This window comes from Corvus hawaiiensis, chromosome 3 (genome assembly GCF_020740725.1).
Source record: "Corvus hawaiiensis isolate bCorHaw1 chromosome 3, bCorHaw1.pri.cur, whole genome shotgun sequence".
NCBI classification, from domain to species: domain Eukaryota; kingdom Metazoa; phylum Chordata; class Aves; order Passeriformes; family Corvidae; genus Corvus; species Corvus hawaiiensis.
The window spans coordinates 13256075-13325088 of record NC_063215.1 but is presented as its reverse complement, the minus strand read 5'-3'; the positions used below and the strand labels follow the sequence as shown (position 1 = coordinate 13325088).

Genomic DNA, 69014 nt, shown 5'->3' with positions numbered 1-69014 from the left:
GCTCAGGCAGCCTCTGCAAGCTGTGCAAGCTGCGGTACCGGCGCTGCGGAGGAGAGGCTGAACCACGGCTGCGACTCTCTCACTTGGTGACAGTGCAGCTGGCATCTGTGCCAGAGTGCTGGATCAAGGCCTTCCAGAGCATCTGCAAGGTCTCTTTTAATTACTCTGAGGTTTGCTTCACTGCCCCCTGATAAGCCACCAGACAGAAAACTGACTGAAGGATGTCCTGAACATTTTCTCTCTGTTGTTTAGCCCCCTATTCCGAGCCAGTTCCTGTCTTTTTTTCCCCAGTATAGTCTTCCAGAGTGGTGGTTAGCAACTGGGAAAGTCCTCTGACTCACCACTTTCCTGTGCAGCAAAAGTTGACCTCAAGGATTGTGTTTATAAGAATGAATAAAAGCACAAGGAGGACAGAGATAGGAACTGGATTCTCATGATCCATACTGATTTTCAGCACTCTCACTACTACAGCTTTTGTCCCTGCCACCTACCACCCTCCTAGGCAACCCTGGACACATTTAGGAGGGACAGTAGCACAGGTGGAGGACTTTTCAACTGTCCAGTTCTATAACTCAGACTGAGAGGTTTAGTACTTTCTACCCCACAAAAACAAATGCACTTTTGGACTCATTCATAGCAAAGAATATAAGATGCACTCTTTGGAGTGTTTTTAAGGACGAAGTGGTTTTCACAGCAAACACAAGAAAAATTGGGTTTTTTCTGCTTAATTTTGTTTCTCTTCTTGCACTGAAGCTTTTCTCCCTTTTCCCATTATAGATGACATGCTAAAAATACTAACTCTTGAATTGTATTCAAGCCACCTTTATTTGGTACTCTTTTTCCAAGTCCCAATCCTATACCAAGATTTGCTATTTAGGAATTTTATTCGTGATTGCAATAGGAGCAGAAGAGGGCCCTAGGCAGAAAAAGAATGGATAGATCCATTTAACTCAAAATGAAACCTCATAGTTTTACATATTTTAAATAATTAGAACAGAAACTTGCATTAAATAGAGTCACTTATGAGAGTGGAAGACGAGAAAATACAAAATACCACCACTACAGTCTGGAAAATTAGGTATTCTCTAGTTAGGTTTTACTTGTCTGAGTGTGTTTTGATGCTTTGCTTATTTTGTGTTATTGCTTAGGTTTGAATTTCCCTGCATCCCTCACCTTTACTTTCTATTTACTTTCAGTTCCCTTCTGAGCATGCATATTGTCTCCCTTGCCAAAATCTCTCAATTTGTTTGAACTGCTGTTACATGAAACACTTTAATTGATTGGTTCATTTCTCAAAAAAATTTTGTCATGTGGCATGGATGAAAAATAACATTGAGACAAAAGAAACCCCAAAAAACTCACTCGAAAAGCAGCCAACCCATAGCCAATCATTACTTTAGAGTAGTTACAATACTCCACGCAATAATTCAATAACTTCAAGACATTAGCAAGGACACAATTTTTGATCCCAGCTTTGAGCAGTTATTAAGCTCAAAAGGAATCATCAATCAGGGTTAGGAAAACAGGATCTTTGAAACACTCTTTTCTTCCTCAGGCATACAGTGCTGTGCACTAATTAGGTTTATACTGTATTATTTGCCAGGTTATCAGTTATTTATGACAATATCAGCATTGATAATCTTCTGAAGTATAGGTTAGTTAATTATGTATGATCAAATTCTGAAGCATAGTATTAGTTAATTATGTATGATCAAATCTAGGATTAATTTCTACACTGTATAGCAAAGACTTCATAGTGGATGCACAGATGTCTGACCTTAAAGTAAATACAGATATTTGGGGATCAACAGGGTATGGTATGGTGATTTTGGAAGATATCCACTTGGGACTGGGAGCACATCTAATTCACAGCAAAGACTTCCTTTGTAGTTCTATGTTTTAATGAAGTTACTCAATTTCTGATTTAGTCTATTTAATTTCTTTTACCATCTTCCCTATTGTAGCATAACTGGTCTTATTGCTAATTTTCTTAATGTTACTCTTATCCATAAATTCCAGCAAGGCTTAGCTAGTAAATTCTTCTTCTGGAGCTATTTCAGGCTAAAATGTGTCCTAAATTGGTTGCAGTTCCACTGGGCTCCTAACACACGTGCACATAAATATACACACTCATGCATGCAACATACACACAGTCAGTCATCCAAAATGACCAACTATGAATTAAATATATATAGATTTGAATGACAGCTTTGCTTCTTTCAGGCCAAGAATTTATTCCACTTGGATTTTTCTTGATTCTTCAGTTCTCACAAATGCAGCAACTTAAATTTATTTTTATTTCTGGGTTGCCTGTCAAAAGAGTGTATATATACATGTATACCAAGTGTGCCTTTCTGTAAAAGCACCTAACACCTCACAGTCAGGTGAGTCAGCAGCACAGCTGTGCAGCTCTGGGTGATGTACTCAGACCTGATATGGCATAACACTGCTGGTCTACTGAGTATTGCACCTCCAAATGGGGTAGAAAAGATGAAGCTTCTTTCTTTCACAAACTGAAGCAAAAGACCAAAGAAGAAAATGATGATAAACAGAAAATCTTCAGGCTAAGTGCTGTAAAGAGTCAGGAAAGAAAATGAATACAGACAAAGAGGAAGTATTCTGAACATCAAATTGAGATTTATGTCGTTTTTGGCTCTGTTAACGCAAATCCCAGAGGTAGACACCAATTCCAGTACAGCCTGTAATTCCAGTTATACAATCTTGTATTACCACTGCTTCTGTGTAGAGTGCATAGAGCTTATGGTAGCATCTTGCTGTGTCTTTGTGTGCTGTGCTCCAACTGCTCTAGCAGCATCATTATGATTATTAGTTCTAACATTCACTAAACATTTTCACTGCCTCATCTGTTTTATGACTCTTGCTGTGAATGTATTCCATTATGATTAGTAAAACAGAGGTATTTGGAGAAGTATTTATGGAATTAAGTTCTATTAAAATGTTAAGAAGAGGATATTTCTAACAGAGCTTATTTATTGTATGAGAAATATCAGCCACAAGAGCAAAACCAAGAAGAGCAGAATGCATTCCAGCTGCTTAATAATATTTCTTATTAAAAATTTTATAATAACTCTGCTAAATCCCAGTCTAAATACACATAAACAAGTGTGAATGCATGTACTCACATGGAAAACAATAGCGCTACAGCCACTTACACATTTTCAGCATTTGTCTCACATTGTGTTAACACATCTCCTAGAGTTTTTCAGTCCCAACTTGGAACAGCAGGTGTTGTTCCATGAATCATGCATTACACCCAATTACATTTGTTTTCTGTTGTGAAATATTTTTCACAGAGGAGTACATTGAGAGTAAACCTAATTGAAGCCTTAATAGACAATAACCTCATCTCAGGTAGAACAGCTTGAATCAGAAGTATCTTTACTGAAACCAATAGCACTGATCTCCATTGCCTTGTAATGGATAAATAAAGCAGAACATGGATATTTTACACTCATTTAGACTGGTCCATGAAACAAGTTGATAACAAGGAAGGTCTGCCACAGCCTTTCTGTACTTCCTGTTTTGGGTTAACCCCGGTGGTTTGCTAGGCACCACACAGCTGATTGCCCACTTCCCCAGCTCTCAGTGGGATGGGGAATGAGGAAAAGAAAAAATAAAAACAATAAAAATTGGGGGCCAAGATAAATAAAGATAAGGTTAATAAATTAAGGATATGTGAAAGAAGAGAGGAAAAAAAACAACAAACCAACCAAAAAACCAGCTGTTGCAAAGGCAATCACTCACCATCTCCCACAGGTAGAACAATGCTCAGCCACTTCCCAAGCAAAAGATTGCTAACCTTCCTAAAACCCCCTCTTTTCCCTTTTATTCCTGAGCATGATGTTATACAGCAAGGAATATCTCTTTGGATAGTTGAGATTATCTCCCCTTCTATCCTATTGTGCATACCCCAGTCTAGTCTCTGGAGTGGGGCACATTAAGAACCGGAGAGAGCCTTGATGCTGTGCCAACACTGCTAGAAAATTAGTGGTTGTCAGTTCTGTTTTGGTAACAAATCTAAAACAAAGTGCCATATGAGCACCTAGGAAGAAAATTAACTCAGTCCTAGCCAGACCCAGTACAACTGCCTGATTATAAACTGGCATCATTCTCCTGACCTTTTTTTTTTAAATTCAAACTGGAGTTCTAATATCTGGAAACTGAAAAAAAAAATTAGTTTACACACTTCATTGATTATTGTTCTGTGTTATTGGAAACTAACTGTGCTGCTTAAACTATGTTATTTAAAAACAATTAACATTCATTCTCTCTTCTCAGTTTAAACCCTATTAGCCTGTTTCTAATCAAACTGTGGAAGAGCTACCACTTTCACAAGTCTTTCAAATCATGCTGGCACTTTTTCTGCAAATAAACCAGTCAAATATCTGTGGCAATATATTACATGTATCAGCAAATGAAACATATTGGACACTTTAATTTCTGTATACCTTAGCATTGATAAAGAAAATACAGCAATTTTTCTGGCTTTAGATGAATGTACATGTTTACTAAGGGTATAATTTAAGTTGGTTTTCATGATATTTTTGGAACATGGAACACACTTTAGAGTTCTGTGGTGTGCTCTGAAGCACCAGTGACTGGTCTTCTTTGGAGGACAGACCTTAAGGCAAGTACTACTCTGAGAAGAGCAGGACTACACTGATAAAATAGGCCTTTCTCATTTCTAGCTATGAACATCAATCATAGAGAGATCTGAACTGAAAGTTAGGAACCAGAAAAATGGACCGAGAACCGTAGAGGGGCTGTTGTTATTGGTGTAGCCAGAGTGCTTTGCGGATGTGTCAATTCTCTTTCCAGATCCAGACTTGGTTGTGTGGAAGGGGGATGTTCACTGGGGCTCCACCATACCTCCCAGTACTTTCGGCTTTAGGGCTGACTCCCAGAGGAGCAGTTTAACTGCCTTTGTATCTACATCTGGGAGCAGCATCACAGGAGCAGTATCACATCTCTGTCTGGGGAAGGCTGGTGGGAGAAGACCTGCAGCACTGTTCTAAATGAGAGATTTCAAACTGCTTATGGATTTCAGGAAACATTAATCCATTAAAATATCATTGTTTCTAATAGAAGAAAAGCAGTATAAGAAAAGCAGTGCTTCTAAGAAGAAAAGTAGTGCTAAAAAGGTCCTACATTACCTCACACAGAAACATATTGCCCTTTGCTAGCATATTCCCTTTTGGGTTGGACCCAAAATACTCCTCCAGAATTAATTTTCTGTTTAAGTGGATTACTGTTGTTGTTTCCTGGCTGGAATGGAAGTCTAAAGACCATCAGTTCATTTTACTAACATTGATCAACACAGTAGAAGGCCTAAGGGTTACTTTTTATTGTAGTTATGTAGATATACTGTGGCCAGACTTTTGCTATGCATGCTGCTCCTTTTTCTTTGACCAGTTTATGCAGCTGTGATACTGTTTACAGAATAAATAAAACGATCAAAAGAATATGATGCACATTTTAATACAAGGTGGAACAGTATTTGCAATCAGCTTTCCCTTTACCCAACAGCAAAAAAAAAAACCCAGCTCTGAAATTATCAGTCCTTCCATTAGCCATTCATAATCCCTTACTCTTCTCCCTCTGTTGCAGGTGTCATAACTGTACCAGTCATGTTTTAAAACACATTCTCTAATTGGTCCCATTAACCATCATCAGCGGGACATTTAATTGCTTCTTCTGCAGTTGGTCAACATATTGGAATTGTGTTTCATTTAATCTATGTCAAACCCCTACAGAAAGTCCAGTTACCATACTTCACTTTTCTGTTTATTTTCCAGTGCAGCATGTGTTATAATGTGCTGCATGCTGAGAATTCTCAGGTTATAAAGTACACAACCAAAATCATTGCTTAAAAGCTTTTGGTGATTGCTTATGCCTCTCAGTCCTAATGCATCAGTGAAATCTTTGGAAGAAAATTACAGTGCATGGAGATTTTAGAAAATCCACATTGTTTATTTTTTATTCACATATTAAATATAGAAAATAATCTCACACATTATTATTTCTGTTGGAGCCAGAAATCTCTCACACTGTGCAGAAGAAGGGAAGGCAGTGTTACAGGGATTAATAATGCATCTAATATGAATCTCTTGGTAAAATTAAAGATGAAAGAAACAACATAAAAATAGCATGAAAGCTGAGACATCAAAACACAAAAGCATGGGCATTCTGAATTCAGACTGCCATTTCACTTTTATTACAGATCTTTTGTTCCTAGGTGTGTAACAAAGAACTACACAGATCCAGAGCATCTTTGAGCCAAATTATTGCATCTATTTATGAAAAAAAAAAAATAGTTCAAGAGCTTTATTAAATACCCTATCACATACCAGTAACTTACTTGTGCAGGAAGGTAGTAACATAATGTACTATTGAGGCTCCCTGACACTTCAAATTACAAATCCCTGTTTTCATAGCTTATAATTTTACAAAATATTAATGAATTGGGATGAAATTTTCCATGACAGATGCCTGCCTGAGGCAGTTTCTTTGGTGGGCAATATTCAGTCAAACAACTCAACCATTTGGGAGAATTGAATTAGGGGAAAATTAACATTAAAAAGGGTTAGCTAGCTGATTTTGTAAAGACAAACTATGCTTTGAAGCCCAGACATCACAATTGCCCTCAGGGTGATTTTTTACCATCGTTTAAAAAATAATAAGAAATTTGTCCAGTTTTAAACATGAATAGAAAACTATAACCCCATTTCTGCATACTCTGGACAAAAGGTTGCTAGAATTTGTTTTGACTTAACACCGTCCTCAGTGCTGTGCATAGAACTGCACATGTTCTAGACCTCAGAGTGGTGAAGGACACTGCACATCACTTGACCATGTAGGAGTCATCCCAAATGAATAAAAGAGCACACTTCATCCCTTGTGGTTCCTGCACATCACAACTCTGCACAACATTTGCTGTGGTTTGCTCATGGTTAAGAGAGAAAGGCTGGACTAGGATGATGATAACCAAATGCCAAAGAAGGCAAAGAACCACAATCTCCTGTGTGGTTCATGAATATTCTACTGGCAAAAAGAAGCTCAAAGAAATCACTATAAAAGTTATCCACTAAATGTAGTCAACCAATATGAAATAGCAACTCCCTTCTTTATTTCTGAAGTACTGAGTATTAGAAAGCTTACTGACAATACTTGTCTCCCACAGAACACACAACAGCAGGGTCATTTGTTGGGGATAATGAGACCACTGCGGGTAAGGAGATGCTACATGATTACTAATGCAAGAAAGAGTGCATCATTCAATGTGCTTGATGAACCTAGGGTATCAATTTTTGTAAAAGTAATGGAGAAAAATTAATTCAGCAACCAAATGAGTGAATGCTGATGGACGGGGATGATAACCTGGCAATGAATGACAAGGAAAACTGAAATATTTTGGGTTTTTCTCAGCCTTACCAGACAAGCCGGCTTCCAGCCGAGGCAGAGGGATTATTTAGAAAAACTAAATTATTCAATCTGCAGAGCCTGAAAAGAGCCCTAAGGCTGTAGAAGGATTGGCCGTTGTAATTATAAAGCTGTTTCTTTGCTATTAAAAAAACATGGCAATAACAGATCATGCCTTTAAAAAAGGTAAGGACAATCCTGGGAACTGTCAGCTGGACACACCAAGTGCAATCTCTTGTGGAATGGAGGATGCATATCCTTCTATCGTCCATTTATGAGCATGCAAAAGACAAGAAGGCAACCAAGATCAGCACAGATCTACAAAGGCAAATCCTACCTGGCCAACATGGTTGTCTTCTATGATAAAATGATGGACTGGGAAGGTAAAAGGTAACAGTTCCCATAACTTTTACTCCACTAAGGCATGTGGCAATGCCTTCCACCGCATTCTTGTGGCTGAGAAACTGTGCCAGGATAAAGAGTATTTTAACTGGGCTGAAAACTGGCTGCAGGACTAGGTGCCAAGGCAATATTCAATGGCTTGAGGTCTAACAGTTGCTAATGACACAAATACTCTTGGGCTAGAAAGCAGTTCACTATTTCCTCCTGGATGATGAAGCAGAATGTTCCCTCAGAAAATTTGCTGAAAACCTGTTTGAGACATCATGTGATACAGATTCAGCTCTAGGGCCTTGAGAAAAGTGAAAACTGGGTCAACAGAAGGTTTGTGAAGCTCAGGAGGGAGAAGTCTTAAATTCTGCATGTGAGGTGGAATGACCTCATGAAGCAGAACTGGGCTGAGTGGCACCTGACAAAAAGGACCTGGGGATTACAGTAATTATCAAGCTGAATATGAGCAGAAGTGCACTACCAACATGAACAAGACAAAGTGCATATTGGGCTACACTAGTTAGAAGCAAGGCCAGCACTTAACATGTCACTCTACACAGCATTGACAAGGCTGCACCTGGAGTGGCATGTCCAGTTTTTGGCTCCCTGACTCAAAATGAGTGTCGGGAAACTGGAAAGAGTCCATCTGAAAGCAAACAAGCTGTTCAGGAGACACATATGGACCACAATAAATGGAAAAACGTATAAGTGTTAGTCTAGGAAAGAGGAGGCTAAGGCACAATCCAAAAGCAGTCTACCTCCTCAAAAAGTGCCATTAAAAACGTGACCTGGCCAAACACTTTGGAGTGATAGACAATTTAATAAGAAGCAGCTATAACAAGTGGCAGCTTGAGAAATTCAAATTGGACATTATGAAAACTTTTTTTTCTCTGTACAGATAGCACAGCACTGAAGCAGTCTATAAAGTGGTGAAATCTTCATCTTTTCTAAGGCAAGGTTAGAAAAAGCCACACCTGATGTCGATCCAGGATTGATATTAGCCTCACTTTGAGCAGGAGGTGCATTATAAGGACCACCATATATCCCTTCCAGCTACCACTGCTATGAGTCTAAGAGAGAAAAAAAACACCCCTTCTGCTAAATCTTAGTCCCTCCAAACAGTGTAATTCAGGAAATCTGAATTGTCTAGGAATAAAAACACAGGTGGAAAAACATTAGTAATAACTTCCATAGTCCACTCTTAAAAGGTTTTACAGTAATTATGTTCAAAACTCCTTTTTCACTCCATTTCCACAAATTGATCTTATCTGAAGATTCAGTGACTTCTAACTACTTGACATCAGCTATGGCAAGTAAATTTTTCCTCTGTAGTGGACCATCTTAAATCTTTTTCCACCTCCCTCTGTGGAGTTTAACTTCTCTTCAGGGTCTTCAATTTATTTAGAAGGACTGCTCTGTCAAGAAAAGACTTACTGATACAGAGTTCTGCTAAGATGAAAGAATTTCTGAATATAAGCACCAGGGGAATAAATTGTAGAAATTCACAAGATTCACAGATTTCAAAATTTTAAGGTCAGAAACAGGAATGTGGGAAATTATGTGATAATGCTACATTTTCACAGAAAAAGGTGTAGTTGGGTGACAATCTAAATGTGAATTAACAGTGCCACTCTGATGCAAAAAGGCATAGACCATAATAAAAGTTAGAAATAGTCAGACAGCCTGTAAACAATTCTTCTGTTCTGTTCTGCTCTGTTCAAGCCTCAGCTGGGTTTCTTTTTCCAATTTTGAGCACCACAGTTTGTGAAAGATTTAAAATTGAAGAGAGCTCAGTAGAATAGTATGAACAACTGGGATTCTAGAAAACATAACTGGAGAGAAGGAAAAACATGAATGAATTATGATTCTTTAACCTAAGAAAAAATAAAAACATTGAAAAGCAGAAATTTTTCAAATATATAAAATGTTGCAAGTAGGAGAGAAGGAATAATTTTCCATGACCTAAGAGATAGAACAAGAAATGATGGGTTTAGACTACAACAGTGTGTGAAATTAGGATTAGAATATTAGAAAACAGTAATAAAATGGTAAGAATAGTAAAGTGCTGAAATAGATTTTCTGGGAGATTATGGACTCTGGAACTGTAAAGATCTTCAAAAGACTGTTTGTGGTCTACCAGTACTCACAGAGATATTGCTCAGGAATGGTGGAGATTAGATAATAAATATGCTAAAGTGTTTCTTTTTATTTTTCCTTTGACTATATAGAAACCAATGAATTTATTTGCCTGTTCCATAAAATACGTTGAGCATTAGATTGTATCGCTCTTTTTTTCCAAAGGGTTAATAATTTTTGTTTAAAAAATGTAGTGTTTTATCTCTCCTTTGGATGTGATTTGGTTTATCTTTCTTCCAGCTATCTTGTACTGATGGGATTTCATCCTGCTGCTATGAAAATTCCCACTATTTCATTTACAAGGAGGACGTAGGAGTTTGAATTATGTGCCAGAAACATTTCCATACTATAAATACTTCTCAAGCCTTTGTTCATGAGCACAAATAATAATCCAGAAATTGAATATAAAAACAAGATGCAATTTCTGTTAATGAAAATTATTCAACAAAACAATTTTGCACACTTAATACATTTGATAAAATAGCTATTTTCTCATAAGCAATTTGTGAGCAGAAGACAAGAAAGAAATAATGTGTCAAATAAATTATTCACTAAGAACCATGAGCCCAGTTAAAGCTGAGATGAACATATGTGATTTACACCATTTTCAGTTTAACTTATTATAGTTGGTTCTTCTCAGACTCTTTCCTCTTTATTAGCTTCATTTATCTCTAATACTCAACTAGACACATAATAAGGCTTAATAATATTTGGTGTGGGTAGGTTATCAAAGCCCAGTTTCCCTGTACAGGTATCTCTGGGGTTGCAAGGAATTATCTGTTTCTGGTCTGGAAAAGCATTCCTGTGTCGAACAGCATGTATGACTCCAGTCATAAACCCAGCTCACATGCTTCAGTCAGGATGGTTTATTTAAAACAACTACTTTTTTTTTCCCTTTGGCAAATACTCTGTGTACCAAGAAATATATTATTATTCAGTCATCAAATCTATTTTTCAAGTCCAAGTTAAATTCAGCAAAACCTTTCAGTTCAAAAATATTCAGCATTTTTGCAGATTCTAAATATTTTGTTTTGACATTAGCATTTAGTCTTTATAGTTAAGTAGAAAAAAACCCCTCATCTTTCAAAAGAAAATTTCACTTTCCACTTACTTATGCTTCATATATAATTACCTCCTTTTTCCAATTAAAAAAAAAGTGCATATTTTAAAAAATCCCATTCTTCAGGTCAAAAACATTGACGTAATAGAAAATTTAATTTTCATAGGTTAAATTTTTTTGGAGGGGTGTTTTTTTTTAATGTCTGGTAAAGTTTCAAAAGCTTCAGAACTCATATGCTGTCTTGTCTTTTTTTTTTTTTTTTTAACTGAGCTATAAGACTCACTGGCCATATCAGGGCTGTGTAATTGTGAATTTCACCATATTCTGGACATGGGGTTACCATTTCGGCCTCAGGTGATTATCTCCCCATGAAATGGCCACAGAAAAACAATCTCTACAAGCTTATCCCAGGGATCAAAGTCTTCAAAGGCCTTTTATCATTAGCAATTCCCTCATACTCTGCAAACACAGCACAGAGGCTGCATGGGCCATGCTTTCACACACAGAATTCCCTCTGTATTGTGGATTATTACCCCCCCAAACTTGATGACATCCAAAATAATATAATTCTTATAGCATTGCATGTAAAATATCAGTGATGGTCTAAGGAACAGGAAAGTGAAATTAAATTAGTATGCAGTTATATTATTGAAGTTTACTTGTGTTTGACAATACCCCCATATGCCATGTTTGTTGTATTTCACTTATACCTCCCCTGGAGAGATGTCTCCCCTGGAGACAGCCCTTGTCCTATATAATTGCTATCAGGCAACACAGAAGGTAAAGTGAGGTGAAAGAAGTATGAATATTCCCATTGACATAGGGGAAGGTAAGCGGAACAGAGATCAAGGGACAGAGCCGATAACGGATTTAAACATCTAAAGAAGAATTTGGAGAAAATGGAGATGTTTAGGCAGAAACTGTAATCTAAAAAGCAAAGCAACAGCTGCTGCCTAAACTTGGAGGCACTTAAACCCAAGAGAGACTGTAGATTTGAGTTTACAAGAGGTTAGTGCTTCTTATTACAGGCATGCTGTTGCAGTGGGGATCCTGCAACACGCATATATCAAACCAGGAGTCCCGTGGAAAGGAAATATATATGGACAGACAGATTCTTGATAGGTGTTTCAGAGAGATGTTTATTTCTCCAGCCGCATGGCCGGAGCTCTGCCCAGGAACTGTCCCAGTCACGGGACCAAGGGTCCTTCTGCCCGCGCAGGAAACACAAACCAACCAATGGGAACGAGGCTGAGCAGGGACAGGGAACCCCGTGTCTGTGCCCTCAGGGCCCCTCTCCCAGGGCTACACGGCAGGGGAGGGACCCCAACACCTCACCCGTTTTATTTTAATAAAAGGAGAATGAAAACAACTGGATAAACATAACAAGAACAGTTTCAAAACAAAACAAGCCACCCTCCTGAGTCTTTAAATGTCCAAACAGATTCTGTGGAACATCTTAGGGCTGACAGAAGGGAGACAGAACTCTGAGCATGCTTTGTGGGGAAACTGAGGCAGGAGCATGGTTTTGTGAGGGAAACCATGGGTGAAAAAATGGATTGGGAATACACTGGGGGTAATAGGACATAGGGTAAAAGGGAAAGGTGGGATTAGGAAAGGGAAACTGTAGGGGAGGCTTACAATGGAGATACTGTCTAACATGACTACGATTTTTTGCATATATACTGCCTTTTACAGGAACACCATCAGGCCCAGTGACCTGCGATGCTTGTAACCCTTTTCTCCCTAGTACAATATTAAATTCCACCATCTCTCCATCTCCCAAGCTTGGGATGCATTTTTCAGGGTTATTCTTTTTAATAGCAGTTCTATGCACGAATATGTCTTGCTGGTTGTCACACCTTGTTATAAAACCATAATTTTGCTTAACATTATACCATTTTACTATCCCTAAGGTCTTAGTTGCTATGATCTTTTCCTTTTTCCGAGTGGCTGCTGTTTTCTGTCTCGCTGCGTCTTTGCTCTCTCCTTCGGTCGCTCCCGTGTTGGAATTGTCGGAGCTGCTGGTGCCTGCGCGCTCTTCCCGGGGTCGCGTTCGGGGCTGCGCGGGCCGGGCCGGGCCGTGCCGCTCAGTTCTCCGTGCGTCGCCTCCTCTGGTCGCAGCTTCGCTGCCGCTGCCGGGCGCTGCACCCACGTCTCGGCCGGGTCCCCGGGCGATGACTCCCCCGCGCCCTGCTCCAGCGCGCGTCTCGGCTGGGCGCGGCTCCGTGCCATCGCCGCCAGCCGCTGCCCGCGCGCCGCCCCTCTCGGTCGGGCGTTCACGGGGCTCGCTCCACCACGCACTGCGCGTGGCCGGGCGGGCACTGCCGGGTCCCGCCGCTCCCGCCGCGCCTCGCTCCGCCACCGACACTGCGGCTCGCGTGGCTCCGCCCGCGCGCGGGAACTGCCTCGCTGCTGCTCTCAGAGCGCTCGGTGCACGTGGCCTGGGCCGCACGGTCCCTGCGCCACGCTTCCCTTCACCAGGACACAGCTGACATTGCTCAACAGTCTCAGTAACTAAATAATATTCACGAAAATATTCTTCCATCGGCATATATTTTGACTCCAATATTAACTGTGTCCAAACGGTTTTCCAAAAGCCCTTGGTAAGAATTAAATCCCAAGAAACATAGAAAAAGTTCTTAAACAACCATGCCAGGAAGTGTTTCAGTTCTTTTTGAGCTTGAATCAAGCTAAAATTTACAAATCGTTGTTCAAGAATCATTTTAAGTTTAAGATAAATGTCCATATGCGGCTCTGAGAGCCAAGAGTCTTCCCACGGTTCCTCCATAGTTTAGATATGGAATAGCAAAGCAAAACCAAGAAGAGGAATCCAAAGTTTCCAGGGTTTACTCACACAAATCAGTCGCTTAGGGATCGGGGATCGTTCTGCTCTCAAATCTCCACCATTTGTTGCAGTGGGGATCCTGCAACACGCATATATCAAACCAGGAGTCCCGTGGAAAGGAAATATATAATGGACAGACAGATTCTTGATAGCTGTTTCAGAGATGTTTATTTCTCCAGCCGCATGGCCGGAGCTCTGCTGAGGAACTGTTCCAGTCACGGGACCAAGGGTCCTTCTGCCCGCGCAGGAAACACAAACCAACCAATGGGAACGAGGCTGAGCAGGGACAGGGAACCCCGTGTCTGTGCCCTCAGGGCCCCTCTCCCAGGGCTACACGGCAGGGGAGGGACCCCAACAGCATGCCTGAAGTTTCCTGGATGTAAGCAGCACAGCACCTATCAACAGGGCCTGCCATGAACTCCTGCTAAATCCCTGGGGATCCTCCTCAGGGCTCTGTGCTGTGTTCTGCAACACCAACCATCCACCACATGCCTGAGCACAACACAAAATCATGAGGTTTTAAAACATGCCTGCCACAAATTGTGATACACTTGCCCACCCATTCCGTAATCGGCAGTAAAATCCAAAACCGTGACACCAGGAAAGTAGGATACAGTCCTTTTCTCTGTTTTGTAGGGAAGAACGAAGCACCTATTTTTGGATGAACATTCTCATCTCAAGGCTATTTCCATTTTTATATTAAATAGTCTTTGAACTATGGGAACAGAAATAGGAACCCAGGTACCTTCGCCTTCAGATGAGTACTCTAATCTCTTAGTTAAAAGTTTTGTTCATGTTTCTTTGAATAATTTCTCAACAAGGGCAAGGTGACAACATGGTAACTGGAAAATAGCCAGGTAGCCTGTAGGGTGTCTTAACTAATAGCTACACTTAAACTGAATGACAGGATTTTAAACCACTGTGGCTGCATAAGCAACTAAACCCAGAACTTTGACACCTAAGATGAGTAATATGCCCATGTTTTAAACAGAAGAGTGCTTCTAGTTCTTTAAATAATAATTGATGGCACCAGCCTAGGCCTCAGTGACATGACCAGGGTCCCTAAAAGACTTTGCACCACAGCTAAGAGTAAAACAACTACAAAACCAGTCTTGTCTCAAGTCAGGTTTTTTTTCCTTTCCTTTTCAGTCAGATTTTTTCTCTACTAAAACAAAAATTTCTGCTTTTTTAAAGGGGGAAGGAAGAAGTTAAGGTACTACTGTCATACCTTATGCAGCTTGTCCTGAGTATATTCAAATCATGCTGCATCTTCTAAACTTAAGGATAAACATAAATTTTGCATGGCTTTTTTCTTCCATTATTATTGAAGGAACAACACAGCTAAGTAAAATGAGCTGTAGTCTACACTCATTTATGCATTATACATAAAGTAGTTGGTTACAGTTTAGTATGCTACATCTCTAAAAAATCCTTCTGTAAACAATAGTTTTGTATGGACACAATCAGCAAAAAAAAAAAAAGAGTATGAAGATAACAGGGTTAACCTGCAAGTCAATTAGCTGAGCCAGACTTTTAGGTGAAAGAATTATATACATGAATAGACACGACCCAATGGACCTAAGATTGTTTAGAGGCTGGGAAAATGTTGCTTGGAAATTACTACTGGAAACAGTAATGAATTTACAAATTTGGGCCACTCAATTTTTGTTGAGCAGAAACTTATTTTTAATGGCACCACAGTGCAATCTCAATGACTTTATTCAATACTCATACACCTTAGCAAATGGAATTAATTCTAATTGTATACATTTGTCATTTCTAAGCATCTAGGGCTGTATTCATTCTTTGAATGCAGACAGAAATCTCACTGGATTCAAAGAAAACTGTGTGCATGTATCTCTGACAGCCTTTTCTGTATTGTAGGCAGGATGATGCTGGTCTGGCCATAAAATTGATACGCATTTTGAATGATTTAGGTCTCCAGGACTGGGCTCTGTATTTGAAAAAGAAAAATAGAAGCTTCCTCCAAAAGGTTTTCATATATAGCAAGGTATGACTCCCTTACTGAATCTAGTTCTGTAACTCAGTCAAAAGGGTTCAGCTAACAGCATAAACCATGAGAGTGAAGTTCCAACTGTTTATGAATAGCAACTGTCACACAGATTGAATTTCTGCTTTGCTATTCAGTCAAGGGGTATTTGTTAGCGCTTATGATATTTAGAAAGTAATTTTTGAGTTCAGGTATTGAAAGACTCACAGATAAAATATATTTTATGAAATATTAACTAGCCTAATAGAAAGAACCATTGGATGCTCATTTTATTTCAACATTTAATTTTCATGGGAGTCCTTCAGGGCAACAGAAATATCATACATATTATTAAAAATGAGCAAAATTATAATAGAATGCAGTTACAGAACAATGACTTAATAAAGGATCCCAAAGCCCATATGAAAATGGAAAAAGCCAAGCAAATAACCCTGTTATAATACAAGCAGGCAGATATTAGGTTGCCTACATGTTTCCAATATTAAAAAAAAAAAAAAAATTAAAAGACAAAGAAAGTATAGTGGGCAATCTCTCTAGTTTTACATGGGAAATGCAAGAAAATGTCATGTCATACTTGAGAAAACATTTTGCCTTTTCTCTTTCAGTAGCTTGGGAAAGAGCTAATAATAAGATAATCATAATTAAGTAACCAGTGTGCACTTAGAAACATATTTTTAATCTATTTCTTGTAAAGTCATTTAGAGACAAATTTAACACATCATCAGTGGAGAGTCATACACTGAAAATGAAATTTTTGTGAAGAACCACTACTTTATTCCTCATGGTCTGATATTTCTAAAAAGGTTTCCAATCTTTAAAACTGATTTAGGAAAGCCCTGTCTGCAATTGCAAAATGTCAACTGAAGAAAGACATCAAAAAGTTTATTTGCCATGTGATAGTAGTCCACCTAACAAGATTGCATTAGAAGATAATTACATATACTTTTGAATTTATTTTTTTTCTGGCAGCTTATTTTATGAAGTTGCACTACTCTCTGGAGATATTTTTTCCCTGTACAAACATTACAATGTCATTTTTATTTTAGATTTATTTGTAGCAAGAGCTAGAGGAGACTGTGGAAATTTTCCTAGTAGACTGCCATTATTATCCTCCCTTTACAGAAGGAACAATGTAACCACCTTTATTAAAGCCATGTCAAAATCCTATATTCAGAAGGGACCAATATTCATGACTGTTTCAGTTTCAAAGTACCAGCTCCAGAGTGCCAACACCTTTAAAGAAGATGTTTTTCTTCTGGCAGATATTCAACATCTTGTTACAGCAGTCCTGTGGATTCAAACTCACCCAGTAACTACAGGATCACAAGATAAGCTATGAAAGAAGTTGAGGGAGTAGGTAGTTGGGGTGAAAGTTTGCTATCAATTGGAATCTTCTTACTCATTATTAAATATAATATGAAACTGTCTTTACTGAAGAAAGCCCCAAACCAACCAACCAACAAAAAACCCCAAGCCCAAATAGGGGAAATAAAAATAAAATAAAAATAAGAGAATGAAAATTCTTTTATACCGAACCTACCTGGACCTATATATGATTAAACTAGCAAATTTAAGATCAAGCTTACTTTACCAAGATCTTTCAAACACATAGCCGCTGCTTCTGTGGCTACAATCACTTGGTTGGTTTCACCACAAGGCTAGATTATATTTTTTATTATTTCATAACACAGACAAAAAGTAAAATAAAATTTATGTAAAGAGTATGAACTTTTACACTACATTCCCAAACCAAAAAAAAAACTTGCATAAGTCTACTACAAATAAGTGAATTCTCCTTATTTGACTATGGTTATGTCTGCTTAGAGGGTTTTGATGTTGTTGGTTTTGTTGTTTAGTTTCTTCTGTCTCTGTACAAAAATGGTGACATTTTGGAACACTCAAAATAACTTTGAGAAAGACACACTCCAGAAAATAGAAGGATCAAGAAATAAAAATTCAATGTTAATTGATCTAACTGCATGGTCATTAACATCCAATTCTTCAAAAGTTCATAAAGGATACTGTTGTAATCCTGAGGAAGGCTTCTTTGTTTACAGTAGTAATTTAAGACATAACATCCTCTCCCTCCCCCCTGAAAAATAGCCAGTGCATTCAGTTCAGTTTCCATTTAGTGTACAGACACAGACATCTAAATGAAAATCTAGTCCCTCAGCTATTTTTCTTTCATACTCCAATGAATAAATATGATGCTGCTGTCAGGGATCTGAGTGCAAGATCTACAAACTCTTCCCTTGCTTCCTCGGGGTTTGCTACTTCTGTTCAAGATCAGGTCTGATAAGATGAACCTTGGATAAAATGTCCAGAAGAAAAGCGAAGTTAATGAGGAAGAGCTTTGAGGAGCTGGGATGGGGCTTCAGGCCCTGACTTGGGAGCTGCATCAGAACTCTGGCGCATGCTTGGGCCAGGCTGCTGAGTTGGGATGGCATTGCACGATGACCATGACCTCCCTTGGCTTGGCCTCAGCTGGCTTCAGCCCAGCACTCCTGCTCTTCTCCCCTTGCCAGGGCACTGGGAAGCTGCACTTGGGTGCAACTCCAGCTCCTCAGACCCTGCCCCTGCCCATCACCCTGACCTGCTGCTCCCTGAGAACTTAAAGTGACTTCCCTATTTGGGATTCTGTCTACATAACAGCTTTAAAAAGATAAACATACTTAAATGAAGGTATTTCTACCCATTCCTTCTCAAAATCTTTCCTACTACTGATGCCATGAAGATTTTTGCCTTTTCTTTTATACCCCTGTTATACCTTTTTACAACTTCTGTATTCCTGGTGCTTTTTGCCTACATTCTTGGACTTGTTTGTCAAGCTAAGAGACTAAACATTTTAGAAGCTTTGTAGCTAGGGATCAGTGTGCCCCAGACCCCAAGGTCCTCCAGAACATATTCTGTAAACCAAGATAGAACCATCCAGGGGAAGGGTCCTTGGGGAGGGGGGTTCACTTGAGCCTCTCATTGGGGAATCTTTGATAGATATGCTAATTAGTAAAACCTATAATATTATACCCACTGTTGGGGGGGGGAGACACAGAGACACAGAGAGAGAGACACAGGGATAGACTCGGCGGGGTGCATCTCGATGCATATGACCTGGACGTGTACACCTAAGGATCCTTAAAATAAATACCAAGGTAAAATCCCTTTTCCCCTTCTAACCGTGTATGAGTCTTGATTTTAAGACCAGGAAAAGGCTCACTACAATATCTTTTTGGTTGTATCACTTGATCAGGAAACAGAAATTAAGTCTGGAGTCTTTACAAGTGTCACTTGATAAAAAATACACTTGCTCATCCTCCACTTCTTCAGGAGCTGGGTAGAGTCAAAGCAGTTGGCTACACAGGCCCAGCTCACAGGTCCAAGGATCAGTGAAGTATTATTCATACAACTAATTGGTAACATGGCCTTTTGAAAAGCTTTGGCACGAGTCAGATACTAATCTTCCATACATTTTAGGGATTAAAATGGATTAGGAATAACTCCTAAGAGGTAGTTTGGATGCAGACATTTGGTTTTGGAGTTTAGAACGTTCAGACAGACAATTATGTGGTTATATTGTACCTCAGAGCCAGAGAACAGGTCCTGGACAATTTTATTTACAAGTGACCCTGTGAATGCAAGAATCATGAAGTCACCAGAAGCCAGCAGAAGAACAGAAAAGAGGCAACAGGAAAAACTGTCACCACAATTATCCTCTTAAGTTTTCACATTTTATATTTCACCATCACTGGATAAAAATGGCAAAAGCTGCCCAAGGCTGAAGGACCAAAATCTGGAAGGGACTACAGTGGGTCATCTGATCCAACCTCCCTGCTCAAGCAGGGCTATCCCAGAGCACACTTGCACAGGATTGTGTCCAGATGGTTCTTGAGTATCTCCAGTGAGGGAAACTCCACAGCTTCTCAGCGCAATCTGTTCCAGTGTGTGGTCAACTGCACGGCAAGGAGGTTCTTCCTCATGTTCAGGTGGAACTTCCTGTGCATCAGTTTCTGCCCATTTCCTCTTGTCCTATTTCTGGGCACCACCAAGCAGAGCCTAGTCCATCCTGTTGAGACCCTCCCTTCAGTAAATGATGGACACAGATGAGGTCTCCCTCAGGAATCTTGAGGCTGAATTGGCCCAGCTCCCTCAGCTTAACCAAAACCTCAGGACTCTCCCAGGCTACTTAGATATAGAAACTGTATTCAGCTTCTACCAAGTGTAGTGTGCCTGAAATAGATAAGAGCTTCTGGGCATCTGAAATTCAACATTAACAGGATTGTAATGGACAGATTTCTATAATCTAAAGTTCATAACAGATAGGAAAGTTTCCACCCTTATCATCATTTTTTTTTATCTCTGGTTTTTTTTTGAAACGTGTTCCTAAATTTTTCTGCACAAATGTTCTCCACTCATTAAAATCAATGGTGGTTTCAGCTCCGCTTTTAGCAATAGGGGTCCAAGGCTCCAAAGCTCAGCTCAAGGCAGGATGATAAGAGCATTTTAAAAATAAGGTTTAAAAAATAAGCTATTTGGTATCTATTTTGCTACATATTTTAGGGGTTTTCACTGTATTAAATTAAACATAAATGCAACAGTTACAAAATGCCAAGTATAGAAAAAAGCATAAAAAGAAAAAATAGCAATGGAAAAATATAAATTCACTATCTCAGATTAGATCAGGACAGAGGCAGAGATGATGATGTTATTGGGTTTCTTTCCTATGTTCAGAATGCAGAAAAAATCGTTAGGGTCAGTAATAACAGGTTAGGAATATTGTAAATTCCCATGTCCTGGTGCAAGGAGAGATTATGACCCCAGTTAATGAGGCTGAAGCTGGTCAGAGGGAGTGTGAACAGTGATGCTGCGCTGCCAGTGCCATCATCTAAGAGCAGCCAAGCCTGCACTCACTGCTTTGCTAAGTAAGCCCCCAGAAGCTAAACATCTAAAGCAGATGATAAATTCATTAATCAAATTAGCTCAGAAAAAACAGGCATCTCCAGCAGTATCCGTTAATCACAGTTATATAAAAGTTTGCGGTTTGTTGGTTGACGGGAGTTTTTTGTATGTTTTTTTTTTTTTAAGGCAACTTCTTGACATTATCCTAAAACTGTGACTGAAGAGAAACTGAGGGAAAATTTCTTGATGAGGGATAGTGGTAGAGCACAAAGCACTGATGAGACGGTGTAGAGAGAAGGGAACTGAAATGAAACAAGAAAATGGGTGTTGGAGGTGTGTTGAATAGAGGTCATGAAGAGAGATGGATTGTAAGGGATTGTAAATGCTTCAGCAAGAGACAGAATATTCTCATTGAGCAGACTTGCAAAACCACAGACGATCACCCAAACATGGTTAAAATTTGGCAGGAGATACTCCACCTAGTTCAAAGTGCAGAGCCTTTCCCACACCCAGACTCCATCCTTCTGCACCTGCAGTTTGCTGAAGCAGTCTGTTCTCCACTGTTTTGCATGGAAAGGATGAAATAATGTTTTGTTTGTTTAGAACTATCTAAAAATTACTCCACATAGCCTTGATGATTGGCAAACGTGGGAAGTGTGAACTGTGCGAGCGCAACCTAAAAAGATGCAGACTTTAAACGGGAAAAATGTAAAGTGTTTAGAAAACAGAAACTGTTGATGAAGGGCTACAGAAAATGGCTTTCAACTTGGACTAGCTTTAACAATGAAGCACATTTACAGTTATTAAAAAAAGAAATCAAAATATTTAAACACTGTTTTACAGCCTTAGCTCTAAGCCTATTAGAATGTCTTCATAATTTAATTTAAAATGTTGCAGTTGGTGAAGGTCATGCTGTAAAAGAACATATAATTTCTGACAATCATTAGAAAAGTATTTACACAATTCCAGAGATAAATAACATCCGTTATGTTTAGTCCTATAAAACTTTAAAATGCATATATTAGAAAACAATCTTTCTTTATTTTTTAATTTTTTTTTCAAATTATCTTTCTGGTTCCACAGACCCTGAATGTTAACTTATGTTAACATAAGTTTCCACGGACCCTTAATGTTATCCTTAACTGCTGTAAATCACCTTAATTCCTGTGAGTCTCAGGCCATAACCCCTGAGTTTATGAGACATGAGAAGTCTGTAACTATCAACAGATTAGTATAACTGCCACAGTGAAAAAGTAACTGATGTCAGTCTTTGAATTTCACTAAACACCTTTTTTTCTCTTCCATTTATGATGTGATGCCTTTGCATATGTTAAAAAAAAATGAGAACAAGAAGATGCTATTCTAGAAAGACAGCTATATCAATATTTGAATAGAAAAAGAAAAGAATCATTCAAAGTCAACACATTCATCTAAGAAACTCAGCATTTGATCCATATGAACATAAGTATACAGCTTGAACCCTGAAAAACTGAAATTCACTATTTTTATTGAAGGATGCATATCTCTCTATCATGAGAATAAAGTGATGGCATTATTGTTCTCAGTTAACTAAACCTGAAGACTGGGAAAAGGACAGCAGAGAAGAGAGATATTATCCATAAACACTGAAAGCAGAAATACTTCTGTCTAGATGACAAAACTATTTCCACTGCAAAGAAAGTAGTAAATTTACTTCCAGCTAAAATTGGTACTTTAATATGATTCACATCTGAACCAAAGAATGTCATTAGATCTTTTTCATGAAGTGTCTTAAATATTTAAATTCTCACTTCTCAGAAATTCACATGGCTAGAGCAAGACTAAGAACACAAAAGAACCAGGTTACAATCCCATCATTGACACTGCCTCATGGGGGAAGAGTGGTCAAACGAACTAATCATTTCTGAGTTCCATTTCCATAATGTGCAAAATTAAGTGTAAAATTGTGTATTGTTATTAGCTACTATGGATGACAGATTTTTAGATTTCATATATTTTCATAAGAAATGGACTGCTACTGCCAGACATTCTCATTTTTTACTTATGACAAACCATAGCATGCCTTCTATTCAAATCTGAGGACAACCCACAGCCACTACTTTGTCCAGATGTGGAAAGACAGTCATCTAACCTAATGCCAACCATCAAACATTCCAACTTCTCATCTAGGCAATCACAAGGGACAGGCAGTCCTTTGGGCTCTTCATGCCGTCCTAAAATAGGAGGTGCAAGAGGAGAGAGGAACCCCCCGACTGGAAATGCCTGTCTCTCCTCAGCAAAAGGAAGCCCAGGGTATCAGCTCAGACTGCACAGGAGCAACCTGAGGTTGCTGAAGTGAGGCGAGGGGCACCCACCTCCAACCTCGAGGGACAGAGAAACTCTTGGCCATGTGCGTTCCTCCTGGGCGGGTTAGTTTTGGGGGTATTTTTCTTTTTTTTTTTTTTTTTTTTTTTTTTTTTTTAATATATATATTTGCTTTTGTTTACTCTTTTTTACTTGGGTCTGGTGCAGGGGTGCCTTGGTAGCGGCTTCACGCGTTGGGCACGATCTCCAACCGCCTTCCCGCGAGACGCCCCGCCTGCCGCACCCCCGGGCCCGGCCGGAGCAGCCCGACGGTCGGGGCTCGGCGGGGGCAGCTCGGGGATGGGGCCCGGTGGGGGCAGCCCCAGGGGGGGCGCCGGTCGGGGCAGCCCGGGAGGCGGGGCCCGGGCGGGCAGTGCCGCGGCTCAGCCCCGCCGCCGCCGGGCGCGGCCAATGAGCGCGGCCGGGGCGGGCTCGGGAGCGGCGCCGCCGGTACTTAGCCTCGCCGGAGGGGCCGGGCAGCTCAGAGCGGCGCGGGCGGAGCGGCGGGCGGCAGCGGCGGGGACAGGTCGCGCTTCTTCTGCGGCGCCCATGGGGACAGGACGCCTTTAAAGGAGTTTGGGGGGGTTCTGGCGCTGGGCGACCACGGGTACGGAAGGGGACGGGAGGGACCCCTTGGGTGGGGGGTGCCCATCGCCTGCTCTTTGCCTGTGCCTTGCCGGGTCCCGGGCGGGCTGCGGGCACCGGGCGGACAGGGGTGGCAGCTCCGGGGCTGGCCGCTCCTCCAGCTGTTTCCCGCACGCAGCGCTGCCCGGCGCGGTTCGGCTGCGCGCCGGCGGAGGGAGGGCTCGGGACCCGCCGGCCGGAGCCTTCCCGCGGCCCCGGAGCCCTGTCCCCTCGCGGAGTGGAGACTCCCGGGGCAACTCCGTCCCTCCAGGCGAAGCCAGCGGATGGCTGGGAGGCTCCTCTGGCGGCGCTGGGAGCCGGGCACTCTGAGGTCTGGGCTCTGCACTGCCCCGCACCCCGGGGGTAGGGGGAAGGATCCGCACTGGGAGTTTCTCCCTTGCACGAAGGGGAGGGAAGGAGTCGGGGAGGGATGGGGACTTAGGGCGGAATCGCTGAAATCTTTTGTATGTGCCTTGATTTTTTTTTTTTTTCTTTCGTTCTCTCCTTCCCTCTGCGTGCACTCTCCTACCCATCTCTTGTTCTCTCTCTGCCCACCCCACCCTCCTTCAGATCCGGCGATTTTTGCCCTCGCCTCGCCCTGTCATTGATGGGAAATCAACTGGATCGCATCACCCACCTGAATTACAGCGAGCTGCCGACCGGGGACCCCTCGGGGATCGAGAAGGACGAGCTGCGCGTCGGGGTGGCTTACTTCTTTTCGGATGAGGAGGAGGACCTGGACGAGCGAGGCCAGCCAGACAAGTACGGCGTGAAGAGCTCCGGCAGCCCTGGGCAGGAGACGCCCACCCACCACCTTCACCACCAGCTGGTGCTGAACGAGACCCAGTTCTCCGCTTTCCGCGGCCAGGAATGCATCTTCTCCAAGGTCAGCAGCGGCCCCCAGGCTGGGGACCTCAGCGTCTACTCGGTGTCAGCCCTGCCCACCCTCTGCAAGCCGGGGGACCTGCTGGAGCTGCTCTACCTGGGGCCGTCGGAGCACCCGCCGCCGCACTGGGCTGTGTACGTGGGCGGCGGGCAGATCATCCACCTGCACCAGGGGCAGATCCGCCAGGACAGCTTGTACGAGGCGGCCGCGGGCAACGTGGGCCGGGTGGTGAATAGCTGGTACCGCTTCCGCCCGCTGGTGGCGGAGCTGGTGGTGCAGAACGCCTGCGGGCACCTGGGCTTAAAAAGCGACGAGATCTGCTGGACTAACTCCGAGAGCTTCGCCGCCTGGTGCCGCTTCGGGAAAAGGGAGTTCAAAGCCGGGGGGGAGCTGCAGGCGGCTGCTGGCACCCAGCACCAGCAGCAGTACTATCTCAAGATCCACTTGGCAGAGAACAAGGTGCACACGGTGAGGTTCCACAGCCTGGAGGATCTAATACGTGAGAAGCGCAGGATCGATGCCAGTGGCAAACTGAGGGTGATCAAAGACCTGGCTATAGTGGATGGGAAAGAATAGGGAGGAGCAGGAGTACGTGGCTATCTTCTTTCTGCCCTACCCGGGGAGACCAGCCTGCCACAGAGTCAGGAGGCTGCACCCTCCTTCCGTGGGACGCGACTGGAAGCAGGATCCATGGCAACATTCCAAAAAAAACCAGCATTCTTTACACCCATAGCCAGTATTTTGTTTGGCTTTTAATAGCATTAATGCTGAAAGAGCGAGAGAGAGGAAGAAAAGAGGGGGGAGGTGCAGGAAGGCTGTTCTCAGAGTATGTGGACAAAGTCCTGTCAATCGATGTTGACCATTCTAGCAACATACCAATAAAATTTCAAATTGAAATTTCTTTTTTAATTTTTATTTCATGGCTTTAATCCATGATAAGTTTTAAGCATCTGGGACTGTGGATGTGGATGTAGCTAAATGAGATTCTAGCTAATATTTGCCTTGCAGCCAACCAAAAGCATCAGTCATACTTTGCTAACTGGGAGAGAAAGGGGGTGTTGGGGTGGAGGATAAATGCCTGTTTGTTTTGTTTCTCCACACTGCTGCTTCAGCCTGTAGCTGCAACCCAAATTTTGTCCCAGCCAACTCTGGGAAGCTATTTGTAAGGAAAAAATACGTTCACATTTCTGGTTGAAATCTCTCACATTTAAAATATTTGTCTTTGCTTTCTGTTTGCAGCTCTCTGCTAAATGTCATCATAATGCATAAGCTCTTTCCACCTCTTCCCTCCTCCCACCCTCCTTGCTTTTTTTTTTTTTTTTTTTTTTTTGAAAAAAGTTGGTGAGCAGCTGTTTTCGTAAAACTAAATTCAGTAGTTAAAAGGAAGTGGTGTATTTTGGAGAATATTATACTCAGAAATCCAGCCACTAAGATCTCATGCTTGAGCTGTGGATTTTGTACCACTGCTTCAATATTCCTTCATAACAGGTCAACAGAATCCTGCAAGAAACAATTTTGAATTCTGCATGTTGCCTCTTTGGAACAGCAATTTATTGCGTATTTACAATTCCACTTAAAGAAATAGATGTAATGTGGCCAAGTTCATCTTGCATTTCAAATTCCCAGCAACTAAAAATTCTGTTCAGTGTCAGTTTAGAAATCCACAGCAGCATTTAAAAGATGCCTTTAATGTGATGTGAGCAATGCCTTGTCTGTATTTCAGGTCCTGTTCACTCATTGCTTAATTCTAAGTTTTGAAGTGAAAGATCAGAGAATTAAATATATTTTCAAAAAATCTAAACAAGTATACTGGGACATTTCTTTTTATTATTCTGAGCTGCATACAACTTGTAATTTTGTCTTTGCATGTTTCAGTGCTGGAAAGAAAATGCATTTGGTTTTGTTCTGTCTTCCCACATCAATGTCAGATGACAGAAGCAATGCCCCTCTTTTGTATATATGATACACTCCACCCCCATCAATGTACTGTGTCCCCACTTTTTTTTTTTTTTTTTTATTAAACAATGTCATAAGCAACCTTGTTGCAACAGTAATTTCATTTCTACAAAGCATTTGCCTGCTGAAGCTGTGAGGGTGGAGTGTACTTCATTACAATGAAAGTATTAGCATAAACATCTTTAAGAAAAAATGAACAAAAACCTGCACCCCTAAAACTGCGCCTCTTCAGTGAAGGTCATCTAATTGGCTTTGTCCTTACTGATACACATGGCAAAGTTATGTGGTAATAGGCAGTGTTACTTTTATCCCTTTCCCTAAAGTACCTTGTTTAGTACAATATAGGGTAAAAATGTGAGTTGTAATTACTGTTAAGTTACTGTTGAAATAGCCTCAAACCACAGCATACTTTTTAATAAATGTTTAATATCTTAGCTTTACATAGGTGGTAGTTGCTGTCTGATGTTGATAGCTTTTCCCATAACATAAACAGCATCTTCTACCTAGTGTTTGTGTATCTTATTGTACCATGTTATATGGCCTAAATTGTCTGTTAGAACTGATTTCCCTGTACCACTTGGTGGGAGCACTGTGGGGTTGCAGAAAGGCACTGGCTTTACAACAAGTCACTTACAAAACATTAAAAACCATTAGGAGAAGGAAAGGTGAGCAAAGGCAATTTATTCAAATTTTTCCATATAAAAAATATGCATTAGAGACCTGCAGTTGCAAGAGGCAGGGAAAATTAAATGAAGAGGACATAAGTACCAGAATATTTATCAATGAAGGCAAGAAAAATGAAGTAGAGTCACAGTGTTATCTTTGATTTCTGGAATGCTTTTTCTTCAAATTGCCATTAGATTAATAACATAGGATTAGGCAGAGATTCCTTAGAAGAACAGAATTTTTTGTTCTCACTAGTGAGAATTTAAAACATACCAGCTTTAAACTTTTCTCTGTGCTTCCTGTATACTCTGTCACTCGAAACAGCCATTTTAACTTTGGATTTTTTTTTTTGCAATCATTTACTAACGTGGTTCATAAGACAATTTTCCTTGTCTTACCTAGCTAGATGTAGAATGATATTTTGTTGTATATAAAAGAAATTACAGGAGCTAGTGTATACTTATTTATTCAAGCTCTGTCAGACACCTTTGGCGTCACTCTGAATTTGTACAGATAAAGATCCAACAATGTAAGGCCTTAGTCCTTTGCATAAGGACTTGCGAAAATATATTGGAAATAGTAACAGATGGTATTAACATAGGATATGGTATTGCCATGACTGTGTTCAAGTAGCAGTCTCTAATTAGCAACAAGGGTACCCATACAGTTTCTTCTGTTACTTTTCTTTAGCTAGATTTCAGTGCAGAGCTACTGGCAGCAATCTGGTCCTGATTCACAGTCCATTGGAGTTAATGGCTCTTGCTGACCAGTGAACTCTGCATCAGATTGTAGGACGTGGTTAAAATTTGTGGATCTTGAGGAAGAGTGAGATTTAAGTTAACACTTCAGAGACCAGAAGGGCCACCTTTCTGAGATGGGAAACAGTGGACACAGGCAACATTGAGAAAATATGGGAAGAAAACAGATGAATTCTGAAACAAGCAGTGTTAACCTGAGTAGGGAATCTGTGAAAAAGACTGAATGAAAAGTGGATATAGAAAGTCCAGTGCCTTGAAACAAGAATTGGAAGACAGGGAGCAGTCAGCTGCAAGAAAGGCAATGATATGAATGACTGACAGGTAAAAATTGTAATTGATTGTATTCATCTTTCAGGATCAGTGGCCTGGCAGAGTTAACATTTCCATTTCCAGCACTAAAGATATTGACAAACTGTATTATATCTGTGGAATCTGTTTGCATTCTTTTGTCTAGCTACCTAGGGTAAATATTTACATCCCATTCATTGCTCTTGAAGTACTGACTTGTAATATGACAGCAATGTCAAGATACTTTGCACTCTTTCTTCTATGTCATGTTTCAAGCTTTCTGTTAGCTGTTTGAGTAACAGTTCTGTAGAATTTCTTTGGCTTAGATATGATTCTCTTTCCAAAATGCAATCTTTTGAATTGCTTTGAGACTTAACATTTTATTAAAAACTCAGTTCATGTCCTCTTGAAACATAGAGAGCCTTTGTGAAATGTTTTCCTGTCATGACCAGAATGTTTACTGGTTATTGGCTGTGCATATTGGGAGAGGACTCTAAGGATGGGTAGCAAAATAACCACTGTCAGATTTTGTCTCCCTCTCCATCTTATGTCTCCAGAGGACTTTGTTTTCATGTTTTAGGATTCTTTTTCTCCTTTCAAGTGTTATGGTTGTATAAAATGAAAAAAAACCCAACCTAAACCAAAACCCTACTAGAATGCTTTTTATGGCAATATGCTACTGATCCATATAGTGGATTTCAGGTTAAAAGCAGGGTGCAACAAGACGTGTCCTTTGAGGTGTGATGAGAAGTGGCCCTTGGTCTGTGCTAGAATGTGCACATTCTTAATTATCTTGCCTCGTTTTACTTAAGTGTCTTTCATATTCAGGTAAGTAATGTGCAAAGCTGCCAGAGTTTATAGACCTGTTTATGCAATGTATTGAATGTCTGTAACTCCAGCCATGTTTGCTGGAGTTGAGGGAACGCTGTCTCACACACAGCATCTTGTGGGATCAGGTGCCTCAGCCTGCCCAGCTTCCCACCCTCTGTCTGCAGCTGCAGAGGAAATAGTGGTCTGGAGAAGCTACTGCTAGTTTCAAGATTTAGTTATTTTCTATGAAAGATTTCTACTAGAGTAGCTTATGGACAGTATTCTGCTCATAATTTACTTGGATGTGATTAAAACATTTTATGTGTTGCTGCTTGTGATGTGAGAACACTGTGCTTTCTGCTTTATAACCCAGAAGAAAGATGGAAGTCCTAGTGCCAAAGAAATAATCCAGAAATACATAAGGAGGTATGATTGGGCTACCATGCTGAGGGAGTTTCACTGCAGAATTAGGGTCTAAAGGATAATATTACATGACTAGAGTGTGATCAAGTGCTGCTGTTAGTTTGAGTGTCAGTGTTTCCACGGCAAGTCTGGAATTTATTTGCTTATGTTTTTATTATGAAATATTTAGCTTTTCTGTTCTATGAGTTCAAATTTGATAGGTGAAATTGTCCTGTGTTCATGAATCTTGACTCAATGTTAGTTTGATCTGTCAGGGTTTTCTACAGGTTTATTGTCAAGAAAATTAATGAATACTGGGAACAGGTACTTTACTGAACTGCTAGTAAATCAAAAAGAGAGTAGTGTAGATGTTAGGTTGAAAAAAGGGAATGAACTAAGAATCTTCTGTTACGGGGCATATCCACAGACTTGTTCCAGGTTATATAGATATAATCTATACAGATATAAACTGCCTGTGCTTTATTTTTCTAAAGTGGTTGTGGCATTCTAAATTCTCTCTTTTGCAAAATAGTATTATCTTGTCTAAATAATACAAATGCCCAGTGAAGTTCTATTTTTTAATACTGAAATTCCATTGAAGCTAACAGTTACTTTATCCATATTTGCCTATGAGAAATAAACTAGATTTTTTTTGTTAAAGGATTTATAATGGAGCAGCTAGGAATATGCACTTCCATTTATTAATTTTAAATATTTTGCATCAAGCACAAATGAATTTAGGTTGGTATGTCTAGAGGAATGATAGAACTTCCATTAACAGAGTCCATTCAGGTTAAGAATATGTTTTTATACTTTTTTTTTTTTTCATATTTTTCTTATGGAATCTTGGGGCATTTCCGATTCTGCAGATGATGCATGCATGTAAAACTGTTTGCAGGATCAGGACTTTTAAAATAAAAGATCTCTCCCCTTCATATGGCATTAAGTTTGGGCTAAAATCATGGAGTAGGACTTAACCAGGATCAAGACCTCAGCAACAACCTCCAATGGAATTTAATGGAAGGCTCATGTGTGTGATGTCTACCATAAGGGCCTTAATTATATTTTCTTACTTGTACATACATTAATCATCTATGCAAATTGGCATTTTCCTAGGTAAAGTGGGTTAATGCTTTTCAAACATCCCTTGGACTTTCTCGTGTGTCTGTGTGGGTACATGTGTTGGGCACAAATTAAAAACTGGAGTTTAATGCTGTAGAGCCAATATCTCCAGCTATTTGGACAGGAAGTCAGGTGGAATTTGGAACCAGTGTGGGTACAGCAGAAAAGGGTAGAAGAATTTGCAGTTAAACATCAGGCTATTCAAGGAAGATATTCAGAGCTAAGCTTGAAATTCCATTCTTTCTCTTCTCCAATGTGCAAGAGGGTGAGTAACTGTGCACCACTCACACATAAAACCATTCACACTTGGAGATCGATGCTACTGCCTAGGCAAAATAGGGTGAGTAAAATATGCAGTGTGTCATCAGCCTTAAGACGCAAACAACTTTTCACAGTTTAAACACTATTTGGATACAGTGTGGCATTGGTAATCCATTTGAAAAGTCCCATTTTTAAGCTGATAAACTAAACAGCATAATGTTTATAAATGGGAGACCTCAATAAGCCTTCTGGTTAATCTCTATACAGCAGAGGTAAGAGCTTGATCCCAGTTTGTGTAAATAAAAGAGTAACCCTGATTCAAGAAAATTATCAAGGGGTAGAATTTGGAAATAAATAATCCAACCCAGATTTAATTCTGGTGTGACACCATCACTACTGTAGGTAAATAAATGCCAAATACCTAACAGTGTGAATAAATACAAGCTTCTGTATTGTGGCATTCTTCACAGCAGAGTATTTTACCCCACAGAAGTAATATTCCTGGTATGTTATTCAATGTGAGTAAACATACCACAATCTGGTCTTTAAACAGATCTTTTCCTCCATGTGTTCTATTGTTTCCATATGCCCTTTCAGTCAGCTGAAAGCAATATAAAAACTAAGCCTGAAAAATATACTAATTGATTGTAAATATTTAGGCAGAAATTTATATGCATATTGACATATAACTAATAGATGTACTTGTATATACATACAGATTTGCTTACCGTGTGTTATGCATACACACACACGATAAGTCTTGACTGTTTTGTAAGTATTGGTAACAAACGTCAGTCATTTCAGTATGTATACTATCTATGTAACAGATGGGTACCCAAGACGTTGCTGAGAGGATTTTAGCACTGTTCAAATATTTGTTCTTTAGGATATGCCATGGTCTTCTGACATCAAGAGAAGTGAGTTAAATATGTGAAGTTTGACATATTGCTACTTACTGGAGGAAAAGTATCAAGAAACGCTACACTTTGCAATAATGAAGTACCCTTTTAGAATGAACTATGCTGCTACTGACTTGTGTATTTATAAATAAAAGAATGATCCGGTGAAGTATCCATCCATCTTTCTCTTTGGCATCTTTAAATTATATTGCCACAAGGGTTTTTTCATAATTTGAATGTGCTTCCCCTCATTGTAATATTTTGGAATCATATCACTGAAATTATTAGTGTTGTTCAGACATGCTCAACTATTGTTGTGTAGTTTTTCTATAGTAAAGAAGTGGCTGGCATTGATATTTCTTGATTTTTTTCTCATATTATCTTTCTTTGAATTGGTAAGTTTATTTCAAAGGCTAAGTGGTGTGACTTTGAAAAGCACTTACTACTGATTTGACATGCTTCATTGAATTCATTAGTGAACTTTCACCAGAGTTATTTGGGCTGCAGCTAGGCTTACACTAACTTCTTTTAGAAACTTTGCTTAATGGATAGAGGATGAAAATCCACTCTGTCAAGACCTGTGAGTGCTTTTTGTGGACTGGATTGCTGATTTTTTAATTCTGAGACCTTGAAAAGGGACATTTCATTTCAAGAAATAGCATAGCCCTATTATTCCGTGTCCTCATCCACAGTTTTTGTTGCACCTGGTGAAAGACTATGGATGTTTTACCTATCCAAAATTCTTTGTCCTCATCAAACCACCTGTGGGTAATATGAGGCCCTTTTCCATGCATCAAGCAACATCACTAGAAATCAGTGTTACATAGACTGTCAGAACCAACTCCTTGCCCAGAGATTTCTGTCATTTCCAGAGGCTGTGGAAGAAAGAGAATTCACTCACCTATCAAGCTGAAGCCCCTTAAAAAAAATATTTTATTGAAACAAATAAGTAAATATATTGCTACTAAAAGTAAATCCAGTGTAACAAATCATGGACCACCGTAACATTGCTGGTAATTAAAACCTTGGACAGAGCATCGGCAACACTTTCTTTAAAGAAGTTTAAATTGCATGTTCTGTTCAGTGAACAGAAGTACCTTAGATGAATGCAAGGACCTATTTATGTTTATCAGAGACTATATTGTACCACTGTTAATATGACAGAGCCTATTTTTGCTTTAGACTCAGACCTCGTTACATGATATGTCAGCCTACCTGGCAGGCTTTCTGGATTAGTATTTCCAGCCTGTTCTGACTTCATACCATTGATTCTTCAGTTAGGTGTAATCAAAGGTCATTAATAGTGAAAAGTTCACTTTAATTGACCCATTGACTCATTTTAGTTATGGCAATATAAAAGAGTGTCAGGTGCTAGACCCCTACACGAAGGGTTAGTTAATATGCAGATTCATCCTGGCAGTAATACTGCCTGGGTCCCATTAGCTCTAGCTAAGGGCTGTAGAAGAGTTTCCCACTTTATCACTCAAGCTGAAGAAACAGGAAAAAAAGACTGGTAGAAAAAAAAAAAGGTTCTAAAAAGAAAAGTCATACTCAGCAGAAATCTTGGGCTTGTTCTTTTACATTTGTGCTTTGTATACAGATAGAAACATGCAGATAAAACTTCCACTGTGTTAGGAGCACCAATTATAGAAATGATACCCTTTAAATTTTGTCATGCTAGAAGCTTGCATACATACACTGAATAGAGAGGATAATCTTTTGCTTTTCCATTTCACAGCATGCTAGTAACTTTTCTTAATCCATAGGAACCCAAAGTTCACCGTCTGCTGATAAGGTATCCCAAGAGCAATAGAAATGTCAAATTTTTGCATACTGCAGGAGATACCAGTACTGAAAACTGATCTTCAATTTCATTCTCCTGGAAGCCTTAATCTCATACATACCTTTGAACTTTTAATGACTTTCCTAAGAATAATGTCCAAGATAACAAGAAAGGAAATAAAGTAGGAGCATAAAATGTCAGGGAAAGAATTTTTTTCATGTTCATCTGTGGACTGTCATATTTCTTTTTTCCTTGAGATAGATTCCTATTGATATTTAAGGAGCTATTTGGTTGGCAGCCTTCATAGACTTAAAAAAAAAAATCAGGTGTGCTTTACTGAAACAAACAATGCTAAGGAAAAGGTATACTTACCTTTTCAAGTTTAAAAGAGTTGTCATATTGGCAAAGAGACTCAATTCATTTTCTTTAACTATTCCAATCCTTATATGAACTAGTTCCAGACTGAATAGCTCAAAACCATGAAACAGTTGTTCATTGGTTTTGTTCTCAATGTTCAGTGTTTTACAAATATGACTAGTCATTTGTGGTACCTCAACTTCTCAGTATTTCACTGAACACCTGCCAAACTGGTTATTTTTTCCAAATATTGTCAATCCTCTGCCTTCTGAAAATAAAGCCCCCCAGCAGACTCCAGTCAGAAACTGAACACTGAAGACAGATGTGGAACTTGGAAAATATTACTCATATATTTTAATAAGCTTTCATAGATGTAAAATAAATCTTACAAAACATAGAATTCAATATTGTATCCTACTAAACATTAAATATATTAGGATTTTTAGACATACAAGTTAGCATAATGTACTACATGTAAAAGAAAAGGTAGCTGCTAAGCAGTTTATCTTAAAAATGAACCCTCTATATCTTGAATGCAAGATGTAGAGGTTGAAAAGGTATTCTTTAAATCTGATTTATGAACTATTCTACCCCTTCTGGGTGAGGTTTCCATTATCATTCAAATAAATGTGTCTATGTAGATGAATGCTTGCGGCATCTCTATTATTTTTTTATATATATACTTTTGCAGAATGGCTCTGTGAGATCACAGCTAACCCCTACAAGGATACTGGCATCTCTATTATCTGTACATTGAGTGTGATCATTAACTGCTAGCCAGGAAGACAGCAATAGGAAAATCAATACAACTTTGGTCAGAGGAAAAATAAGGCAGGGGTGATAATTGTGGGAATGATCCTTCTACAAATGACATTTTGTCCAATGTCTGAGTGGGGACAATGCATAGGTAAATGATGCAAATGCAACAGAGAGTGGAGATAAAAATCAATTCTAAGACTTACCAGACATAAAAAATAGTGTGTTGGAAATGACACAGTGGAACACATAATGGACCTCCTACTAGGGCCTGTAATATCATATGAAACTGACAAATGATCACCAATGGAATGATATTTAGAAATGTCATTGTCATCCCCATGGTGTCAGTGTCACCAGGTGATGTCAATATAAAACATGCAATACAGCCAATCAGCCTAGCTCTCATCTGGTTATCTGAGAAGCACCCTGTGTACTCTCAGACCTTGGGGAAATGCAAAGTGTTGTCACATAAAGATCTGATTCACCTGACTTCACTTATCAATATTGACTTAGGCTTTTTCAGTAGTTAATGGGAATGGGATGTTGGAGCGACGTCATTCTCTGAAGATGCCTGGATCTCCAATGGCTACAGGGAATGTTTAACACAGCTACAATCTTATTTTAGCATAGTTATAACCTTAGTCTACATATTGTAGTTAAGTGGGATAAAAACACACTCTGAACTCTGAACTCCCCTCCTCCTCCAGTTTTTCACCTAAAAGTTGTACATATAGCCTAAGTTACTCATCTGAGCCATGCTCAGAGATCAACTCATCCCATCTCAACACGTATGTAATAAAACCGCACACTGAAAATGCCTTTCTCTCTCCTCCTGTTCAGTGTTTACACAACTAAGATTAACTGCTGGAGTAGCTCACAGAGATGAGAGTAACTGAGAAAAAAACTGTCCTGAAATTACATGCTTTCTTCTCTGCCAAACCAATAAATCTTGGTCTACTGAGTTGGAGAATGCTGTATGATCCCAAAACAATGAGAGTCTGAGAAAGATTATAGATAATAGATAAACCCTGCTATTAAACAAACATTAAATTACACAGAAATTATGTTGGAACTGTAAACAATATATTAATAAAAAAATTTAAAAATTTTAAAAGGTCTGCTGAATCATTTGCCCAATGCTAATCACATAGAAAGAGACAGGAAAACCTGCTGCCCTCTAGTAAGTTTACAGAACTCAGTCAATTATTTTAAGGATTTCCCAGGAACTGATTGCCAGAGCATCTGGACATCTTACAATAAATTAAAAGCAAATATTAATTGCACTATCCATTCAGATGGCTCAATGCACTTTAGCTGCCTTTTATTTGTCTCACAAAGGACCAACATACTGACATGTTAGTTAATTGAATGCTTGATTGAACAAGTAAACCTTACACTACACTACAGCCTGCCAAATTTAGATTCTGGTGGCCTGCCAGAAGAACAGTTTTCCACTGTGAGAACCCAGTACTGATATCTTAGAAAATATTAATCTGATGGCTTGTTCTAGGAGATTATAACTTTTCTGAGGTGATACAATGTGAGAAGTGCTCTAACTTATATAATGTAATGATATGAGAGATGATTTCCATAACACTTTAAGTCTTAAATATTGTTAATGAAATCATCAAGCATGTCTGAGAAAAAATTATCAGCACACATTTATGAATTCCTATTTTATGCTAATTACAGAAGATTCTGTTTAAAAAAAAAAGAACAGATGCATTCTGTATTTGCTGAAGACTCTCAGATGATTATTGGCATTAGTCTTACCTTAATCTCAGGTAGCATACAGGAGAGAGAAAGAGAAGACATGGATAAATAATACAGATTACGTTTAAAAGGATGCTTTGTGTTAGGAAGAAGAAGTTCCTAGTCCTCTAGAATATCGGCTAGGTAAAATTACTAGTAAAGGCTTTATTATGCTGTGTACTTCCATGGATGATAGGATGTCCAGTCAGACAGACATATATTCACTTGTCTTCATCAAAACTCAGATCGTGTTAGTGATAGTCAGTACAGTAAGGAGAGAGCACATTGCTTTCAGGAGACTGGAGTGTAAGAAATTAATGTAATCACTTGTGATTAAGTTAGCGCACGTTAATAGCTTAATTTAGCTGTTATTAGATGCAAGGACAAAAAAATATTTGAAAGTGATGTAAGACATTTTACCAGAGCTCTGAGAAATCTCAGATTCTAAAGTTGAAGTCCTGATGTTAAGCTAATGTAAGTTGAAGAAAAGTGAAGTTAAGACAGAGTTAAAGGCAGGCAGAAGACCCAAGACTGATACCCTTAATAGCACTGCAATTTCTCACGTGATTAATTGCTGTATTTTGCTCATATGTTCAGTGATTTATTCATTAACCAGATTCTTGTTTAGTCACTTGCAAGCAGAGGAAGAAGTTTGCTCTTCTATAGCATATAGTGTAGTTTGCTTTCTTACATCATCTGCAAAATTTTATTTAAAAGAATTCATGCAACTCCCACAATCTCCTCTGCTTTATTCTGGTGACGTGGATTATTGGAGATGTCTGTGGCTCATGTGGGTATGGTGGCACACAGAGTAGATGTTCTGTGAAATCTATTTACGTATAGCAAAAAGATTAACTTTTTTGAGGATTGGACATGGTTATTCAAGTGATTCCACTCTTACGGTTCAAAATCAGTTCACTAGCTGGGAACTTGTCATTGAAAAGTGCTATAAGTAGTCCATCTTTCAGGGTTTGAAACTGCCGGTTTCTATTAGAGGCAACATCAAATTCATTTCCCCATTTGTGTCTAGTACTTTTGAACTGATTGTCTTCCTGTCCTCGAACTTCAAAGTTACAGTAGCTGTTGCTTTTTTTCAAAGGAAAGATAATCTTATATGTTTTGATGGCAATGCCATTTCATATTCCATCAGTGCAAATCTCTTTGACAAGACTGGTGACCTGCGGGTGAGTGCTCAGGCAGCAGGTGGTAAACCATTTGTCCTCCTTGTCATGTTCTTAGATCAGCACATTGCACTCACAGAAGTGGAAAGAAAGACCGCAAACTTTCAAAGACAGTCTTACTTTGTAAAATCACAGAAACAGTCACATCTTTGTCTTTTCTAAAGCAGAAAAGCTGTTATTTCTCAGGTATCTTGTTCTTGGTCTAACAGTCCCTTATAATATATAATGTATAACATATAATACATGTATTGTATTATATATTATATATAATGCTTGATATGCTTGAAGTCCTGCCTTTCCCCACTGTCAGGCAGCTTTGAATCTGGTGAAAATGCAATTAAAAATGGTTTTTTGCTACAACTTGATAAGTCAAATTTTGCCCCAGCCCTGAATGTTTATAGAAGTAATTCTGATGTGGACAGTACTTCCTTTGCTCTTTTGTCCATAAGCATTCCATCTTACCCCTGGTACAGTGTGATGGCTGATGCAAAATTTGTGTCACTCTTCAGGGAATCACAGAAAATTCAGTAGCATTAAAAAAGGGATGATGTTCTTGCATTCACTGTTACATCATCCTTGAAGGCAAATGTCCTATATTCTTGGACCTTTTCCAAGTGCTGTTCAATACATATAAATAAGAAGCAATTGAATAAAATACATTGACATCATCTGGAGGCGTAATCAGAACCCAAGCCTGCCTGTAGAAGCTGGAAGAGTTCAAGCCAAACCCCATCAAAGTCAATAGACACTCTTTCATCTCTTTCAAAAGGTTTTGAATGAGGGCCAGACTTGCTTCTGAAGCTCTCTCTAGACTCAGTTTGTTCATGGCTATAGTCTGCCTGTAGTTGCCATGGCACAGAACATGAATCTACTTAAAATGAGGGAGACATTGAAGTGCTAATGTTACACAGTTCAAAGTATCAAAGGTGAATTTAAGTAATAAAAAATTCTAGCTACCTCTCTGCAAGTTCTTCACCTCCTGATTTCTCAGTATTGAATTTTAGTTCATAGCTAACCAATGCAAGACAATGACAGGAAGAATTCGTATATCCTTACTTCACTACTCAACTGTACTTTTTTCAAGTTTATTGTGATGGTATATGCTCCGATTGATCAGATGCCATAAATCACTTTATCAAATCCCACCAAGTAATGACATTTCCTATCTGGAAAGATAGATGAATAAAGGATACCCAGATTAAAAACTGATATGCAGAAATCTTAAATGAATTTCAGATTTGACTGAAAATTATCAAGTGAAAATGGCTGCCTGAGAAATTCCAACACCACTCCATAGTCCCTGCCTCAGTTATTCCTCAAGAAGGATAAAAAAAGGATCAGAGATAAAGTCATTATTGAAACTGAAATATCATTTACAGTAATATAATTTCAGCAGGTCTTTATTCACAGGCTTGAACTTTACTGTTTTTTTCATTACTGGAAAAATGTACAAATATATGTAAATAATCCTATCTTGAAATAAAAAGTGATAATATCTATTCTTGGAAAGATGTAGTAGTTAGCATTTAGTTTATTAAATTAAACTAGTTATTCATTCATTAATTCACTCATTATGAGTACACTTTAGAATAATATTTGAAAATGAAATGCATATGAAAAGTCAAATACTTCAGAAATCCTCATTGCTTTTATGAAAACACTATTTCAGTTGTAAGTAGATATAATTAATTTTATTTCCATCTTGCATTTGAAGATTAGAACATTGTAATAGGCAACCCAAACAAATCTCTTTTCTCATACTTTTAGATAGCACATTAAACTTCTGCTGATCAAATTGTCTTTTGATAAGTTCTTCTGAAAATATTATTTCTTGATCTGGACAAATAACAGTGGTTGATTGGTGATTCTGGTCATGGTATCAAAAACTAAATTATGTAAGTATTCACTTCACACGATCTTCAAAGTTGTCTCTTTGATTCCATCAGACATAAGCAGCAAACAATGGCACAGTAAAATCTGTGATTTCACAGTAAAATTTGGATTTTTGGGCATGTTGGACTTTTTTATGCCACATGACAGTAATTTATATTGGGAAGGATTGTAATCATCCAAAAAAGAGTCCAAACATCTGCTGTAGTAATGCTAGTTCCTGGACTTTTCATAAACAAGTAGAAGTACTTTTAAAAAATTTATTTGCTAAGTTGCCTATTGCCATGCAGTTTAATATATAACAGTGAACAGCACAGTGCCTGCTTAAGATTCTGAAGCAGCCATACCATCTGCTCTTTGATTCAGCAGAAAACATGAGAGCAGACTACATTTTGGGATTTATTGTAAATCCTCATCCAATAGTTCTCTTCAGAGGTCTGCATAATCTACCTGGTCAGCTCACTTGCCTTCTCAGGCTCTAAAATGCTGCAGGTGTCAGCTCTGCAGTCAGCCTTGCAATTCATGATTCAGAATGACTTTCATCAAGACATTGCTCCATTATGGAACGTCAAATTAGAGCTGAACTTTTTACTTCCATACACCTGCATTCAAGTTCTTGTTATTAGGAACCATGGTATTTCTCTACTGGAGGAAAGAAGGAGTGTCATGGGTTAGCAAGCATAGCCCCAGAAGTGAGTCTTTTGCAAAGAGGTGCTTACAGCTTCCTCTATGACCTAGCAGAACCTATCAACTGGCTAGTTTGAATATTGACAAATTTTTAAGCCACTTAGAATTGTGACCGCCTCTGTGGTCCACATTTAAGAATGGACAAACCCTGGGAAGCTCTCTCTTGCTTCCGGCTGGGGGACAAGTAACTGGGCTGGGCCCATACAGGGCCCAGCGGGCCCTGCCGGGCCCTGCTGGGTCTGGGCCAGGACCTGTTCGGGCCAGGCCCGGGCCGGGACACAGCCCTATCCTGGAGCCGATGGGCCCTGTTCCACCCTTGGCCCACCCCCCCCAGCCCTGCTACGTGCAGACGGCGTGGCCCCCCCTCTCCAGTGCAGCCGAAGATTCAGCTGAAGCTGCCCTGCTGTCCGGCAAAAGATCATGTGACCAACAGTGATAAGTGAAATTCCAGCTGCAAGGCCCAGGTGAGATTAACCCTTTTAGTGCTGTAAGTGCTGCAGACATTAACTAAAGAAAGAAGAGCTGAAATCCTGAGGGAGGAGAAAGAGGAGATGCTTAAAGCTGAAATTCTGTTGTAAAGCTATGGTGGTGATGGACTATGATACATCAGAGTACCCGTTGTAATTTCATGAAAGCATGGGGGGTGGAGCGTTCAAACTGTACTTGTGAGCAAAAGTACCTGTGCTGAAATAAGCAAATGCTGAAGAAGCTGTAATTTGATGAGAAGTTTGAACAGGGAGAGATGGAAGCAATGAGGACTCTTGCTCCCATCGGAATGAGAAGACCTCTGTTCCTAGAGATACTCCCAGAGATAGTCCTAGAGATGAAGATGCTTTTTTCTCCCAGGAAAGGAGGGCCTCTATTCTTAGAGATGAAAATGCTCCCAGAGATGGGTGAAGAGAACTTTTGTTTTTGAACAGCTCAACCTTAAAATGGTACCCCAGTAGCTCAAGATTGGGCCCTTCAAAGCACTTGTGGGGAAAGCTGTAAGTCAGGGGAATGGACTCTCACATGCAAGCAGAGAACCAGCCCAGGCGGCTGTCTAGTGATACTGAAGCCATGAGAGAACCTCTTGTGGAGATGTCTCCATAGCATGAGTAAGAGACACTCCTCTTCCTAAATGAACTGAACAAGGTTATTATGGAAGTGGTAAACTGACTGAACATCTCAAGGGTTGTCTTTTTACAGTGGGAGAAGGGAGAAAGGTGGGGGGAGAAGTGTTCTGAAGGTGTGGTATGATTTTTTATTTTTTTCCTTCTTTTAGGTCTGTTAATAAACTTCTTTATATTCTTTCAAGTTTTGTGCCTGCTTTGCTTTCTCCTGATTCTTATCTCACAGAAGTTAAATAGTAATGAGTATTTTGGACCAAACCACTACAAGGAGGCAGGAGGGAGAGAAATGAGAAGCAGAGCAACTGTAACTTTTATGCTACACAATCCTGAAGCTTTTCTTGGTGGAATAACGATATCAGTTCTAATGAAGTGATCAAAATTACTGAAGGAATTAATTGAAAATATATGGAGCTTTTGGGACCCAATAACAGCAGTGGAATGGCCATCAGACATAAATTTCCTATCAATAACTATTTTTTCATATGATGGTATCAACACTGGAGACTCACTTTTGCCTATTTAGTTTGTCAAGGTTGCTTATTTTCTCCTTGTGTGTGTGATTCCTTAAGTCCTAGAAGACTCTAGAAGGGGAAGACACCCCAACCAAACAAAAAAGGGGATTGGCTGTAAAAATAAGCCTGACTTTTGTCTTGACCCTTGGGTAGATTTTTCCAATGCTGACTTAGCACACTGAAGCACACTGATATCAATATCAAATGAAGAAACAAACCAAACCCTCCCTTGAACTTTCCCCACCCCACCCTGATGTCCATTTTTTATTCCCAGAGTTTACAGCTTTTCCTGCTAAATTCCAATAGTTCAGAGAGTCATCTAGTGGACAAACAAAGGAATTCTGAATAAATTTACTACTCTGGAGGTCTTGCCTGTCCTCAGCTCTTGTAGGCTACCTCAGACACTGACAGCAGATGGGAAGCAGGCAGCAGTGGGTGAAATGGTTGTTGGAGAAAATAAATGGGGAAATAAAAACCTGTCCTCTGCTGCAGAAAAAAAACGGTGCACTCTCTCAGGGTAATTTTAAAGTTAATGTCAGCTGAAAATTTGAGCATGACTATATCAGCCACTGTAGAGTACTGAGAATTAGAGCCTTAGCTTGACCATAGAGATTATTCATGATTTGATGACACCAATGGCTTAATCTAAATTTTATATATCCGTGTAACTGAAAGGTAGAAACTATTCAGGGCAGGGAGATAAAAGTCTTAAGAATTTATCTTTTCAGTTTCCCTCTGTAGATACACAATGCAAATCAACAAACAAGCACTAGGCATTTCCCTAGGTTATTAGTTTTTGTGCTTTGTCCAACTGTATTCCCTAAATTTGGCTTCCTCTTCCTTTGATCAATGAGTTGTTGAGTCTGTAAATTAAGTTTAAAATTTCAAAGCTTAACAGACAAATTTTATATTATTTACATTTAATTTTCAATGCATTTTTTTCTTACTAGATTAATCCATGTGTTTTTCTAACTCACTAAGCCATCTTTTTACAGTGACCAACACCAGAGGCTGTAAGAGAATATGCAGATATTTATCTTTTTCTCTTCTTATTTAAAAAAGAAGGCACAATATCCTTTCTACAACATCGATTACAATTGATTATAATTCCAAACAGTTTGGAGAACTTACGAGCATCTGTTCCCTCTCTGTTTTCTACTAAGTTCCTGTCTCACCATTTACCATTTTTCGATATCCTTCCTTCATTTCTCATGTAAAATTAATTCTTGTTCTATGATACAGCAAGAAGTTCTCAATCTACTTTTGATATATTAGTAATTATTTTCTATCTTAATTTTTTTCATCATGCTAAGAAAGGGAAACGCTGTGGGTTTTATGATGAGCTTTTATAGGCCTAATTTCTATGACTGTCTTCTGAGTCCTTCCATTAAGTAAAGCTTTTCTTGTGCCTTCAGGATACCTGATACAAGGCTCCAAATATTCTTTGCTAATTTGCATCACAAGTTTGTAAAAAGACATTGCAAATTCCCTGTATACTATATCATATTTTTTTATACCTCTTAACATCTTCCGTGGTTTAAAAGCAAATTTGTTTCCTTAAAGCAAACTCTTAAGTAGCTCTTAAATTCTTAAGATAATTATTAAGGTTCCTCCCAAGTTTTACTTTTCTTCTATAGATTATAAAGTCTTTTGGCAGGACTTCCACAGTATCCAACACAAATTTAGGGCCAGTAAGAAAAGGACAGATGAAGTGTTTTGGGGAGGTATCGTACACAGTTACTCCAAGCAAATTATTTCTTTGTCCTCATAGTCTATCTGCCACATCAAGAACTTAGCAAAATACAGATGAACTTTCAAATTATTTCCAGATAAGGATTTTTTTTTCCTCCCACAGCAGTTCAAAATATTTTAAAGTTCCTTTTTCAGAGGAAAGCAATAAATGAATTGCAGGTTTTCAATTATTAATCATTTAAATAAGCTCTTTGGCCTCAATCCCAAAAGCTGCAATAATTCAGTGTTAAAGAGAAATTAAAATAGTTAAAACTCATAAATAAGAGTGCAGAAAACTTGCCACATTATTTTGAAAGGTTTTCTGTGATCACCTATGTAACACTCTACCAGATCTACTACAAAACTATCTGAAATATCAGGGGGTTTGTTTGCAAAACATTACATACTGTATTTTAATATCTGCTGTCACTTCCTTTCATGTTCCAAGAGTACAACCAAAATTTTGACTTGCTGCTTCTTTTGATCTAGGCTGGTCTTCTACAGATTCGCTTAAGCCAATGAGTTTTTATTTTCTTCTTTCAAATACTCACCCAGTGCCTGATAAATGCATGGATTATTCTGTGGTGCTCTCAGGGAATGGGCTGGCCGTGAGAAAAATGCAGCCTAAGTTTTGAGCTATCATTAAACAGATTTGCTGAGAAAAGTGGAGCAAAGGTGCTCCTTTACCTCTCCTCTAGCTGTAACAAATGATACTGACAGGCACAATGGGACATTCAGCATGTTGCCAAAGCAGGAAAAGCACAACCTTGGCCAGTTCTGCTCGTGTGAGCTTAAAAAAAACCCCACCCAGTGCTGGTAAGGGAGTGACATAGAGTCACTGTTTTGTTCTTTTCTACTTTTCCTGTTATCTTCTCTTTGCTCTTCTGTTGATGATCTATAGGGTCACCTCTCCAGACGCCCATTCAGGATACTTTCAGCAGTCCCACTGCCTTGGTTTGAGACAAGTTTAGGGGAAAACGCCCTGGAAGGGACGTCGCCTCCACAGAAGACAGGTTTCACCACTCCCTCCCCTCACCAATATGAAAGGAATTTCTTGGATGAAAGTGGAAAAACCTATTTATTTAATGAGTGCCAGCAGGAAAAATATGAGTAATGTCAGATAATAAACCTCCTCTCTGCAGAGAAAGCTGGTGGATTTGAGTTCCCTCTGTAGCTGGCTTGACCCCTCCCAAAGTCCGAGGCCAGGATGCGGTGTCCCCGCAGCCTCCCTGCCGGTCCACGGGGTCTGCTGATCTGGTTCTCAGATCGCAGCTAGGCCCAGCAGTTCCAGAAGTTGTTACCAGAGGATTTCGGTATGCCGGTATGCCGTCCTGGGGAAAAAAGCTCTTGCCTCAGCTAACAAGTTAACTAAAAGCAGGAAGGTGCTCCCTTGGGTCTGCAGCGGTGAGAACGCGGGGGAGTGTGTGAGTCCTTGAGCACAAACTGTGCTGAAGAATTCACCCGGCTTCTCTCCCTCCTCTTCTGGACCCTGCTTAAAGCTGCGGGACCCATTTCTGGGCAATAAGCAGACGACAGGGGAATACAGTGTTATCATAAAATCACCCCAAGACAGCCACCAACCAGGAATAGACACACAGCTGTAATAAAATTCAGCTTTCTTTGTCAGACAGGGCTAGAGATGTGATACCAAATACAGAGAAAATAAGACCCCTTGCTTGGTGAGAAGTGGCCAAGCCCATATTATAAGTATATAATGACTTTCCACTTTTATGGACCACCAGAAAGCTACAGGCTCTCCACAGCAGATTTCTGGAGTTCTTAGGCTCCGAACACATGGGAAAAATCTTGCATATATTCCAGAGGGAACATTCCACATTTTTCCCAGCTTAAACCTTAACAAATAGCACATTATGATCCTTATGTACCACACTGATAAAACTTTTCATTCAATTTAACCTTCAAAACATCCTCCCTGTCTCTCCCCCAGATATAATTTGTGGGTTCAGCAGGGAATATCATTACTGAACAATGAGTGTTTCTCAGAAAAAGGACAACATAGTGAGCTTGGAGAATAAGCAGCTTTTCCGTTTTCTCTCACTAAAGCAGCCTTGTAAATTTACTTGAACTCTGATGAGAAAAAGACAGCTGCATTCAAGAGGAGTAAGGCCATGTGAGTCACAAGGAGCATTTACTCCCTGAAAGAAATGAGACAGAAGGCAGTTCTTTTACTCTATCATTAGCAGGGGTTCAGAATGTTGGTGATGCTGGCAAGAACATAACTGCCTGCTAAAAAACTTCAGGGGAGAATAATCCAGCCTTGCCTTAGACATGAAAACATTAACATTTCAGAAGCAGCATCACTGTGTGATTTCAGTCTAAAAATTATTTCAAGGAGAGTGCGAGTGTCAAACAGCTGGTACGAATAGACAAGTGGCTTACAAGTGTTTCTAAAGCCTGCTCTTTTTTATTCTTTTTCTTCTTCTTCTGGATTCTTAGGGAAATATATTCTTTGTGTCCATTTATAGCAACTAACATGTAATTATCGCTAAACTGAATGGCAATTCAGTCAGGCTGTCTTAAGCACTCATGAAAACTGTTAAATAAATAAATAAAAACACAGTCTTCTAAGGAGCAAATTGACAGCACAAGAGTAAGTGAAATTCAGTCATTAGGGAGGTAAATAGAAGTGGGACTTCATTTTATAAAGACTTGTTGTGATCAGCATTATGCACAATTATATAGTAAGTTATTTTAAAAGTCGTAATGGCAGTACTAATGGCTACAGAACTGAAAGAGCTCAGCCCACAACATGCAAAAGCTGACAACTTACTTTGATGCTTTAGTGGGAGTGATGCTGTCACAGATAGTGGCTAAAAAGCCGTTAGGAGAGCATGTGAGCTGCTCTACACACAGGCTGAACATCACTAAAATGTGACATTCCCGTCTCCAGCCATTGAATCTGGTGTAGGTAAAATGTTTCCTTGTCAGCAGAGGAATCAGCTTGTATTTTCACTGAAGTTAAAGAATATGCTAGGCTGTGGAAGTTTGTAATGTTCAACACTGACTTCCTTTATACTTTGTTCATCCATCTGTGCTCAGAGAACTGCCCATTTTGAGAGTTACATGGTTCTTGCTTTTCCAGGCAAGTGTCAACCTTGATCTGCTGTCAGAATGTTTAGAGGGCTGAACAGCTCAGAAAGGGAGAGATTTACAGAGATAGCTCTAAGTCATAAAGTAAGAATTAGGCAGAAATATTATTCAGCGCACAATTTTAATATTTGGCATGTGAAGATGTTAAATATCAGTTGCAGACTGTGAAGAAAATGGAAAATCTAGATCTTCTGTAAATCCATATGAGATCAGTTAAGACAACGACTGTAATATCATTATTGTAACTATTTTCCTCATCATCCCTTCCAGTCTGATGTGAGAAGGCAGACTGATGGGTGACAGTCACAAACATCTGGACCTGTGGGAAGTAGCTTTACACTGACCACCACCAATGGCTCTGAGTGTGGAGAGATTCACAACTTTTAGAGATCTGAAACTTCATCTCAGTTGCAATGAGAGTTTCTGCATCTCACATGACAATAATTCAACAGATATGTCTCAGTTTAAACCCTCCAAGACTTTGAAATAGCCTCGGTAGCCCAGTAGGGAATCATATCTTAGTGGTTTTCTTACAGACTTGAATTATGTCTGCAGAATTTAAAGGGAAAAAAATTGCGTGGAGAGTTATGTGTCTGATCGACGATTCATGTTAGTGTCTAGCTAGAGACTGGTGATTTAGATTAATTTTAAAAATTAGTTTATTGTCAAAACTCTTTCCCCTTCAGATACTTTTTATTGATGTCCTGTTTCTTCTTCTATGCATTTATGAAGATTTAATATCATTACTGCATGTTCAGAAAGAATCCTCTCTGTGTAACTTATATAACAAAAAACTCCATAAAAATTCAGTGGAAGGGAAAAGATGAATATCCAATATTTTAAAACTGTTTGAATATGGAAAGTATCATCATAAAAACAACAGATTCTGGTGACAGACAAAGCAACACACAGATTCACTGTTTAAATTAAATGCTTGAAGGCTCCAAGACTCTTCTGCAAACCTGCTGTTTTTCCTGTATGAATCTGGTGGGTGTTTTTAGCCTTTGTAATTTTGGAATACACCGATTCTATTTTTCAATGAAATGGCATATTAATCTACAGGGAAGACTGGGCTTTTTTCTGAAACCAGTGGAACTTAGATGTAAATTACTTTCTGTCTTTTATTTTTGCTAGGAGGATGGAAATAGATCTATTAAGATTTTGGAAAACTGTTGTTTGCAATTATATGTGATTGTTATTTATACAATGATTCTTCAAGGGAATTCCATTTATTGATGGTTTTCATCTGCCACTGGAAGTGCATAAATCACTGTCTTGCTGCATTGTTGTCACTCAGCTAAGATGATGCATAAATCATTCTTTAGCCTCAGAAGGGCTTATGATCATGTTCTTAAAGTTGTCACAAGGCTGCCAACATTAAAAAATTTTCATAAATCTTTTTACTAACCCGTGAATTGTTTTGGTTTTGCTATAATGTATACATTACATACATGTGTTTTTCTTTCTTTAGACTGGAAGAATTTTTGTATCAAGTACTAAAGAGTATCATATTATGGAGAATGTAAAAAAAACTTAAACCAAAAGTCTATGTAGACATGATCTCTTCCAGAAGGGACTTAAACTCCAAAGTAGAGAACAGCTCTGAGATTTCAGTCCCCTGACTATCTGTCAGACTCCATTTCACTTGAATCAGGCACTTTACAGTTTCTTAATAGACAAAGCAAACAACTTTCCATAATAATACTGCAGAAGCAAAGATTGTATAATGCAATCATGCACATTTCTTTTTAAAACTATATGATTTTGTTCTGTTGATTAGAAGTAAAAATATTCCTAGCAGTGAAACTTGAAATATAAAAAGTCCCCAATTCACTACTCACTCATCTTCTGAGCCAACTGTTTTGTCTTTCATTCCTTTTCTTTTTTTGGTTATTTAATACACATAGTGCTCAAGCCCAGCTGGTAGACTTACTCAGGAGTGCTTTTTCCCTGCTGAAAAATAATCATGCAAAACTATCTTTGATGCTTACTGTTTTCCAGCAAAGGAGATGAAAATTATTTGCAAATACTCTCTTCTATCTGCCTAAACTCTTTGCTCAGGTGTATTTCTTGTTAATCTGAGGCTCATAGGAGGTAATGGTCTGAACCTGCACAACTAAAATTAAATCAGATTTGCAAGTGATGTCAGTGAAATTAGGATTTAAAGAGATTTAAAGTGTAGCTAATTCCCTTGCCAGTCCTCATTGCCTATAATCAGGGGAATCATTCAGGTACCTAATCATAGTTGTGCACTGCTGTTTCAAATGTTGCAGCGTATCTGAGACATCAGCCCAGAGTTGGCAGACATAAGAAAAATGTTATGCAAAAATCCACTCTATTCTGGAGTGATGGCTGGAAGCCAAGTGGAAATGGTATCTCAAATAGCACTGAAATTCCATATTTCAGAACCTACTACTCATTGCAGGTGGGAAGGACTCTCACCCAAAGGAGAGAGAACCTAGAATTCTAGCTTCTAGAATTTTTCTATTCCACTAGAACAGGCAAATAAAATAGTTATATGAACAGTTTTCCTTGCTTCTCTTCACTGGCTGTAAAGGTAGCCTAGCTGATTCTTCAGTTAGTTATTTTATTTTACATTGCTAAAGTTACATAGTGCCTCATGTCCTTGGAGTAAGCCTTACTGGAAATCAGAGAAAACTATTTATGTGTGTCTGCCACTCTTATCTGAAAAGCTTGCCTGCCATTTACAAAGATCTAACCTCCAAGCAAAAATGAATAAGGTATTTGAGTGTAAATATTTGAACAAGTTTAGTTTGAAATTATTCAAAGTAAAACAGAGGTGAGTAGTCAAAGCAATTGCAGCATACTAGTGAGTTATTCACAGACAACAAAGTGTTACAGCCCCCAGCTACAAAGGGTTGCTTTTTTAGCTCAAGCTGTTGCATTTCATGTTCTTAGCTCTTGAGGTTCCTGGTTCAGTCCCTGCTGTATTAACCAAGAGTTCAGCTGTCACACAAAGCTTGCAAACACAAAGCATAGAAAGTAAAACTGAGTTCACTAATGATATAGGAGGATAAAGCTCCCCGTGCTAATGTGCTCTATGGTAATTTTATGCCCAAAAGGACTTTTTGAGATTCTATACACTCTGTTTTCTGAAAGAAAAAAAGAACCCAAGTGGAAGTTTAAAAATTTCACATCTCAAAATCGACGAATTACATCTTGTCTTCTTAAGATAATATTTTTACCCTCACTGATGGAAAGCTAAACCATATCCTTTGGTAGGCATACTGACTTCAGTCAAACCAGCCATAGAGTAAGCTATTACCCAACATGATTTTTGGCCTTGCATTTAGTTTTTGCTTCTGACAATAAATCAGAAATGGCACAGTAAAGGCGCTGTTTTTTATGACCCTCTTGTGATCTATCTAAATGAATTGAATGCTATGATTTCAGTGTTCCTCTTAATGTTCTGTTGGAAGTGAACACAAACAAAAAAGTGTACATAAAATAGTATACAAAGATAACAGGAGTTTTCTGGAATATTTTTTACTCTGAAAATTGCAGTTCAGGGTTATTTACATTAGGAATTTTTTCAATGGGTCTATGTTTAGAATCCTTTTGGAAGCTATTTTACTAATAGAGAGCAAGAACAGAAACATATCTAGTTTGTCTTGACAGAGAATAAGAGCATGAACTACTGCAGGAAAGTGCAAATACAATGCAGGTTATATATAGACACAACTCTGAGGAACAGCAGAACCTGTAAGCCTGAGCAATCATGCTCTTGATCCATACCTCTACTGTCAGCTGGGTCAGGAGCCTGCTCCAGCAAGTGTGAACTAATCTATTTCTCCTGCCTTAACCATCAAGCTATGGAGAGAAGTCTTCAAGAAGAGTATGATTTATCCCTTCCCAAATTTTCTCTAACTACCTGGAACTTTTATTCTCATTCATTGCCTCAATAACACTCATATTTACAAATGGCCCAGGCTCCTTCTGTGCTGACACAAAATATGAAGCATGAGGAAGGAATCTTGAGGAATTTACAGTCTTATTTCAGACAAGAAGCAGCAGGTTGCTGTATAGCTGACCAACATCAGTCTGTGCAGTCCTTGAATGGAGGATTACAGGTCATGACATTAGCAAGGCTATGCACAGAAAAGCCAAAAAGAGCAGGTGCAAATGGAGAAAATAACACTGGCAAGGAGATTTTCTTTTTGGTTTTTTCCTAAAGAAAGAAAAATTAAAATGAATGGAGGTAATGTCACCATATCTATCCTTTGAAACCATTATATACTGCTCCTAGAAAGCAGTAAATTGCTCTCTTTCTTATTCTTTCTCATTCTTTTTTTTTCTCTCCCTTTCTGTCTCTGCCCTTCCCCCTTTGTATTTTTGTTTAATGTTCAGTTGTAGCTTGTTGCTAATAATTCAAATTCATTGCTCTGCGAATGCCTTCCAATTAGTGATAAATGACACTTCACACATTTGCTGCTTGTTTGTTTAACAGCTGCCACTCCTCAATATGTATTTTGTAGATATCTGGAAAAATGCCATATTTGTATTCTGTACAGTAGCAGGTTTGTTTTTGTGTTAAAATTATGTTTTTGAGGAGCACTGTAATGTTCTGTTTATGGTCATTCACTGCCAAATTCAGGCACCAGACACTTACATTATTTTCACTTGCAAGAGATGATATGACAGAAATAACAAGACAATAAATCACAATTATACTGCCTGAGTAAACATCAGAAATGTTGATTACAGCACAATGATAGCACCTCCTCCTTATTTGCTGAAAAATATTAGCTATCCATAAACAAAATTTTGATCTCACATTTAAATTCTTGAATAAACTTAAAATAAGATTATTTAAGGCTTTTTAAATGATTAGTTGTTGTTGGGAGAGGGGATAATAAGTATTCTTGGGTTTGGAGTTAAAAAAAATAGTAACATTCCACATCTGCATAGAGTTGAAATCTCCTGACTTAAATAAGAAGAAACACAGCACTGGAAAGATCCTTTTGGGATCCATTTTTATCTGCTATGTACACATGAAGGTGTATATATTTCATTATAAGTGCATTATAATTCATGCATACAGTGACTTTAAAGTTGGAATACACCCTTTTCATTTTTATGATTCCTCAGTTAGTACAGATTTGTCTTTGTCTTAGCTATTGTTCCTCAAATTACTTTTCTTTCCCTTACTAAACAAAGATCTAAATTCCACAGTCTGAAATATTTGACTTGACACTGTCAATATTACATTTCATAGATCAAGGCTGTGATCACCGAGGCTTCAAAATCCAGTTATGAAGCATCACTGAAAGATTTCAAAGTGTTTGCTTCCTGCTTCTACTAAATGAGTTTGAGTTCAGCAACAACTTTATTTTTGTACCTTTCTATTGTGCAAAAAATATGCAGAAACTGTACTTTTGATCAAAAAAATAACATATACAGCTGTAGCTGAATCCTATACTTAGTGTTTATAACACCAGTGCATAAGCCTTTATGCACTAGACAATTCTGATTACCTTGAGCAAACAGAAAGTTACTTCTGCTGAGCTGATCCAAAGCACTTGGATCCACTCCTTCTACTTCTGTCTTCTAATTACTTTTTAGATGCCAGTTATTCAGCCCAATGTAGGACACTGAAGATAAGTGCCTAAATTAGAGTCCGATACTTTTTTTTACAAAAAAAAGAGTATAATTTGGAAAATGTAATGCAAAGATTTAGAGATGCATTCTGTCAATGACTTAGAATTTAATAACAAAGTATGAAGCCTGATACAGAGTCTGTAGCACAAATAGGGCATCGAAAATAGAAAAAGCATTCACTAGATCTTTTAGTAATATTAAATATATAGATATTTTCAGATCAGTATACACCAAAAATAGCTAAGAGAATTTGACAGATTGGAGTTTGTTTATATGTGGGCAGAAATGAGTGTAGAGCTGAATTCACAATCAATTAATAAATTGAAGATAGACAATTTTCAAGGACCACATGGAATCACTCAAGAGTTCTAAATTAACTTAATTATGATTAAATACTTCATATTTAGACACGTTCAGCTCTAATGGTGATTGGTAACTATTACTTGCTGGTTGCTGAATTTGGTAATAGAATAAGAAAACAACCTTTAAGAAAATATTTGTGGGCTGGTGCAGGGACAGACAGTTGAAAAAGTGGGAAGGTATATATATATGAATAAATATGACATACAGAGTTCAATATCAATAATTAAATGGTTTTCTTGCAGAGGAAAGCTGTGCTTCTCAGGGCTATTAAGTTTGTGACGAAGTGAAATAACACATGAACATGGGTAATCCCTTCAGACTTTTATACACAAGACTCTTACAAGCTTTTCACAACATTCTTGTTAAAAAAGGTTCTTAGAAAAATGAATTATCATAGGTCAGAAACAGATTTCAGTTGCACATAAGTAACTGTTTAAAATAAGAAAATAAGTTCAAGAAAACAAAACAAAAAAGCAATCACAGAGGAAGAAAGTATTCAAATTAGGATGTGAATTCATTGTATCAATAAAAGTAAAAATTATAAAAATAATTCCACTATGGACATGAACAGTGAGGTGACAAAGTTTGCTGATGATACACAGCTATTCAGGAAAGTCAATGCTAATGCTGATTACAGACTTACAGAAGTGAATGGGTAATAAAAGATATAAAAGATTCAGTGTTGACAAATGCAAAGTAATATACATGGGGAAAACTCTTTAAAAAGATAAGTTCTAAATGAGCTATTATCAGTTAGAGGACAGATTTTTAGTGTCATTGTAGATATTTCTTAAGGAAATGTCTGCTTAACAGAAGTCAAAGGAAATATAAAGTTAAGAAATTATTAACAAAGAAATTGCAAGCAAAACAGAAAACTTGGTATTTCCACTGTGTGCAGCTGCATCCTGAGCCCTGTATACAGTATTTCTTAAAGGATAGAGGAACACCTAAAAAGCTAACCAAGCTAGATAATTTAAAAAATAAGAAATCAAAACCAATATATATAACTATTTCAAAGTCTTTTAGTGAGCCACATTAAAAATCCACTTCTGGAAATACCTAAACCACTACTGCAAGGAGCTGGACTGCCTCCAGCATTTCTTAAACTTTTACTTTCTTTTTTTTTTTTTTTTAAATGGGGTCATTAGCAGTGTCAAAGGAAAAAGAATGAAGGGTTCATCCAAAGGCTGACTGAAAACATGGAAAATAATAATTTGTAAATCATACTGAAGGGGGAATCCATCTTTCTCCTGTGACTATCCAGACAGAGCAGACTTCTGTCCTAAGGCAAATAATTCCAGGTTTCCAAAGCTGGGCAGTATGGTGAAATCCCTTCACCTTTCTTTATATCAAAGATGAACTTGTTAACACCAATTTTCATCATTTTAGTTAAGAAAAATTGATTTTTTTTTCTTTCCTAGTTCAAAAATGAACCTGATATATTCTTAAGCTTTTCAATCTGTTTCACTCATACAGTGAAGGGATAAATTACTTATACTATGAATGGACTAATTCTTGAGTAAACTGCAAGCTCTTTTGTACTAAAAACACTGAAGCAAACTCAACAGGACCATCTTAGCAATAAATTAATTGAAAAGTGACAGACATAAGCTCGAGGTACTCCACAGCAAAAGGTCACCATGAGAATATTACTTAACTTCTCTGCTAATTCAATAAATGGCTCTAATGGGAGTTACCGTGGGTCCAAAAATAGGAATATTTTTGCAGTTGGAGACATTATTTCAGTGGAGTGATGAAAGCCAAATATTTGCAGCAAGTACTTGATGTATCACCAGTTGGTGGAAAAGAAATTCTTTGCAGTACAAAAATTAGGTAATCATCAGCTGTCTAATATTCATGTGAGCAGCATTCTTGAGCTCAGTACAACAGATATTCAGGGGACACAAACCACTGAAGTTTAACTAACTATAATAATTCATACTGATATCTGACAAAAAAACCAAAATCTTCTTTCAGTGAAAGTTTTACTTTTAAATGGCAGGCTTTTTTTCCTCCACGGCTTTAATCATGCTTCATTCAAATTCTTCTTGGAGACCTGTAGGGTTTCTCTTGAGTTCATGTACTGCTCTTCTTATCCACTTAGGACTTCACAGGGTTGTCAACAATTTCCCACATGCCAAAGCAAATCAGCCACATGGATACTGAAAAAGAAATTTGCTTTTAAATATTATCTTGATCTGGAGAACAAGCATCCTGAAATCATGATCTGCCAGGAAACAATATTCCAAATCTTCTGGACTGGCCAGGAAAAAACTGAAACACAACACAGAAGTCTAGTGTATGATACAGATTGGTTAAATAATCAGGGGAGCTTGTTACTGGCACTGAATGTTGCAACTTAGTGAGGTAAATAAAATACAGTCATTTGGGAAAACACTCCAAGCATCTAAAGGCTATAGAAAATAGTGCTGGAGTCAAGTGCCGGACTGTTTGAAGAGAAGGTGGTTTATAAAACACGCCATTGTGGATGTAAGTGTTTGAGTAGTTGACACAATAAAAAAATTATTTCTGACAGTTATTCCTGGAATGAAGGGGGGAAATTTTTTTTTTCTGTGGCATTCAGTATGGCATAAGGTCATGTTGCATTAATTCTGCCATGCAAGCTAATACAGTGTGTCATGATGAGCATGGTGTAAAGTCAGGGTCATCATGGCAGTGCCATTTCCTCTAGTTTTACCTTGGGAAAAAAAAATAAAAAAGAGGGAGTCCTAGGAGAATTTTTAAAACTGCAATTAAACAAATGCTTTCCTCTAAAAATCATATCTAATTTCAGTCAAAAAGGAATATGAAACAGTGAGAGTGTGAAATTTTGTGGCAAAAGGCAAAACCCAAACCTATACTAATCACAGTGACTTCTCTAATCTGTTTTGTCATTCAGACATGCAATACTCAATTTTAGTGAACAAAGTTTAGGTCCTGTAAGGCAATGCAACCATACTGGGAATCAGATCTGTCACAGACCAATGTCTTACAACAGCTGAGGGTGAAATCAGAAAGTGCTCAGGTAAAGAGAGTATTTTAATCTAGCAACAGCTACTGATGGAAACAACCTGAATCTGTAGGATTTTCCTTCCCTGGACCTACACCAGGATGTTTTATCCTTCTTCAGCCCCTTACATTTACCTATGACAGCCCTTCATCATTGAGGTGGCAAAATTCAGTTTTGTCTACACTGCTTTGAAAACTTAAAGTAGCTTTTATCAGTTACTGAGGAAGCAGGGGTGTTCTCAGGAAATGGACCACTGTTACACTGACTTGTGTCTCTGTTTCCTGTTGCACCTTCATGTAATTTCATTGATTTTCACAATATGTGGACTGTGCCTTCTGAGGGCAGCTCAGGCAGAGCTCAGCCAATCCACACTTGCTTTGCCAGTAGCTAAATGGCCAATGAGAACATCTGTAAGTGAATCCATAGGTTTAAGCTGGCCACAAGCCATGCTGTTCATGGCTCAGCAGATGTTTATATGGGTAGAAAAGAGCTATAGCTATGGTTTGCTCAATCACATTCAGTAACTTAAAAATTAAGTTTCTATTTTACGTGATTTAGTTTTCCAGCTATTTCCAGCTATTTCCAGCTATTTGCAATATTGAGCACTCTGTAAGTTCAAATCACATTCATAATCTCCAAATACTTCTCTGAGGGTATATATTAAACACTTCCTGATAGCTGAGCTTAAACCCATGGGTTCGTCAGTACAAGTAGCCCTACATTTTTCTGGATTAAAAGGGGATGCTGGTATGTTTCTATGCAGAGTTCCTCAGTCAGTATAGCAGGACTTGTGATTGGTACAGAATTTCACCTCTCATGCATGTTTCCCTCAGACTTCTCTTTCTCCCTCAAGTCCAGTAGCTTGCAACTAGTAGAACTATCAGAGAGCAATGTTCTGTTAAGCCTTGGCAGGAAGTCTATGTGCATTTGCACCAGAGTTAAGATCACCATCTGTCTTGCATTGCAAGAAATCCATTAACCAAATCTCTGAAGAAATAGCAAAATCCCTCATTCCCTACATTCAAAAGAAAGACAAAGATTTAGAGAGTTTCCAATGTATCTCCAGCATCTTACATTTACATAAGAAACAATTCATTAACACAATGGAGGAGAAATAAATAATATAGTCATTTGAACATCTCTTTAAATATGTTAAATTATTTTCTCAGCCCCAGATGGTCTCTTCAGGGAAATTAAGTGTTAGAAGAAAAGAGATTAATTTATTTAATCTATTTTACTAGAAATAATCACAGTAAATTAATGTGCTGCTTTGCAAAATCAGCTAAAATAATATCAGTCAGATTATATCAATTATTTTCTGTTCTGTGGTATAAAAACCAAATCATTTTGGCAGGTAATCTGGGAAACAGAAGGAATTGAGGAGATAAACTAATGAAAACTATGTAGCAATATTTATAGGTAGACCTAACTACAAAGCAGAAAATTTGCTTCATTAAAAAAAACCCCAACACATTGTGAAATGTTCTACATATATTGAAAGATTTTTTCCCATGATACATTTAAGAAAGAAAAGGATAGATTTCAGAACAGACTTAGAGCTTTCACACTAGGATTAGTAGGCAGTTTCTGAATCCCTAATTTGTCCACCTGATGCTATAGCAATATAGCAGAGGCGTCAGAGCAAATTCTGACATCAACAATCTTCTCCAATGAGTACGAAAATCTCCATGGCCTAGAATATCTAGACTGCTTGGAAATTCGTGCACCTACAGCTTGTTTTGTTGTCTAAGCAGGCACAAATATTCAAATACCATGTTACAGTCTATAAAGTTAATCTACCCTCAGTCTTGGAATTTAAACCTGGATTTTGATGTTTGATATGAGATTTTTAACAGCCAGGAGATTGTCTTTTTCTAAAGTTGGAGCTAGGAATCTTTACTAGATGCTCATGGCTTTTTTTTATTAAATGTTATTGATAAGATAATAATCAGGAACAGAAAGATAAGCACTACCCTGAATCTTTAGGTCAGACCCAGTGTTGCTAAGCACTGAAAGAATATGGTCATACCATGTTCAAATTCTCAGCAGCTTGAAAGACTACTTTTCTCAGTTTTAAGATCTAGAATACCTTGCTTTCTTCCTCCTAACATCCTTCTTCATCATGAGAGATGAATTTAAATATATGGCTTTAAATAATAAGATATACAAAATATAGTAGCTTGAGGGTTAGGCAATTAAGGGAAGAGCTGCCTTTCCGACAGGCTGGAGGAATGGACTCATGAAATTCAGTAAGGATTCAGGCAATATTCTGCACCTGGGAAAGAAGAAACTCTTTCTTATAAAGATAGAAAGACTTTCTGATAAAGTCTGGGAATGGGCTGAGTGGAGAGCACTTCTGCTGCAAAGATGGACAACAGTGTAAACAAGATTCAGCAGTGCATCCCAATATATTGGGTTGTATTAACAGGCCAGTGATCATTGGATGGTTGTGGGGCTGGAGCACTACTATCCTGTGAGAGGGGCTGAGGGAATGGGGCTTGTTCAGTTTGGAGAAGAGCTGATTTTCAGGGAACCTAACAGCATCTTCACAGTGTCTATGTGAGGGTCATCAAGAAGACAGAACCGTGGCCTTTGTAACTGTGTATCGTGGAAGGGTGAGTGATAACATCATAAACTGAATCAGAAGAGATTCCATCCAGAGGTAAGAAGAAAGCTTTTCCTCTTGAGGATAGTCAAACAGTGGGGCAGGTAATCCAAAGAGTCTGGAGAGAACTTGAAGACCTGACTGGATAAAGGTCTGAGCATCCTGGTCCAAAATCAATGTTGAGCAGAAGGCTGGATTAGATGACCTTCTGATGTTCACTCCAAACTGAATGATTAGGCCAGATCCCACATCCCTGGCTATCCTGTTAGAATACAGAGTAATCTGACCTTCTTTAAATAGTTAAATAGGCAAAGTATTTTATTTGCTGAACTTTAAATGTCCAATTTAGTTAACATTTATGTGCATTAAAATTTTAGTACAGATAATGAAAAAAATGTGCATTGTTTAGGGACACTTGCCCAAGTACAGCATAACTTCAAAGGTAAGTTGGAAAGAATTCATTTACCTAAATATTCATGTCTACCTGCAGTACAGATGATGACCAATGTCCACTAAAGCTCTGAAGTCGACGAAGAAAAATGGGAAACTTTAGGTACAATTCAGTATTTTCTGAAGTGGATATGCAAAGCAGACCTAATGAAACATGTCCTAGAATTTATTATTTATTTCCACTCATCATAAAGTGGATTTAAGGCAATTAGCTCAGCCATGGAAATTTACATGCAGCACATCAGAAATGAGGCGCTATGAAACACGGCAACTGTACCTAACTCATTTTCTTTAGGAAATCACACAAACACTCTCAAAATTAAAAAAAAAAAAAAAAAAAGCACAGTACTGACATTTTGAACAAGTGAAACATCAGTCCTGAGAACAGAAGAATCTAGTTGAATAAAATAGAAACTTAAACTTTCTGGCAAAGTAAATCAGAGTTTACCTTTAGCATGTCAATTTAATTTTTTATTTTAAAGGGAAGAAAAAGCTAAGTTAAAAAAGAAAAAAAAAGAGAGAAAGATAAATTTAATTATCCCACTTTTCAGCAAGTGTATAAGAAATCAGGAGGAAATATCAGGCATCCCCCACTTAGGCTTTGCATCCAGTCTGTCCAATCGTTTTCTTAAAGTCAATACCTAGTAAAGTTGAATTTAATGAAAAGATGATGACGTGTAGAAAACGTGGTCCTACTGTTCCACAGTATCCTACTGTTTACAGTACTTGCCAGGAATGAAAGAACTGTAATTTCATAGTATGCTCACTCTAAGCAAGTTTGATTTTACTGTTTCCACTTCCTAAGAAAGTACTTAATCACAGAATCACAGAATATGCTGAGTAGGAAGGGATTCACAAAGATCACTGAGTCCAACTCCTGGCCCTGCACAAGATCATCCCTAAGAGTCACACCATGTGCCTGAGAGCATTGTCCGAATACTTCTTGAGCTCTGTCAGGCTGGTGCTGTCACCACTTCCCTGAGGAGCTGTTCCAGTGCCCCTCCTGATATCCAACCTAAACCTCCCAAACACAATTTCAGGCCGTTTCCTCAGGCCATCAGAGAGAAGAGATCAGTGCCTGCCCCCCCTCTTCCCCTCCTTGTGTTCTAGAATTTCTAGGTCATGTTCTTCGCTAAACAATTTGTAGCTCAGCTACAAGGCTGTGAGATCCATAATCTTCCTGAAAGTCAACAGATTTCCACTGAAGAAAGGGACATGCTTAAAAGAAAATGGGTGTAAAAAATGTGTTTCCTTCAACTGAGCCTTTTATACAAGTTTGTTACTGGAATAAAATAATAAAAGTAAACAAACACAGAGAAAGTAATCAAAATAGTAACTAGGAAGTGGCAAGAACCATCTTTTCATCCTGATCACTTCAAGTTCTTCTTATGTCCTGACTTTCATGTATCCTGTGCACTTAAATGCATAAACTTCAAGCATACTTCAGTTGTAAAAATGTTTCTACAATGGCTTAGCACTAAGAGAACTCTCCTGGGCCCAGAAAGAACTCTTTTTTAGTTATATGAATTTAATTCCCCTCAGGCCAAACATCTCTTCTTGGGTAAATATGTGATGTAACAAGCTCTTCAGTAATCTGTCACCAGCATCACATCTCTCCCATTGGTTCTTATAGCCACTTTACAGATCATGGTGAAGACCACAAAAGACTTTCCTTTTAAATGCATTTCTTTCTTTACAATTTAAGGCACTTCTACCCATGCTTTTGTATCTGTAGCCAAGCATCAAGGAAAGCTTTGGACCATCCATAAGAGAAAAGATTATTTATTTGTTTATATAGCCAATGTGGGAAAATATGTGATGATGTTTTACGCAGATTTTGGGTTCTTCATCCTCATTAAAGACAGGATTTAAGATACCACAGTTCAACAGTTTCTTGGCATTGTCATGCCCTCATGCCCTAGTTAAAACATAAATTATTATTAACAAAAAATAAAGGTAAATACCCATGATGATCACTCATTTTGAGCCAAGTGTTTGTTTCTGGAGAGTTGTAGGTTTTTTGGGTTTTTTTATTATTTGTATTAGTGTTCCCCATTCTTGGTGTTCGCCAAAGTATAAAGGGTTTTTTGAGAAGTTTCAGTAGAATACTATGATTGTTTTGAGGGGAGATAAAACTAAGAAAATAGAAATTATCCATTACTGTGGTGGCAAAAGAAAATAACAGTGACATTTTTTGTGGTGTAGATTGAAGAATCACACAGTTTGAAGGATAGTATTCAGCACAGAATAACTCTTAACAATTATCTACAAATGACCTTTTCCTGACAGACACAGGTTTAGGTTTTGTTTTACTTTTTTTTGTTGGTGCTGGTGTTTATTTCTTTTTGTTGTAATGAGAAACAATCATTTACATATCTCATAATGAAATGTTCTAAATATTTTTCATTAAATCACTTCAGGGCTACCTGAGTATTTACAGAATACCTCCATATCCTTTCAATCAGACAGCTTGCTCTAACTTCTGCATTGACCTGACCCTGAAATATTTCATAAAATGGTTTCACCCATACTGGGCTGAAGATTGATTGTGTTTTGGTATCTCCAAATCACAAACCAGAAGCAGAAGGGACTTACTGTTTTATCTAGACTGTTACATTCAAAACAAGCATTAATTCAGATTATTTTTGCATGTCTAAAGTACCTTAATCCTTAAATAGTCAAAAATTTTCTTTTGCTTTTTTGCTTACCAAAAAAAAGATTGTCTAGCAATAAAATCATATTTTTATTGAAAAACTTTTAGATCATCGTTAAACGGCCTTTAAAGATGAGCGTTCCCCCAGAGAAAGGGATCTTGAAAAAAAACGCAAACCCAAAATATTATTTATGGAATTTGATAACAATGATTTTTCTCAAAGGAATCCATTCTCTACCAGAGTGCTGAAGTTTGTAACATTAAATTCTAGAGTTACATACAAAAATTCATTCCTGCTTCTAATTCTTTGTGTGTCATGTGACATCCTAAATTACAATTTTAACAATTCTTTTCTCTTCACCCTATTTTTCCCCACTGGAACTGTCTAAAACACCAACCAGATTAGTGCTTGTGATTCCTCTTTTCCTATCTTCTCTAATGTGTGGTACCATTTTTGACTATTAAACACAAGAAAATTGTCCCATATTAATTAAGGGGGGTTTAGGTGGGATTTTCTTTTTCAGGTGGGTTTTTTTGGGTGGCTTTTTTTGTTTGCTTTGTTTTTCTTTAGATTCCCAGGTAATTTTCAGTTGGGTTGTAATGGGGCTAAAAAGATGAAGAACAAAGTAAAAACATTAAGTTTAAAACTCACATTCATATCTTGTCAAGATATACCGCGCATGCTTTGTATAAGAATTATTTAACCTATTTCTCTAGTTCAGAAATCACTTATTTCGCAAAAACTCAGTTAAATATTATAATTAACTTCTGCTGTACTTTAGTCATTAATGACTCCCTGAACTTGGCCAATTTTTTCATTAATTTGCAGTGACTACATTTTTTCCCATCCTTCTCACACCAGACTTTGCTGTCTTGCCATTCCTGAACTCCCCTTCTGTCCTCTTGACTCTTCTATCAGCAAAAAACAAAAGCACAGCAGCACACACAGCTACATGAGCTGAAGCAGATGTAGTGCTCATCCATGAGCAGTATAGTTCAAAAATAAATGTAATACATTTTCTTTAATCTAATCAAAGAAAGTCATTACTTTGAAGATGCTTTCATTCCATTCCATCTGAATTGCTCTCATAGCCTTATTCCAGTCATTGTTACTTAAAATTAGGAGAAGTTGTGGTAGTCTACAGCTGACACATTGAAAAATCACAGATAAAACCATCTGTTTTGCTGAAAATTGGGATACAGTGTTTCTCTTACTGCTAGGATTTCATTTTAGAAAAGAAGACTTCTGCTCACTCAGAGCTCAGTTGGGATGGATTCCATGGGAAGTTTCCATGGAGAATAAAGGAGCTAGGAAGTGCTGGGGGGTTTTCAAAAACACACTCCTGGAAACATAAAAACAGTTCATCCCCTTTAAAGGGAAAGGAAGTAGGTGGAGCAAGAAACCGCCTTGTCTCAGCTGTGATCATTTAAGTGCTGAGACTGATCAAAACAAAAAGAGAAGCAAACCAGAGATGGAAAAGAGTTGAGAACTACTGGAAAAATTGAGAACTACGAGGGTGTTGCCAGCGTGCACAAAGATGGATCTAGAAAAGCAAGAACACAACCCAAATTGAAGTTGGCCAGTGAACATTGTGCTGCTGTGGCAAGGAACACCAACACGATGTGGTCAACAGGGACATTGCCAGCAGAGCTAAAGAAGTAATTTTCCAACTCCATTCAGTGCTTTTCAGGCCATAACTGAAATATTTTGTTCCATTTTGGTCCCCATTACAAGAAAAAAAGGACATGGACAGGCTTGAGAGGGCCCAGAAAAGGACCACAAAGATGTTCAAAGGACCGGGGAGTCTGACATATGAGGAAAGGCTGAGAGGACTGGGTTTGTTCAGCCATGAGTAGAGAAGGCTTAGGGGAAACCTCATCACCATGTTCCAATGTTTCAGGGATGGCTACAAACAAGACAGAGTCTCCTTTTATAAAAACAAGTCACATGGAAAAGATTAGATGTAAGATTCCAACTGGACACAAGGGGAAATTTTTCACCATGCAATCAGCCATTGGAATAATCTCAACAAGGAACTGGTAGATTCTCCAGCACTGGCCAGTTTTAAGATTCAGCTGGACAGGGTGCAGGGCCATCTTGTCTGGATCATGCTTTTTCCAGGAAGTTTGGACCAGATGATGCTTGAGGTGCTTCCAACCAGGTATTCTTCCTTTGATAATAGGATTCATTACCTTCTTACAAGTAGGCTTATATTCTCAAAAAAAAAAAAAAAGAACAAAAAACCCCCAAAAAACAACCTAACTATTTTTATTAACCCCTGTACTCTTCTAGTCAGCTTTACTGCAGAATCACTCACATTCTGAAGCTTGCAGTGACTCACCCTTTTCTTTCAGTTTCTAAAACTCAGCCACGGCAAGGGTTTCCAAACAAAGCTACTTAGATGAGTATTGCTAGCTGCCTTAAAACAGCCACAAATAAAGCAGCTGAAAAAGCTGCAGTGATAAACTATGCAAATTATACCTTACTACTAGAAGAAAAATGCCAGAAAATCAGAATTAAATCCTTTCCCCCCACTCTTCACTTACCAAGCATACAAAGAAGGAAAAAGATGCTTAACAACAATACCCATTTTATGGAGTGAAATTTTGTTCTCACTCCCACCTAACTGATAATTTTGAGAAAGGGGGGAAATTGGAAGGATTATCCAGTTCACAGAACAGTACATCCAACAAATAAAACACCAAAAGATACATTTGATGGTAACAGATCACACTGTAAAACTTGCAGTATACCACCATTCAGTGATTTTTCACCTAAAGCATCATTAATCATTCATGAACCTGTGTACTGTTAAAGGGAGTAACGCAGTCTATAATCTTCAAGAAGTGCATGGGGAAAAATTCATTTTTTTACTGGAATAAATCAAAATGTCTTTAACTCACAAGTTGCTTGTGTCCTGCAGCTCTTTTCCGGTAGGACAGACAATGAACGTTGGAACAGGGTGCCTGCTACTAGATTTCAGAGACCCCTTTCCATCATTTCAAACTCTGCTATTGACCTGTGTTATGTCAGATACACAACTTTAACACAGCTTGTTTTCCCCATGGGTAAATTAGGAATAATAATGGTTTTCACTACCGTATTTATTAGGTTTATTTAAAGCACTAGTCAGACCTGTAGTCTTAGACTGTGTGCACCACAGATCCTTCATTTTCAACCTGTTATTTTTTGTTCTCCGCCCCATATTTTGTTTTTGGCTAACACAGCTTTTTCATAAATGTCTTCATCTAAAGACACTAAGAAGTGAAAAACCTACCTTTTATATTAATGACTTGCTCCAGTGGCTCTAAACATTCTCACACGGTATCTAAGTGTATCTGTTTTCAGCAATTAGCCATCATCTGTCTTTTTCCATATGACTGCATGTCCATGAGGTTAGTAGCTATCAGCATTTTTCTGCCTGATTTTGTACTTATGATCAGAGCTGTAGGAGATCTGAGGCACTTCTTCGTCCACTCATGTACCCAATGCAATACTCAAATGATCTTAGATGTATGAGACTTTGGTCTCCATCTGTACACTCAGCTGGGTTTCTGGCCTGGAGCAGCACACAGATTATTGAACTCTCTTTTCTACCTGCTCAAAGTAGAGTAGCTTCTTTGTATTTCCTACTGGACCTAGGCCTGGTTAATGCTAACCTAAATTAGGCAATGCTGGAAGAGTGATCTTTGGCCTGAGACAAAGCCATAACAGGAACCATATTAACAATTATTCACTGCAGACTACTGCTGGCCAGTCGGTGAAACTACACCTGCTCCTGCTCAGCTTGTTACTCCATACGTAGCCTTCCCTTTGATGAATAACATTTTTAAGTGCTTGCATGAACAGTGGCTGATGTCCTGAGCCTTAACACCTCCATCATGTTCAAGTCTCAACACTCAGTAATAGAGCTGCTCAAGATATGTGTAAACCCTCTCAGTTGGTCATCCTGGCACAGGAACCAGCTGTGTACATGTCTAACAGCACTATAGTATAAAATCATGAAAGGCTTACCTGAAGAGCAGAATTATCTGTGTGAGTACTGAATATGGTTTGTACACAAACAAAAATTAGTTTCATATTATATTTTTTTTTTTTTAAATGGAGTGTGTTTTCTCTTTCTCTCACACATACACATATTTACACATGTGAAAGGGCAAATCCTGTTCATATCTCAGGGATGCAGACATCATAGGCTTAGGGTATTACTATAGGGAGTGAATGGATGCTGTATACTCTAATAAGAGATGAAAATAGCCCTTTTGAAAATTTCTGAAAGATGAAACCATATCTGCAGGAACACCTTAAATCAATCTGCAAATGTTTCACAGAGATTTGGCTTCCCTGCTTCCTTGAAACAATATCATATGTGCCAACTATTCCAATCATAAATAAAAATCTGGTTTATGCTAGCTAGATTGTTAAATAAACCCAGACACCTGTTTGCCAGTTATAAAAGTGTGCTCCTGTTGTGATGTTATCCATCTGTAGTGTATGCCACATTGCAGTTGTGCTATTTAGAAAAATTCCACTTTACGGTTTATAAAGTATTCCTGTTAGATGCACCTCGTGCTTGCTTTGGTTTTTTTGGTTTTCTTTTTGTTTTTCTTCTTCATCCAGGCTCAGGAGCTTTTCTTTTTATGTTGAAAAATTATCCCCAAGCTAATTTATATCAAGTGTGTGGTAAACATTAGTTAGAAAAAAATGGTGGAAAACCTTCTTGGGCCCTATTCGCATGAGTTTATATCCAAATTCCTTTACATAAAGCTTCAGGAGAAATGCAGAGGGGTAGAAAGGCATGTTTATGTACTGGTGTTGGCTGCAATAGATTTTGTTTTCCTCATAGTATCCTATACTGTGCTATGTTTTGCCTTTGTGATTAAAATAGAGGTTAAGTGGGTGAAGGCAGTGGAGACCAGAGTAGGCTAATGGTAGCATTGCTTAGATAGGAATGACAAGAGGTCTAGGATTGTGTCTGTGGTAGGGAGAAATTGCCTTGATTCCTGCATTTTGTTCCCTAGGACCAGCCTGGTGGGCGAATCGCACCCAGTGGTGACAATCTGCTCAGAGGCACCAGCAGTCACATCAGCAGAGGCAGATCACACAGTGACATGGGTGGATAGGTGGGCCATGGCTTGGAGAGAGGTCATTAAGAGTTTCTATGTGTCATTGGAGCCTCAGGTGAGGAGGAAAGCTAGGAAAGGTATAAAGAAAATTGAGGAAACAGCTCAAGGTGCAAACCAAAGGCCAGTATTGTAAAAGATGAATGTTTCAGAAACTAGCATGGATTGTGACTGATCTATCTGCACTGCATTTAAATCTCTTACTGCCCATAAATATACCTCTTTTTGGGAGATGTTTTGCAAAATCAGACAACTAGATTTTAAAGCACATAGTTGAGATAGGTTCAAGCCCTTTCTTTTCTCAACCTGCCATTCAAACTGTTGAGGCACATGTGCTTTCCAAGAATGAATTGTGTAAGCTTAAAAGAGATGATGTTTTTTAAAGAATGCCCTGAATGACATATTGGATGGAAACACTGGCCAAGGTTCTGCAGAGAAGCGACAAAACAAGCCAAATAATTTCCTGCTTAACCACTTTTCCTGCTCTACTGCATACATCTACATATTGCCATGGATTTTACTACAGTCCATCCAGAGAGAAAAAACAGCTCTCTGAGAGTGATAACCAAGTGAAAATGTTTGCTCCTAGTGCTAGTGTTGTACTTTTTATAAAAAAAAAAAAGAAAAATCAGATTATTTTTATTTTTCAGAAGATGTCAATGCTTGCAGCTTTTGTCATCCTTTTTCTTAATTATTCCCTTAACTACATTCTTTTGAGGATGATAACTTGCATGTAGTATTTTGAGGGATTAAGCTGTAAATCTTAATCTTACCTAGTTGTTATATGAAATATCAATATAGGAAATATCAAGGTTATATGAAATAATCAAGTCAAAATCATTCTAGCTCATGTCAAAAATCAAAGATTAAGTACTGAGTAGCCATAATAAATAACCATGATGAAGCCTCATCATTTCTAGGTGTCTGTTGGGGTTTTAGTTTAGTCTTAGTTTTTTTTTCCTGTTAAAGGAATTTTCTCCCATATGCATGTTGCTAGGGGACAAATAGCTGTACTTAAGAAAGACAAAAAGAGGAGTGGGGCGGGCCTGGCTACTCCTTTGTCTACACCTGGGTGTGGGGTCGGTTCGCTCTGAGCGTCCGGAGAGAGAAGCTGCAGAGAAAGGAGCTGCTGCTGCTTTCTTTTTGGCCGTTCTTTCTTCCTGCTGGAAACAACGCCGGGACCCCAAAAGCCGCTTTCCCTGCCCTGCTGGAGACCGAGCTGTGGCTGCCCTGCCCCGCTGCTGCTTCGAGCTTTCGCTACGCTGTAGCCCTGCTCGCCCTGCCTGCCTGGGCCTCCGTGGGGTTCTCCCATCTGGATACATCTCGCCTGCCACCCGGGATTTGCGTTCGTCCCTGCCGTTCCAGCCTGCCGTTTCAGCCTGCTGTTCCTGAGAGCCCGGGATCAACTGCCCAGGGGTTTGTGAAGCCTTTGTTCCATCCTTCCCGGGATCCCAGGGCACCAGAGCCGCGGGTTTCCCGAGCTCGCTCCGGAGCGCCCCCTGCAGCCGCGGGGGAACCATCGCACCTGCCCTGCTCACCGGGAGCCGCCAGCGCCCCTGCCGGCTGCGAGCGGAACTGCACCCGAGGGGAAATAGCCTGACAGCCGAGAAGGCTGGCACTGGGTTTGTGATTGCTGTTACTGCCATAGTTGTTGTTGTTTTGTTTGACTGGTTATATACATATATATATATAGTAAAGAACTGTTATTCCTATTTCCCACATCTTTGCCTAAAGGCCCTTGATTTCAAAATATAATAACTTGGAGGGAAAAGGGGTTATATGTGCCACTTCAAGGGGGCCTCTGCCTTCCTTAGCAGACACCTGTCTTTCAAAACCGAGACAGTGTCTAAATCTACTGCATATCTAATTCTATTCACAAATTATTTATGGTAAAACTGAAATCTGCTTGTCATATTTCAGCAGGTAGAAAATGTGACCAAATAGGCCCACTAAGTTATTAAGTGACAATACTTCACTTAGACTAACTAATTGATGATGTAGTATTTAATATAAGTTAAGAAATCTATTGCAATATATGGTAGATGTTCTTGTATGTTTCCCTTTTTCAAGCAGTGTTGCCATCATGCAACACAATTGAAAAACACATTTTCACTATCAAATACATCCACAGTAGAATAAAACTTCAATGCAATAAAGTTAAATAAGACAAATTCAAATCTCGCTGATCCAAAGAGGATTGTCAGTGTAATAACACTCAATAATTGCTATGATGGAAACTTATCCTGTAGTCCTGAAATGAGCGATTGATAAGTGTCTGCATTTTCTGCCTGATGAGTGTGGAGCTAGACATCTGAAACAGGAATTCACAGTAGTTACTATAACAAGTTACAGTAGGTAGTCATTAGAAACTATTGAAGAAAGCAGTATGAGACAATCTAAAATTGGTTCCAACTAGTCCCAGGTTGAACACCTATGAGAAAGTGGGTCAGAATGTGAAATAGTACCAGCAGGTTCACACATTAAAAGGTACAGCTAAAGGAAGAGCCTGTGGGGGTTTCTTTGTC

At 38.7% G+C, this 69014-nt stretch overlaps 1 protein-coding gene across 1 annotated transcript; it reads left to right on the top strand.

The window, feature by feature from the left end:
- Positions 1 to 23616: 23616 nt before the first annotated feature.
- Positions 23617 to 32144, top strand: LRATD1 (LRAT domain containing 1). The gene is made up of 2 exons (XM_048298125.1): positions 23617 to 23725; positions 24313 to 32144. The coding sequence occupies exon 2, from the start codon at positions 24350 to 24352 to the stop codon at positions 25202 to 25204; it is 855 nt and encodes a 284-aa protein (XP_048154082.1). The 5' UTR covers positions 23617 to 23725; positions 24313 to 24349; the 3' UTR covers positions 25205 to 32144.
- Positions 32145 to 69014: the final 36870 nt, after the last annotated feature.

What these genes read in the sequence shown, in the direction of transcription:
- LRATD1 (XM_048298125.1), top strand. Translation starts at nt 24,350, where the DNA reads ATGGGAAATCAACTGGATCGCATCACCCACCTGAATTACAGCGAGCTG.